The 72,089-nt window shown below is 42.2% G+C and overlaps 1 protein-coding gene across 1 annotated transcript; it reads left to right on the top strand.

Annotated features, from left to right (window-relative positions):
• Window positions 1-12,319: 12,319 nt before the first annotated feature.
• Window positions 12,320-64,688, top strand: SLC6A15 (solute carrier family 6 member 15). The gene is made up of 12 exons (XM_066589859.1): window positions 12,320-12,391; window positions 26,968-27,415; window positions 28,609-28,766; window positions 39,527-39,653; window positions 41,946-42,127; window positions 42,804-42,914; window positions 50,467-50,708; window positions 50,798-50,990; window positions 59,079-59,271; window positions 61,674-61,833; window positions 62,706-62,868; window positions 63,640-64,688. The coding sequence occupies exons 2-12, from the start codon at window positions 27,127-27,129 to the stop codon at window positions 64,015-64,017; spliced, it is 2,196 nt and encodes a 731-aa protein (XP_066445956.1). The 5' UTR covers window positions 12,320-12,391; window positions 26,968-27,126; the 3' UTR covers window positions 64,018-64,688.
• The last annotated feature ends 7,401 nt before the right edge of the window (window positions 64,689-72,089 follow it).

Raw genomic sequence — 72,089 nt, 5'->3', positions numbered from 1 at the left:
TATGAAAATTAACATGGGTTTCACAGAATATCTAATTAAGAAATGCTTTAATATTCAATGATGACAGGTTTTTCTCAAGCTGATCAAATAATTTCACTGAGTTTTCAGTTAATGAAATTAATTGGTAATTTAAAAGAACAGCAAAAGAATTATTATACGAATTTCCTATTCTCTGTCATATCACTAGGCAGTTTTTGCAAATGGGAAGATGGAACAGTGCCTCTACAGTGCCACCAATTAGATGGCAAGTCAATGTCAGACCTTTTAACAAGCGTTGTAACAATGGCTAGGAATATAAGACAAAGCTGGAGTCTTCTCTAGAAGAAAAAGGTAAACCATACAGAGACAGCTGCTTCAGGGGTTTTGCCCCTCATCAGTGTGCAGTAGGTTCCTGGTTTGGTTGGTGAGAGGCTTATGATGTGGATCAAGAAGGGTGCAGTTTCTTCTTAGGGAGAGCACATAGTGAGAAGTCTTATAAGGCAATGAATGCTCTTCTGGGAAAGTCTGTCTGTGTATTGTTTATAGTTTCCTTGTTAAAAGGTTTGACATTGGCTTGAGGCAATGTGGTTTTCCAATAGGTGGGGCTGTAGAGGCATTGTTCCATCTTCACATTTGCATATGTTTCCCAGAGAAGTATGCTTAGCCTTAAAAGTCTTCTCACTAGGTGCTCTCTCTAAAGAGAAACTATACCCTTCCCTACTCTAGGGAGTTTTAACATGTGTTCTAGTTTAAGGTTAATTTCAGACCAGCATCTTCCAAGCATATTTTTGGGGAAATTATTATGGACAAGTGTCTTAACCCAACTGTGGGTCTATTGATCCAAACTCACAGCATTTTACCACTGAGGCACCTGCCCAGTCAGCCCCAATGGCTACACCCCTGCAACTTTTGAATATGCATTGTATTTCAATTTTCTCATTGTTTCCATTCTTCCTCTTCCTGTCACTGGGCAAACCCATTCTTGGTTACATGCTGAGACTTAAAACCTGCATAGAGCTCGTTCTGCTCACAGATGAGAGGTAGATACTGTGATATCCATTTTAGCCAATACTTTATGATCTAACAGGTTCACTTTAAACCAACCTCTTGCTCTACACTGACAATTAGAGGAACCTCTGATCCTGGCCATTTAACCATTTGAATGATGCTGTCTATTACCGTGATCCCCCCTAGATGGGATCACTCTCTTGTGCACATTAATCTCTTTTACCTATTGGTTCAAAATGCTTGACTAATAGGGGGCCAGGGCTGCCAAGTCATATACAACAGCCAGCATACTTGAGTCTTTCAGGTGGAGGGAGGGAATTGAGTAAAATAAAAAACAGTGCATGCTTACCTCTTTTGGTACCCCCCGCTCTGCAGTCTGTGCCACTCTGGTCCACCACTGACTTTCAGGTAGTGTAATCACAAGACAAGCACCATAAGATTGCTGCATTCGAAGACCCATAACGTTTTAATTTTTCTATTGATAGAGCTCTATGAGGGTTCTTTTAGCATTCAAGCTGTAATTTTCAATGGTATCATTTTTGTCTTCATATGACTGATCACTTTTTATTCTTTTTTCTGAGATAGGATATACAAAATTAGCAACTTTGACCATGTTATTTTTTTTTTTGCACAGAATCTATTGTGTCAGTTTAATAATGCGCGAGCTGTTTTTTGTTGGAGTCATTACAAATGCAGTAATACCCTTTTTGAGAGTCTGGGTTTTTACATAATAAGGGGTGAAAGGGGAGGGGTTTAAGTTTTTTTTTTAACATTTTCATTAAAAATGTTTACAATTTTTACTTTTGTAGGACTTAATCTTCCATTGGTTTTGGTTAATGATAGAATACACAGCAATACTTCAGAATGGTCATGTATTCTACAAAACTACCAGTATTAGATCCTACCTCTGACAGGCCTAATAGGGCACCTTTGTTAGACCTCTGGGTGCCACAGTAACCCACCAGAACCTAATGATTGCATTGTGTAGATCACCTTTCTTTACATGCTGCGGTCACATTGACGATCAGCATCGGAGCTAGCTTCATTTACAACAGTTAATGCGGGAGCCCAGCTGACGTCTGACAGCTGAGCTCCCGCCATTCTCAGTACAGGGTACCAATGGCGGGCTTCCTATGCAGCACTGTAAAAAGTAGTATGCATCAGAAGAAAGCCTAATAGTGGCCACCATAAAATGATTTATAGGTACTCAGTAACAGGTTAGAGAGAGGCAAACCAATCAGATACTCCTCTCCAAATGAGCCTAAGTTGCAGCATTGAGGTCAGGTGACCCACTCTAATGAATCAGCTATGAGACAACTACATAACCATTGTTTCAACAGCAAACTAGAAGGCAGGCAATAATAAAACAGCACTCCTGCTGAGTGTAACAATAATATTGGAAAAATGTGTTTGCTTTTTTTAGTTTCACGATCCAAATCTAATAAATTCTGTGAAATACTTGTGAGGTCAAAATACTCACTACACCCCTAGATAAATGCCATTGGAGTGTAGTTTCCAAAATTGGATCTATATGGGGTGTTTTTATGTTGAGCACCTCATAGCCATGTAAACCTGAAATGGTGATTTAAAAACATCCTAATAAAAAAGAAGCCCCCAAATCCACTTAGTTCTCCACCAATGCTGACTCCTGTGTGTGAATCTGTGAGCATACTAGGGCCACATACTGTATGGAATATTTTCAAAAACTGCAGAATCAGGATACTAAATATTGAGTTGCGTTATTCTGATAAAAGCTTTTGCTGCAGAGAGAGAATTGATTAAATTTGAATATCTGGAAAAATGCAGATAAAGGTACGGCTATAAACTAATGCTTAGCAGCCAGTGCTTAGTTATCCCAAGCAACATGAAGGAAAAGTGACCACGATTCATTTTTTTAACCATCGAGGTTCTTTTAAAAGTGAATATTAATGCAATCAGTAATAACGATGGTGGTAAGTATGTATTGTAAGACTCAGGAGTGCCTGTACATACAGCCTCCTGTTTATATACAGCAGGGGTGTCAAACTCATTTTCACCGAGGGCCACATCAGGCTTATGGTGACCTTCAAAGGGCCGATTGTAAGCCCGCCTGCAGAATTCTCGCAGCGGGACCCGACCCGAGCCCCTGCAGGCACCAGCGAGGCACTCACCTGCTCCTGCAGCCCCACCTCTGTGATGTGCTCGCTGCCGCCCAGCCGGGACATGCGCAGAGCAGAGCCAGCGGCCAGGGGTGACATTTCTGTGCGGAGCTCTGCGAGACCCACACAGAAATAGAGCATGCCGAGCTTTGTTTTCCGCGAGAGATTTCGCATAGACAAATCATGGCCGTCTGCATAGGATTGCGTTTTCTAACGCAATCCTATGGCAGCTTTCATGGGCGGAAATTCTGTGGGAAATCCCGCCGCGGAATTTTCACCCATGTGCAGGGGGCCTAAGATGGTATAGTAAGGGCTCATTCACACAAGCATATTTGCGTACATAATGTGCAGTGAATAGAAGCCATTGATTTCAATGAGTCATTCACATGATGTATATTTTCACACAGCATGACCTATTTTGTTACGTACTACGCACCCTGATAGGCCATTGAAGTGAATGGGCCGTGCAAATGCGTTGTGAATGCGCAGGAAACTGATGTATTCACTGCATATTTGCACACAATTTCAATGGGCCCATCTGCGTTCCTTTTTGCGTCCGCAAATATACAGGCATAAGCGATTTTCGATTGCGCAAATACTCAGTGTGAACGAGCCCTAATAGTGACCCTATTAGTGACCCCAGTAAAAATAACGGCCCCCACAGTGGCCCAATTAGTAATATTAACCCCCTCAGTAGTAGTAAACACATAGCAACTTTAAAACCCCCTCAGTAATGATAATAAGCCCCCCTCAGTAATAATAATAAGCCCCCCTCAGTAGTGATGAGCCCCCCTTCAGTAGTAATGAGCCCTCCCTCAGTAGTAATGAGCCCCCTCTCAGTAGTGATGAGCCCCCTCTCAGTAGTGATGACCCCCCTCAGTAGTAATGAGCCCCCCCTCAGTAGTAATGAGCCCCCCCTCAGTAGTAATGAGCCCCCCCGTAGTGATGAGCCCATTCTCAGTAGGGATGAGCCCCCCTCAGTAGTGATGAGCCCCCCTCAGTAGGGATGAGCCCCCTCAGTAGGAATGAGCCCCCCTCAGTAGTAATGAGCCCCCCCTCAGTAGTAATGAGCCCGCCCTCAGTAGGGATGAGCCCACCCTCAGTAGTGATGAGCCCCCCCTCAGTAGTGATGAGGCCCCCCTCAGTAGGGATGAGTCTCCCTCAGTAGGGATGAGCCTCCCCTCAGTAGGGATGAGCCCGCCCTCAGTAGGGATGAGCCCCCCTCAGTAGTGATGAGCCCCCCTCAGTAGTGATGAGCCCCCGCTCCCTATGACATTTGCGATCTTGCTTTGCCATAGTGTTTAGTGCTCATCCGACAACAGTGTGAAGCATCTGTATGTATTAATGTTTCCCCCTGACCTAAACTATAAATTGTCAGTGTATGTTTCCTAGTGCCGGAGCGCCATTTCAGCACTCTGGCGACATGGTATATGGCTCATAACATCACCAGTTCTACTGGCCCAGTGAAGTCCTATAAATTGGTCAAATGGGCTAGGACCCCCAGCCTGTTCAAGGCATGTCACTAATGATGTCCTATGTCAGGGCCTCCTATTGGCTACAGTAGTTACAAAGGTAAACAATCACATGACCACTGCAGCCAAAGTAAACAGACTAATCAGAAGTTTGGAGCAGCAGTAGGGGAGCTGCGTCAGAGGAGGGGAGTATTATTTTTATTTCTATTTTTGATCCCCCTACTATCACTAATGTATTTACTTATTGGAAAACCCCTTTAGTTTATTTGCAGAGCTGCAATCACTTGTGACTGCAGTCTAGGGAGTGCTTGAACTTTGCTGTGGAATAAATAAATAATGTTATTTCCGTGTAGATAGGTTTGGTGGTATATACTGTAACATAAGTAGAGTTGGAACTGCTATGGCCTGCACTCTGGTGCTAATACTTTACAGTCACCCTCGTATAATACTAACGACATCACACCAATGTTATTGAATAACGACATGCTATGTACAGTGTATGTCCATTCCAAAATATGTTCATCACCATCAGGGCATAGTCACACGGGCATTTATTCACACGTTTATTGTTTAGACAGCATATGAAACACTGTCTACACTAGACATGAGCGAGTATACTCGCTAAGGCACATTACTCGAGCGAGTAGTGCCTTAGCCGAATATCTCCCCACTCGCCTCTAAAGATTCGGGGGCCGGCGCGGGTGACAGGTGAGTTGCGGCGGGGAGAGAGGGAGAGAGAGATCTCCCCTCCGTTCCTCCCCGCTCTCCCCTGCTGCTCCCCGCCGGCCCCCGAATCTTTAGAGCCGAGCGGGGAGATACTTGGCTAAGGCACTACTCACTCGAGTAATGTGCCTTTGGGAGTATACTCGCTCATCTCTAGTCTACACACAATACATTGTGTATGGGCGGCCTTTTTAAGATAATGCTCTATCCAGAATGCTTATGGTTTTATATTACCATTCTTCTCCCTGTCTTTGTCATTTGTTCTCCCCTGTTCTATAATCGTAGAGCACCAATTTTAATATGCAAAATAGGTGGACCTATTAGTGGCTGCCATGCACCTTTTATTGTGTGCTCCCGAGGGAAGGACATCATTAAGATGTAGTGCAGAGAAAACAGCATTCATGCAGAAAGGGTATTGGAGGAGTAAATGCACAGGAACATCTTGTTAGAAAAGTTACACAATATATACAAAGAACTAACTACTAGAGATGAGCGAGCGTACTCGGATAATCACTACTCGCTCGAGTAATGTGCTTTATCCGAGTATCGCTGTGCTCGGGGCTAAAGATTCGGGTGCCGGCACGGAGCGGGGAACTGCAGGGGAGAGCGGGGAGTAACGGAGGTAAGCTCTTTCTCTCCCTCTCTCCCGCCCGCTCTCCCCTGCTCCCCGCTGCGACTCACCTGTCAGCCGCAGCGGCACCCGAATCTTCAGACCCGAGCACAGCGATACTCGGATAAAGCAAATTACTCGAGCGAGTACCGCTTATCCGAGTACGCTCGCTCATCTCTACTAACTACCCATGTCCAACAAGTGCTATCAGAAGTAACCCCATACCAAAAAACCTGGTACATATAGATGTGTGGCCATATAAAGTTGTATCCAGCATTGCATGAATTGCTCACAAGTGTTGAATGATTAAAAAAAAATAATGGCGCTGAACTGTAACACCAGACTCAATGTATTGACAAAAAATGAACTGTTCGTAGAAAAAAAGACTCCTTTTTCATATCTTGGATAACTCTAGTTCTACATGCTGCTGTGTATTCACTGATCAGTCATAATATTAAAACCACTAACAAGTGAAGTAAATAATATTGTCTTGTGACAATGGTGCCAGTCAAGGAGTGGTATATACAAAGTGATACAAAAAGAATGCAGCAAAAGTAAAGCTGATTTATACATACAAAAAGTGACATACAGCAGCCTGAATGACATGAGAATATAGAACCCTTCAACTTTTTAATGCACCCTTACAGATACAATGCCCCAATGCCACAAAACTTGGACCAACTAAAACAATGCATCTCCACTACAGTTGAATCGATAACAGAGCATATGTGAATTGCGTCTGAGACAAAGTGGGATACCAACTTGACATCTGCAGTGTGAGCAATGGCATCCACATCAAACATCTTTAGGGCCCAATAAAAACTTGAAGAGTTCTTCTATCTTTTCATGTCATTCTAGTTGTTGTATGTCAATTCATATATGAATAAATCAACTTTACTTTCTCATTATTCTTTTTGAATCAACCTGTATTGAGCAGCAAGTCAACAGTCAGTATTTTATGATGATGTATTGGAAGCAAGAACAATTTGTAAATATAAGTACTTGGACAAATTGTGATGGCTAGATGACTGGATCACAGCATTTCCAAAATGGCAGGTGTTGTGGGATGCTCCCGGGATGCAGTGGTTAGTACCTACCTAAAAGTGGTTCAAAGAAGGACGACCAGTGAACTGGCAACAGGGTCATGGATGCCCAAAGCCTATTGATGCATGGAAGGAGTGTAGGCTAGCAATCTGGTCCTATCCCACAAAAGACCTACTGTAACACATATTGTATTAATGAAAAGGTTAGTGCTGGCTATAATAGAAAGATGTGAGAGCACACAGTGCATTGCAGCTTGCTACGCATGGGGCTACTTAGCTCAGATTGGTCACAGTGCCCATGCTGACTCCTACCATCTTTGAAATTGCCTACAATGTGCACTTGAGTATCAGAACTGGACCATGAATCAATGGTAGAAGGTGGCTTGGTCTGATGAATTACATTTTCTTTTATATCATGTGGATGACTAAGTCTGTGTGCATCACTTACCTGGAATAAGATGGCTTCAGGATTCAGTATAGGAAGGAGAAAAACTGGAATAGGCAATACGATGCTCTGGGTAATATTCTGGGAAACTTTGGGTCTTGGCATTCATGTGGATGTTAATTAAACATGTACCACCTACCCAAACCAAGTACATCTCTTCACAGTAATAAATGTTATATTGGAGCCGCAAAACAGGGTACCCAAATACCTTGATGTAGAGAGTTAAAAGAATTCCATCTTTATTGATGTCAACGTTTCGGCTGTTGCCGCAGCCTTTGTCACGGATCCAGACTCCATTTGTGAGCTCGCAACACACACCGGAAGGAGCCTCCCTTATGTGATAAGGTACGCACAAATGCTGTTGTGTTTGCATTATTTGTCTCTTCATAGTAATGGTATTCCCTAATGGCAGTGGCCTCTTTCAGCAGGATAATTCACACTGCCATATTTGAGGAACATGACAAAGAGTTCAAGATGTTGACTTGGCCTACCAAATCTCTAGATGTTTATCCAATTGTGGGATGTGCTGGAAAAGCAAGTCCAATCCATGGAGTTCCCACTTCACAATTTATAGGACCTAAAGGGAGTTTGTCAGCAGTCCCTCAAAAAACACTACATCAGAAACTACTATGATCAGACTTAGTCTCATAAAGGAATTTTATGCTGGGTTCCCCCACAGATTACAGGAGATCCTGTGGAGCCTAGGAGCAAGACACCCTGTACTCATCTTCTAGTCATCTTCTTCTGTAGTTTTAGCAAAAACTAACTGACCAAAGTGGACAAACCCTTTGAGGCACAGCTCAGCTTTTAAAATTACAAGGATGAAAGGGTAACTGTCATTAAACTTTGACATGTCATAATGAAGTTTTGATTACTGAGGGTCAAGCTACAGATATCTCATTCATATGTGGAACAAAGAGATATGAGTGCTCTTCTGAGCAATGTGCGTCTTGTACAGCCATTGGTGTTACGTTTCTGCTAAAGCCTAATTTAGACACAATGATTATCGCTCAAAAAGTCTTTTGAGCAATTTTTGAGTGATAATAATCGTTTGTGTGCTCCGAGCAGGGAATGCAGAAGACAAGCAGGGCCGCTTGTCTTCTGCATCCAGCTGTTCTTTGCTTCGAGCACCCAGCTGTTATACAGCCGAGCACTCTGTGCGGGGGATGCAGAAGACAAGCGGGGACGCTTGTCTTCTGCATCCAGCTGTTCTCTGTTCGGAGTGCCCGGCTGTTATACAGCCGAGCGCTCCGAGCGAGGTTTGAAGAACACAGCTGGACTGCTCTGTTCTTCATACCCCACCTGTCTTCAGGGAGCGGGATACAGCTGAAACAATATTATCAACTGTATCCTGATGTGAACTTCTGATAACTCATTGCTGATCTTTCAGCATGCTAAAAGATCAGCGATCAGCGACAGCTTAACGAAAACTGCACAACGTCTGTGCAGTTAGCCACAACGATTATCGCTCAAAAGATGGCTTTGAGCGATTTTTGAGCGAAAATCGTTGTGTCTAAAAGGGCCTTAAGAGAGCTCTTTACCTTTGACTATGAGGAGTACAATCTATGGGGGGAGCTACAGTGGTAGAATTTAACAGATACCATGTTCCCCTTTGTTCTTGTGATTTGTGGGATCACAGCACTCAGGCCATCAAAGAGCACATCTATTTTCTGAAATCACAGTTACCGAAGTGTTATATACCACCAATAGAGAAACAGATGATTACAGAGAAGGGAACAAGTGATAAAATAAGCAGAAAGAGAACTTTTGGTATTCTACTATAGATCAGTTGAACAATTAACTACACTGTTGTTTTTGCTAAGTGAAGTCCAGAGTATGCGCCTCTTTGGTTTACCACCATAGATGGCATTTCAGTAAACATTATTGATGATCACACAATGTTGGCTCTTATGCTCCAAGGTGTAATGTTTGGGTATATGATCTATGACCCACTTTGCTACTGACATTGCAGCTGTAGACAGTTGACATTTGCAGATTTCTTCATTCACATCTGACCAAGGCAACATCTGCATTGTTGCTGGAAGCTTACCTGCTTTTATTGGCATGTGAGATTAGATTCAGATCACCACTAGGGAACGGAACTGATGAATAAATGCATTCTGTGTGTAGTGCTGCAGACTATTTTGGCATTTCAAATACTGCCTAATTCATATTAAAAGATCTCCCTTGTTTCTCCTCAGCAAAATAGGGGTTTATTCACATTTTTTCCATTGATGACTGATGTTCAGGACAGATCAACAACTTCGACTTCGCTACATTTGCTGAGAAGCAACATGGGAGATCCTTTTATATGTATTACCTGATATTTGTCCTGCAAAAATAGTCTGCAGCACTATATAAAGATTGCATGTATATCCTCTACAGCAGGGGTGTCAAACTCATTTTCACCGAGGGCCACATAAGGCTTATGGTGACCTTCAAAGGGCCGATTGTAAAGCCGCCTGCAGACGGGACCCGAGCCCCTGCAGGGAGCAGTGCAGCACTCACCTGCTCCCACGGCTCTGGCTCTGATGTGCCGCTCTGATGGGCCGACTGCCTGCCAGCCGACGCATGCGCAGAGCGGAGCCAGCATCCGGGGAGTGACCTTAGAGCATGCCGCGATTTGTTTACCGCGTGAGATTTTGTGCAGACAAATCGCGGCTGTCTGCATGGGATTGCGTTTTCTAACGCAATCCTATGGCAGCTTCCACTGGCGGAAATTCTGCGGCAAATCCCGCCACGGAATTTCTGCCCGTGTGCAGGGGGCCTAAGAGTGTATCGTAAGGGCCTGTTCACACAAGCATATTTGTGTACATAATATGAAGGGAATAGAAGCCATTGATGTCAATGAGTTCATTCACATGATGTATATTTTCACACAGCATGACCTATTTTGCATACTACGCACCCCAATAGGCCATTGAAGTGAATGGGCCACACAAATATGTGGTGAATGTGCAGGAAATCTATGTATTCACTGCTTATTTGCACACCATCTCATTCCTTTTTGCGTACGCAAATATACAGGTATAAGCAATTTTCGATTGTGCAAATACGCAGCGTATTTGTGCAACCGAAAAACAATTACACCCGTGTGAACGAGCCCTAATAGTGACCTTGATAATGGCCCCAGTAAAAATAACGACCCCCACAGTGGCCCAATTACTAATATTAACCCCCTCAGTAGTAATACCCCATAGCAACATTAACCCCCCCTCAGTAACAATATTAACCCCCCCCTCAGTAATCAGATTAACCCTCCTCAGTAATAATAATAAGCCCCCCTCAGTAATAAGCCGCCCTCAGTAATAATAATAAACCCCTCTTAGTAATAATAATAAGCCACCCTCAGTAATAATAATAAGACTCCGTCAGTAATAAGCCCCCCCTCAGTAATAATAATAAGCCCCCCACAGTCATAATAAGCCCCCCTCACTAATAATAATAAGCCCCCTCAGTAATAATAATAAGCCCCCCGTCAGTAATAATAAGCCCCCCTCAGTTATTATAAGCCCCCCTCAGGAATATTAGCACCCCCCCCCAACCCATACTTACCTCCTCCTAGTTGTCAGCAGCGCTCCCCCTCTGCTCACGCTGAGCTCAGATGCACACTGACGTCAGTATGTGCACCCGGCACGCTTCCTCCCCGAGTCCTCTCCTGCGGAACTGAGGAGCAGGGGACTCAGGGGAGGAGAATCCCAGCTGCACACTGACTTCAGTGTGCACCGGGATCAGCGGTAACAGCGCGATTACCAGCGGGGAGCTGCGGCACCCCAGCTGGTAATCGATGCAGTGGTGAGCGGCGTTGGCACGCCGCGGGCCACATAACATGAGGCAGCGGGCCGGATTCGGCCCACGAGCCTCGTATTTGACGCATGTGCTCTACAGTATCTATCTATCTATCTATCTATCTACCTGCCCGTACATCCATCATTAATATGTATGCTCAATTTGCAATAATATATATATATATATATATATATATATATATATACACAATAAAAGTTTAAGTTAGGGTGGCTTCACACGGACGTATTTGCGCACGGACTCCGCAGAGAATAGAACCCATTGATTGAAAAGGGTTCATTCTCACTTCCCTTTTTGCACGCGCAAAAAATAAATAAATATGGCCTGCTCTAGTTTTGTACGCATTTGCACAGAAAAAGTCCACATAGAAGTCTATGGAAGTTGTGGAATTCCATTAACAAAGAACATGTCTGGACCTCATCAGGTTAAATAGCCTTTTAAATCAGTGAGGTGGTGTGTTGCGTCTGTATATGAACATGTCCTGCATGCGCAGAAAAGTACATTACAATGCGCCAATGTGCGCAAACAAGTCTCACTCACTATGCAAATATGTTGAAATTTGCGTATTTGCGCATACACTCGTCTAGAGCCGCCCTTAAACTGGTCAAGGTTATGCATGCATATATTAGTTCATTAAATACAATTAGAACTTCTTTCTGAGGACCTGGGCTGCAGTTCATTCTACCAAATGTATTTCTTTTTTGTTTGAATGTTTGTAATTCCCATTGTATTTTGTAAATAGAGAATGTAGTGGCTCATAATAAACAGCACCATATGCAATACACAACAGAACAGACTCCGCTTATGCTTGGTTCTAATATATTTACCAGTGCTATTACCTATTATGACATAATAAGCATTACTTAGAATTTGGATACATGTTCCATTTTACAATTAGCGTAGGCATAAGTGATAATTTAAGGTGAGCTCCGATGCTCGGTGTATGGACCACTCCCTGGGACCAGGATGATGCATGCAGCTTGCTACAGCTTGTACGAGGTGGATTTCTTTCAGATAGTCAGGCTATAGTCCCCTCCCACCCATTCCTCCTCTTAACCCAGCTCTGATGGAACATGTGCAGATCCGTCATCATCACACAGTGTACACACAGCAGGCGTGCTCTCTGATCACATCACCCATCATCTTCATCTTCTGTCCTTGGGGAGGTAAGGTGTATCAATTTTACAAGCCTTATTTTATTGATGTTTAGGCTAAGATATGTAAAGGGGAGAGATGAAGGTATTTTATGTGAAGCAGTGATGCTGATTGCTGCTGCTGCTTACAAAGCGCTGGAGGCCTGTCTGGATGCTGGTGGCATTTTATTTCTAAGCAGACCTGGATGGAGAGCTTGTGCCTAACACATGTGCTCGGCATCTGCTACATGTTAGTTTGCAAACCCGTGTGTGCTTGTCTAAAGAGGAAATCAGATAGCATGCTTCTTTTCTATTGCCATCTACGTGATATCCTCTTACCATAAACCATGCGTAGCTCAAAACCTCCTTACAGGAAACTGCTTTATTGCATTATATAGCTACCAAGAACTGGCACCTTTTGTATTGTGCCGGTCTACGTACACAGAAATAAAGAATTTATATCAGAAAATTGTAAGATAATGACTAGACCGCCTAATTGAGATTTAGTCTTGTAAATGCTGGGCAAGCAATTGCTACTTATTATCACGTTTCATAGTAGATTTATCGTATTAGCCGGATGTAGAAACCCCCTTTTCCTCTGTGCAATGTTAATGAATCATTTTCTATCAGGCTCCAGCGCTTGTGAAGGTCGAAAGGTAGAATTGTGGTTAAACCTTGATGTCATTACCCTTTTTTATGGCCTTACTAAATCTCATTAGGACGATGCAGGTCTTAATCATATAAGCTGACAGGGCAGATGACGATGGGGCTACTGCTGTGGTATATATCTCTTAGCCACAGGGGAATAATACCCATTAGTAAATATTAGTGATGCACAGTATGGCAGGTGAGAATGTTTGAACACTCATAGTAAGCAGCTTAGCACGCTGTCCATGCTCAGTGCTAGTGCATTGCCTTTCAAGGGCAGCCTCCATTGCCCCCCTTCCTCCATGTAAACTACGGTAGAGTAAACCCTGCCCTGCTGCTGTCTAGTGCAACGAAGCTGTATGGAGTGCATCACTTGCAGAGAGGTGCCCGCCTCCTCCTATTCCTTTCATGCCTCTTCTCCTCAATGACAAGGGTAGGCCCACTTTCATCTAAGTGGAACGCCCCAGTTCATTGTATTCTGGTCATCTTTAAAACATGAACTCTCTAGTAGTACCCCAGCATGGAAACGGTCACTTTCAGAAGAGAATATGTCCAAGAACCTCCAACCTTTGACATAGTTACTGTAGTTGTTTAAGAACATTCAACATTAGTCGTTTTACACCTTAATTAGGGCACATTATGCACCAACTTGTGTCTATTACAATGTAAGGTTAGTATAAATTATGGGTGGTTCATCATTTGTCATCATCTTTGCACTCATAGTAAATGCAAGTTCTGTGAACGGACAGAGTAAGAAATTGCAACGTAGAGTTATTTTGCTACATTTCAGATATGTGCAAATCTACTTTAAAACCATAGCAACCGCTCAAACATTTGCTTTCATTGTAAAACTTTCACTACAAAGATATTGGTTACTAAGGTTTTAGTGAGGATTTGCACCTTTATACAAAGTTAGTGAATACGTTTTGCTGAGTTAAATAGCTTTCTCATATTGTATTCAGATTAATCTATAATGATAATATAGAATGCATACAGATGAAGCAAATGTTGTCATGACATTGTAAGTGTTATGATAACTTAATAACAATGTACTGCAGTGCTATGAAGTGAGTTATCACGATAACGCCAGTTATGTTAATGGTTGCTACATCGGTACTTGGTGGCTAAGTGATTGAATTGTGGTAACTTGAGGAAAAGTTATAAATACTTTAAAAGGATGCTCTAAATGTAGCTTCTTCCCTTTACACAGTCATAGGTTAACTACCTGTTCTATCACAAAGTATTGCTTTTATTATATACTTCCTACAGAAGATTGTAGTTATGGGAGGTCAGATAGTTTATCTTTGGTTGTGTGAATGGAAGCAACCAAAGCTGTAGAAATGTCTATACAAAAATATATAAGACCCCTATTTAGGCTTCGCTTTCAACATTTAAGCTTTGTTCATTAGTATATACCATTGCAAGGTGTACTGAATAACAGACATAAACAGTACAACTGTTATTAGTGTATTAGTCCTGATTTTCAGTACAGATGAAAATGCTTGATGATGCAATACAGCCATTCTGTTGCATCAAATCTTTGACAAGTTTCAGGGCTTCTTTACATGTCCTTATGCACAACTACGCTTGCCGCTACAGAGTATAGTTGCGCATGAATTGGGTTTCTTGAAGTATTCAAACCCCGAACCATACAGCAGGAGTTTGAATAAAACAGTGGTAAGATGGGTCCTACACTATTTTTCTCGCAGGTAGTATTAACTATGTGCGGGAAAGTCCAATCTTTTCTTAACTGTACTATTAGGGCTCAGTAAGACAAGTGTGGTTTACATGCTGCTAAGCAACATGTAAACCACGCTGCTGACATGCTGGGAATTCTGTGCGTGAACAGGCTGACCCTAGCTATGTGGAGCAGCCGTTCACATATCCATGGTGTGGGCAGCCTGCTTTCACAGCTCCCATAGGAGCCTATGGTAAGCACCTTGGACAGAGTGCACCACGAAGCTGACAGGCCAGTCGGCACTCATTATCCATTCTTTTTTAGAAATGCAGATTCAGCGCTTCTAAAAAGGGTCTGTGTGAGCGCTTTCATAGCAACCTATTGGTTGCTATAGAAGCGTGGTTTGCACGCTGCTGTAGCAGCACGTAAAACCACGCTCATCTGACCGAGAATCCCACTAATGAAAATGAAATCAATGGTTTAGTTTCATCCCGTTATGCAGCCGTGATTATCATGGTCGCATAACAGGACAAAATCATGCCCATATGAAGAAGCCCTTTATTTAGATACATTCACATCCATACAGATCTGTCTATGAATGACCTCAGAGTACACAGTACTGTATCAACACTTAGGGTATGTTTAAAAGTAGCAGAAATGTTTCGGAATTTCCACAGCAGAAAATTCCGCAGCAAATTCTCATTGCAGCATTTCCATATTCAAAAGGGTTGGTTCACCGTTTGGGGAACAGGGGGGAATCCTGGTGGCTTAACGGTTCCGTTCCTGAATGGAACCAAACAGCGCTGGACAGACCCTATTGACTATAATGGGGTCCTCCTGCTTTCCACCCAGCTGCCTGGCTTTTGGACGGAAGACAAAGGACTACATGCAGCGCCTTTTCTTCTATTTTTAGCCAGTTCTGCGAATGAACCTCTGGGCGGAGGTTCCAATGCAGATGTGAAACTGGCCAAACAGAGTCAAAATACAAATCATCGGTGTGGATTTTGTCTCAAAATCTGCTGCGCTTCTGCAGCCAATTTTAAATGATCCTGCACTTCACCTCCATCTCTGAAGTCTTTCTAATATGGGTGCTAGCTTCATCAGGCATCTGGCGGCCTCTAATAAGCATATCGCTGCTGGTCAGGTGATGCAACTTCCGCATCACCTGACCAGTGGCGCTGCGCTGACTAGAGGCCGTGGGAAGGAAGCACTGAGAACACAAAGACTTCAGAGTTGAGGGGGAGTACTGCATCTTCTGATACTGGCTGAGGAAGCACAGCTGAATTGGAATAGATATCTGCACCAATGGTGCAGATTTTGACTCTGTGTCTCTAGAGTAAATGCTGTGGATTTTGCTTTGGAATTTTCCACTGCGGAAAATCCGCAACCTTTTTGCTACGTGTAAACTTATAGATAAAGTCAGAACCTCTGTAGAGTCAACAGGTTGTACCAGAATCAGCTTTTATCACCTATCTCTAGGATAGGTGATAAAAATCTGTTTGGAGGGGTCTCATTGCTGAGACCCAATCAATTCCAAGAATTAAGGTTCCTTCCCCCCATTCTTACTGCAGGCATATTGCATCCTCCACAGTGAGGAGGAAATTAAATGGAGCATTGCACATGCGCAGTGCCACTCCATTCATTTTCAATGGGACCACCAGAGATAGCTAAATGCAAGCACTTAGCTATTTCTGTTAGCCCCATTGAAAGGAATAGAGTGGCAGCCACACATGTGCAGCCGCCACTCCATTCGATATGATGTCATTGTAGGTTGGAGAAAGGACCCTGTAGTGAGAAGAAGGGACATGGGACTACCGTTCTGAGGATTGGAGCGGGTCTCAGCAATGATATGCTCATTGATCAGACCTTTATAATCTCTCCTGTGGATAGGTGATAAAAGTTGATTCTGGTACAACCCTTTTAAAGTAAAACATCCCTTCTGCTACTGCAGCCATTATCATGGATTTTCTATATTAGCCATGGTACAGTAGATTCTCACACATACTTCGATGTAAGTTCAGTATTATTTGCAGTAATACCCTCCAGCTGGCCTTATAAAGTGTGATTTTACTGTAGATAATCACACTACATATGCCTAAACATTATTGATAATAGAAAAATGGCAGCCTCAGACAAACCATTCAGGCTGTACTGACATGGAATATTGTTGCTCCTGAATAATGTCCACATACTATATAAAACAGGTGACAATGGGATGATACATTGTAAGTATATAAGCAAATTCATTAAGTGAAATGTGTTCTAAAATGTTATCTAATATAGTAACATAGTATGTAAGGCTGCAAAAAAGACATATGTCCATCCAATTCAGCCTATTATGCCCCAATGTTGATCCAGAGGAAGGCAAAAAAAGGCAGTGAGGTAGAAGCCAATTTTCCCCATTTAAGGGGCAAAAATTCCTTCCTGACTCCAATCTGGCAGCATATTCTCTGGATCACCAGCTGTATATGTAAAAAGTGTCACATAATAGGTGTTTGGGTTCTATGTTCGGTGTATACACCAGACAATATATTCCTGACATATACACCTAATGTACTAATAGAATTTTGTTAGCCATGCAAGCCCTCTTGGTATACATATGGCCATAATAGGTCAATATACTTTTGACTCAACTTTATGGAGACATAGTCAACTCAACTTTTCAATACAAATGTATGCAACTTTAGTGCACATATTTTCAGTTAGGGCTCCGTCCGACGAGCGTTTTTTTTTGCACACCTATGTGTGCAAAAAAGATGCACTCCATGCATGTTCAAAATGCGCATGATCAAAGCTCTATGCCCATTGCTTTCAATGAATGGCTGAGTATTGCCTGTGATTGGCTGAGTGCTATAACCAATAACAGGCAGCGCTCAGGTGTCATTCAATGAATGGCTGTGTGCTGCCTGTGATTGGCTGAGCGCTCAGCCAATCAGACCCAGCACTTTCAGGAGGCAGGGATTTTTAAATGGCCAGAAGAAATTTCTTCAGAACAGTGCCTGGGAGCCAGCGAGAAGACATGCCGGAGCCCCAACAGCGATGCAGAGGTGATGTATGTATTTTTTTTCCAGCGGATAGGGCTTATTTTCAGGGAAGGGCTTATATTTCAAGCCCTTCCTCGAAAATCACTGTGGGGGTTGCCTGCATCCCATTGCTTTCAATGAGGCGGCAGCAGCGCTGGCCCCATTAATAGCAATGGGAGAACATTGTGATCCTTTGCCACAGCTGTGGTAGGGGATTCTTTCATCTCCACTGGGAGTCCCATCATTACTGAATACTGTGACAGCTGTGGCAGGGGATTCTTTCATCCCCACAGGGAGTCCCATCATCACTGAACACTGTGACAGTGCTCAGTGATGAGGGGACTCCCCACGGGCAATCTTCACATGCAGCACGGACCTTGTCGGTGCACGCATGTCCTATCTTTTGCAGGTGCAAAGATTTTGCGCTGGTAAAAAAAAAGAACAGACAGGTGAAATCTGCATAGGAAACCAATGGTTCTAATAGACTTACATTTTTTGCGCACATAGGTGCACGCAAGAAAAATGCTCGTATGACTTAGAGTGAATGGCAGACATATGCGGCTGTGTAGGTATACAGTTGTATGTCTGAGGAATAGGTTCAGTAACACTTTTTAAACAGTCCTACCAAGCATAATACCAGAACACAGTGTGAATATAGCCTTAGGGGCTTGTACAGCAGGAGATGTCTTAGCATCAGCGAGAAATACCGTAGTGTCCGGCAGGCTTCAAATGTTATCCAGTCTTAACGCTTGTGTAATGAAGTTCTGCAACTTTTTAATTCACTGTACGTTGTGTTTCAATTGATCTTGAGTATGGATTTGCTGCAATTATATCCAATCTAGGCAATTATATGTGAGCTGGACTCCGGGCCGATACATTGCTGCAGATGCATTTTTCTCGCCTATATATTTATAGCAAATACCCCACAAAACCCTTTATGTTGTTTATGAAGATTTTATTTGTAGCAGTTTTTTATTTACAAAATAAAAAAAAACCACACAGCTATCTCGAAGTGATGTTGTGATTAAAAGTAACTAGAAAAAACAAACACAGAGGAGCTAAAAGAATATAAGAGCTGCTTCTACAGAGACACCAAGATACATGGTGGGATGATGCTGCAGTAATATTGTGTGGGTTCTGCTCCTCTATAAACTACTAGTCATCTATTCCATAACTAAATAAAAGCAGTAAAATTGTAGAAACTGGACAACCCCTTTAATGTCATAGGATCCATAAATATAGTGTAACTGACTGAGCTACCGGGTAACCGTCTTAGGGATAAAGACAAGAGTCAACTACAAACGGATCCATTTTTCTTTCTTAATTATTAAAACTACTGATGCCTTACAGAACCGGGTCCTGGGTTAAAATCTATTCAAAGGCAACATTTGTATGGAGTTGGAATGTTCTCCATGTGTTTGCATAAGTTTCCTCCAGGTACTCTGATTTCCTTCCATGCTCCAAAAATTAAAACATTAAGGAAACTGTCATCAGCTATAAGCACCATAAACTAAGTTATGGCACTTATAGTTTAGGTTGATGTGGAGTCTGGGGAGCCTATTTTCATACTCACCTGGCCTCCTGTTTCCTCCCTAGTGAAATCAGCAAATGCACGCCATTTTGACTCTTTTCAAAAGGTTATGCTTGCGCATTCCCAAAGATGAATGAAAGTTTGTGCGTACAGCCTTCTTAAAAAGAGCCAAGCTGGTGTACGCATGCTGACTTCTCTGGGGGACACCGTGAAAGTATAAAAAAGACTCCCCAGACTCCACGTCACCTGAACTATATGTACCATAACTTACTTTATGGTTCTTATAGTTGATGACAGGTTCCCTTTAATTAGCATGTGTGTAACATTAGAAAATTAGATTGTGAGTCCCCATAGGGACAAGGACTGGTAAGTGCTAAAGACTGCTGTACAATGTTGGGAAAATATGTTGATAAGCAACAGGAAATAAATAAACGTTTTATCAAAGCCTAAAGTATATAGTGGCTTACTTATATTTTATTAACATTAATCTATAATGATGATATAGAATGCGTACAGATTTAGCAAACATTAACTTGACATTTAACGTGTTGCCTTAACAATGTACTGCAGTGCTATATATCAAGTAATCATGATGCACCGCTTATGGTAATGATTGCTATATTGGTACTTGGGGGTGAAGTGGTCGAATTGTAGTAAGTTGAGGAAATGCTATAAATACATTAAAAGGATGCTCAAAATGTAGCTTCTTTCAATTGCACAGTTCTAGGTTAATTACCTGTTCTCGCACAGAATATTGGTTTTATTATATACTTCTTAAGCAAGCACTAAAGAGAAGCTTGCATTTGAATGTAGTTATGGAAGGCCGGATAGTTTACCATTGGTTGTGTGAATGGAAGAACCCAAAAGCTGTAGAAATGTCTATACAGGGGTATAAAAGATACGCAGTACAACTAACAGGAAATAAGTGGTATCCAAGCCTAAAGCACACAGTAGGCTTCAAACTACAGTCATTTCATGCAGCTGAACTCCATTATTTCTGATATAGGTCATGTGTACTACGTGCATATTGGCGACAGTAACCAACTCTTGTCACTTCCAAAATGGATAACGAAGTCCCACTCAACTGATATTATTTCCTATTGAAATACATAACAGTAACCCATGTTTATAGAATTAATATTTTGACAAAATCACGTCTTGATTAGAGATGAGCGAGCATACTCGTCCGAGCTTGATACTCGTTTGAGTATTAGGGTGTTCAAGATGCTCGTTACTCGTAACGAGTACCACGCGGTGTTCAGGTTACTTTCATTTTCTTCCCTAAGAAATTTGCGCGCTTTTCTGGCCAATAGAAAGACAGGGAAGGCATTACAACTTCCCCCTGCAACGTTCAAGCCCTATACCACCCCCCTGCAGTGAGTGGCTGGGGAGATTAGGTGTCACCCGAGTATATAAATCGTCCCGTCCCGCAGCTCGCCACAGATGCATTCTGACATTAGTTCAGGGAAAGTGGTATCTTGGTGGAGCTGCTATAGGGAGAGTGTTAGGAGTATTTTAGGTTTCAAGAACCCCAACGGTCCTTCTTAAGGCCATAGAAATCGCAGATCGCACCTATGTGCGATCTGCGATTTCTGTTCTTTTCTCTATATGCGCTCAATGGGGCCGGCGGCAGCAGCGCCGACCCCATTGAGATCATATAGAAGACAAATCATTCTTCTCTGCCACAACTGTAACAGCTGTGACAGAGAAGAACGATGTTTGCCCATTGAATTCAATGGAGCCAGCAATACAGCAGGTTCCACTGAAAGCAATGGGCTGCCGGCGTGCGCGGGGATGAATTGTCGGGAAGGGCTTAAATATATAAGCCCTTCCCTGCAATTCATCCAGAAATGTGTTACAATAAAAATATATACCGGCGTATAAGGCGACGGGGCGTATAAGACGACCCCCCAACTGTCACCTTATACGCCGGCAATACAGTGGAGCAAAGAATAAAAATCATTACTCACTTCTCCTGGTGTTCTGCGCCGCTGCTGCAGGCTGTCGCTTTCTCCTGGTTCCCGGCAGAGCATTGCTTTCTCTACGAAGGGCTTTAAATCCCCGCCTCCAGAAACACACGTGCCTTCAGCCAATCACAGCCAATGACAATGATGTCATTGAATGGCTGTGATTGGCTGTGTTTCTGGAGGCGGGGATTTCAAGCCCTGCGTCCAGAAAGCAATGCTCTGCCGTGGACCAGGAGGGAGCGACAGCCTGCTGGAGCGGCGCAGAACGTCAGAAGAAGTGAGTAATGATTTTTATTCTTTGCTCCACTGTATTGCCGGCGTATAAGGTGACAGTTGGGGGGTCGTCTTATATGCCCCGTTACCTTATACGCCGGTATATATTTTTATTGTAACACATTTCTGGATGAATTGCAGGGAAGGGCTTATATATTTAAGCCCTTCCCGACAATTCATCCCGCGCACGCCGGCAGCCCATTGCTTTCAGTGGAACCTGTTGTATTGCTGGCTCCATTGAATTCAATGGGCAAACATCGTTCTTCTCTGCTACAGCTGTTACAGCTGTGGCAGAGGAGAACAATCTTTACGCTGACAGTGCGGGGGGGGGGGCCCACTCTTGCCGCTATTGTGGCTTAATAGTGGGACCTGGGAACTTGAGATGCAGCCCACCATGTAGCCCCTCGCCTGCCCTATCCGTTGCTGTGTCGTTCCCATCACTTTGTTGAATTGCCCAGATTTTCACAAACGAAAACCTTAGCGAGCATCGGCGATATACAAAAATGCTCGGGTCGCCCATTGACTTCAATGGGGTTCGTTACTCGAAACGAACCCTCGAGCATTGCGAAAATTTCGTCCCGAGTAACGAGCACTCGAGCATTTTGGTGCTCGCTCATCTCTTGTCTTGATGTGTAGAGGTCGAGAAGCTGAAAATGGCTCTGGTGGAGTTTTTTTTTTAAAGAATACACACACTTCGTACATATGCTTCATAAATTTTGGGGGGTATTTCAGGAGTTTTACTATTGATGCCTGATCCTTAGGATAGGCCATCAATAGTTGATCAGTGGGAATCTGCCACTCAAGATGGCTGGACATTGTTATCAGTGGTCAGGGCTGAAGTGTAATAGACCGCTTTACTCCCAATGATATCAATGGTAGCAATGCCTCCTAATACACTTCCAACAGCTCATGGCTGTCAAAGTCGAAAGTGTAATAGGAGGCATCGCTCCCAAAGATTTCAATGGAAGTGAAGCCATCTAATACACTTCTGGCCCTGACCACTGATGGCAATGTCTGGCCTGCTGCACTGACAGCAGGCTGAATGATCAGCCAATCAGTGATAATCCAAAGCGGTGGACCCCTGTGTTCAACTATTGATGACCTTCCCTGAGGATAAGTCATTAATAGTAAAAGTTCTAGAATATCCCCTTAAGTGTGGACACTTTGCAGACAAATACACTTACTAGGGCATTTGACTATATCTGCTGCATTGCTGCTGCTCTGGTGCATTTCTGTGGCTACTATAGAACATAATTAGGACATTTTTGCTTTAATCCTACAAGGATTGCTGTCACATGATGGAAACTCTGGTGCTGGTTGGTTTTTTGGCAGACTTCTAAGAAAGTTATATTGATAGCTTTGAAGTTACTTTGAGTTTGTCATGTGAATAAGATATTTATGATTATTCAGAATACTTTGTCTTCCCAAATTACATTTCCTTTTAAATCATTTTTGAAGCAGAAGATATGAGATTTGTTCTCTTGTCAAGAGAGAAATTGAGTTTAAAAAATATTAGGTTAATTTTCCGTAAAGAGCTGGGCTCCTGAATGTGAAATGAGAACGGCAGATGAATGGAAGCGTCTCGGAGCACGGTAACGTACTGTCTCAGGGAATAAACTAACTCTTGTGCTTAGTTCATCCTAGTCCCTTTCACTACTATGGCGTCATATATTAGTGCAATTATGCCTGTTACCTGCTCTAATTCTATGGACAGAATAGCGCTTTGACTTTTTTTCATTTGCATCTGTGGAAATGGCATGGTCTCCCAGTGACTGATCTAAAACGTCTTTGAAAAGTGGGGGTGAACACTGCCAGGTGAGGCTTGACATCCACTAGGGTGCGCTATAATCCTCAACAGTTTTCAGTGGGTTGGGGAATACAATGCAGTCTATGCCTCTCCTGCAGCATTTCCATGTCAAAAACAGAGTCAAATTCCGCACCACTAGTGCAGATTTTGGCCTTAAAGGGGTTGTCCCGCGGCAGCAAGTGGGTCTATACACTTCTGTATGGCCATATTAATGCACTTTGTAATGTACATTGTGCATTAATTATGAGCCATACAGAAGTTATAAGAAGTTTTTCACTTACCTGCTCCGTTGCTAGCGTCCTTGTTTCCATGGAGCCGACTAATTTTCGCCGTCTAATGGCCAAATTAGCCGCGCTTGCGCAGTCCGGGTCTTCTTCTGTTCTCAATGGGGCTCCGTGTAGCTCCGCCCCATCACGTGCCGATTCCAGCCAATCAGGAGGCTGGAATCGGCAATGGACCGCACAGAAGCCCTGCGGTCCACCGAGGGAGAAGATGCCGGCGGCCATCTTCAGCCGGTAAGTAAGAAGTCACCGGAGCGCGGGGATTCAGGTAAGCGCTGTGCGGATTTTTCTTTAGGTCCCTGCATCGGGGTTGTCTCGCGCCGAACGGGGGGGGCGGGGTTGAAAAAAAAAAAAAAACGTTTCGGCGCGGGACAACCCCTTTAATTCATTTGCAGATCCGCAGCTGATTTCGGCCAGCCGTTCCGCAGTCAGCAGTCCTCACATATCTCACCCAGCCATCGCTACTAAGCACCGCAACCATGATTCAGGTGATGTGGAACTACATGTGAACATACCTAATGGGTTGTCTGAGAAATAGAAAAAAATTAAATAGTGGAAAAACACAGTGTATTCAGTAGTGTAACTAGATACCAGAATACCTTTAGTCATTTCTATCAGCTCATTTTGTCTAGTGGATGATCAATGGGGAATGAAAATGGCAATTAAAGGGATTCTGTCATCACAATTTTGAATTTGGACTGGCAGCATAGTGCTACGTGACACACGGCGCACAAAGTGAGCACATGTTTGTGAAAAGCAGAAGATTACTTATTGCAGCAAAACCGTTCTTTAATAATCTGGCGCCGCATATGCAGATGGGCCCACCCTGTGTCATGAAGGTGGACCGCCTGAGGCCCTGAGTCACGCTGTCCGGCCTTCCTTCACCCCCTTCCACCTCTCCGGCGCCAACCCTAGTCGCTTATATCAGCAGAAGCAGCAGTGACATCCCATGCTTGCACTATGTGGCTCGCTGACCCACTTGGAGGCGGAAATGCTCATTGAAAGCCAGAGCGGTGGATGGGCATGAAGGATGGCCTGACAGGGTGACTCGGGTCTCAGGCAGCCTGCCTCCGTGACTCAAGGTGGGCCTATTTGCATATATAGTTCCAGATTATTAACAAATGTTTTTTTTCTGCAAAGATTAATCTTCTGCTTTTTACAAACATATGCTTAGTTTGTGCACCATGTGGCATATAGCACTATGCTGCCAGCTCAAAATCGAAATTGTGGTGACAGAATCCTTATAACAACACAGAATCTGTCCTGCTAGGAGCGGCAGCGTCACCACAGAGAGCTGTGCACCTATCTAAGCTCTCCTTGCTCCTATGCTTATCAGTAGTAACCGCTCTGAAAGAGAAAAAGGACAATAGTGGGTACCCGTTACCCCGAAAATAAGACAGGGTCTTATTTTAATTTTTGCTTCAAAAGATTTAACTTTTTTATATGTATAGCTGTCTGGACACTATTTAATTTGACTTTTTTATTAACTGTAACTTGAGCTTATTTTTGGAGTAGGGCTTATATTTTAAGCATCCTGAAAAATCCTGAAAAATCATGCTAGGGCTTATTTTCAGGGACACTGCTGAGATAACATCTCAGCAGTGTCAGTGAGCTGGATCAACCAACTTTTTAAGGACACTTATACACAGGACGATTATCATTCAGTTTATTCCTAGATCTTGCAAAATCGAATAATAATACTTCAGTGGGAACACTGCCAGTGACTGAAAGACAAATGATAATTCATTTGTTTATCGTTTGTCATTCAGTTTCTGCAGGCATAAAAATCAAACCACGTTCAATCCGTGTAAACAGGCAGACCTTCATCTATAAACAACTGCCTGTTTAGTGTGAATGTAAATGGACGGCTGGAAAAAAATCTCCAGTGTGCCCTACCTCCATTCAGTGAACAATTATTGCTTCCATGTGAAAGCACAGCAGAGATAATTGTTGGAAGGACTGTCAGGCACTTGTCCCATGTACAAGGACCCTAACGCACAGCCTGCATACCAGCGCTGCTCCTGCTCCTCAGTGGATGTTACCTGTCACATCCCCACGGCAGTCAGTCTCCTCAGCCTCTTCACATGTCTGTTAAAAGCTCCAGGGAGCTCTCTGTCCTAATGCTATCTGTCCTAGTAGGACATATTCTGGGTTTAGTGATCATTTTCAATCCCCAGAGATTGTCCCCTAGACAAAACAAGCAATTAGAAATGACTAAATCTATTGAGGTATCTATTTACACTACTATATACACAGTTTTTTTTTGACTCTTTAAGTTTTTTCTATTTCTCAGACAAACCCTTTAAATGATACTGTAGAATTACAGTTTATTTAAGTCTTTCTTGGTGCTTCATCATCTTCTTTGATTGGGTTTCAATTAGGATACATCATGCAACTGTGAAAAGGGTCATATTTAAACATGCTCTATCCTGGACAAGTCCTCCACTTCTCCTGCTGTCTCCAGTTCCATTACTGATACCACCATCACTTTTGGGTCCCATATCCCTTCGTCCCAGAAGTGATGTCCCACCCAGCTTGACTGAAGAGGGGGTTCTCCCCAAAACGCGTATCCTATGCTGCTTTTTTAATATAACTATTAAAAAAGAAGTTTTATAATACATCCTACCATCCCACCATCTTTTCTGGAGAATTGTGCCTATCCACTAGTCTTTTCTTTCTTCACAAGTCCTCTGCTCAGGCTAGGAGACTTGACCCAAATGGAGGAAGGAAAGCAACAACTTCCTTTTGCTCCTTGTAATGGTGATGCTGTAGTGGAGGGGGAATTAATCTTGAAAGACAAAAGGTTGGTAATTCAGTCAAACACACCAAAAAGAGAATTGCATTTGGTAGCACTTCACAGTAGTCCAGCTGGGTCTTTTCGAACACTGAGCATATATAAATATTTTACTATGAAAATACTTTATCCCCTAATTTTCCAATAGTTCTAACCCTCAAGAAGTCAAGCATAAAAATTACCTAATGTACTATGGAAAGTTAATAGACATATTCTCTGCAAACTTTGGATGATAAGGTCAACTATAATCTGGGAATGTTCTCTGTGGTAACTTTCTTCATGCTGTGGGAAGAATTCTGCCTATTCCACTACTAGTGATGTTCTTCAGCGAAGGGAGTACATTGAATAAAGCCATTATGCCTCACATAATGAGTCATGAATGTAAAATAATCCCTCCTAACTAATATTACAGTCCTTTTAATCTCTTGCTTGGCGTTTTCCCAGAAGTTAATAATTTTACTGTACAGTACATTTTACAGATTTCTTTTGAAAGTGACACAATGAAGCAAGTGTTAACATAACCAAGCCTATTACCTTTATATGTTAAAACAGTATTTTATAAGGTTGTATCCAGGGAATAAAGATGTATGCACTATTTACTTTATAGATACCAGCCACTATGGATCTTTGAAGAAGTTTGCCAGTGATAACATAAACTAATACTAAAAAGTATATTATCACAATCAACTTTTTTCGGCAAGAACCAATACTTAAAGATATCTATCTTCCATCTTGAGCCAATACAGAAACTGTCTCATACTTTCAGATGCCTAAGAACAGCAAGGTAGTTAAAAGAGAGTTGGATGATGATGTTGTGGATTCTGTTAAGGATCTTCTATCCAATGAAGATTCATGTGATGAAAGCTTTAAGAAGAGTGAGCTGATGGTCGGGGATGAGTTGGACAAAGACAGAGACATTGAGGATGGATCTGATATTGATGATGAAAGACCAGCCTGGAACAGCAAACTACAGTATATTCTTGCACAAGTTGGTTTTTCCGTTGGCTTGGGAAATGTGTGGAGATTCCCATACTTATGTCAGAAAAATGGAGGAGGTAAGAAATAAATCTGGTTTTATGTGTTTAAAGGCGTTTTGTCATTAGAAAAAAAAAATCAAGACTTACCTATTCCTCCCCCATCAGTCTTCTTACCACATCTTCTCCTCGCTGATCTTCTCCTGGCTCCTCTAGTCCCCCGGGTCACCTCACCTCCAGCCGGCCAGATCCTCTTCTTCCTGGGACGTAACGTACATTCTCAGCATTCTGCTTCCTGCAGGTCAGTGTACGCTACGTCACTAGTGGAGAAGAAGGGGGAGAAGATCCAATAAGAAGACTGCCTGGGGAGGATTTTTTTTTCTAATGACACACTGGATATGTCTAAACAGTACAACTGATCATTGTAAGTGAGAAAAGAAAAGAACAGAATGCAACATGCAGAGAATAATCATGCTTTGCCAAATTATTTTTCATGTCACACATGACAGTGACAGGCACGATAAAGTAAAAACAAATCTGGTTTTGAATAAAGTGTATCTATTACTGTGAATTCTTTCATTTTATTCTATAGTATTGCTATTTTGGGCTTATTTCAGACTATCTGTAGAGAGAACCCAATATCCATTTTTAATGGGGATAGCTCTTAGCTATTTGACAAAAAAAAGCTATCCTTTGTATTTTACCATCTGGAATCTCTTTAAGTATTTTGGTAAAAAAAGTAATGGATAACAGATTTCCCGAATGTCAATCAGAAGAGATGTATTTCTCTAGTAGACATTTCCAACCTGTTAATTCTGAGATCTTCAGAACTTTGCTTACACATTAAAGAGGTCTGCAATTTGCGTTTTGATAGCTCCATATCAAGTAAGGTTAAATTATGGGGAGAAAAAGCTACTATGCGATGAAAATGTCTCTCGCTTTTGTTTTAATGGCCTGTAAGGTTTAGGGGCTATTTTGACCTCTAGATCTGTAGACGCACAAATTAGATCAACTTGTCTCTCAGTCTTGGTCCAACTATATAAAGTTTAGATTTATGATGCTAAAGATAAATTATATATATGGTTTTACTTAAAAAGTTGACCATGTTTTTGAAATAATATTGCCTATTTTGCACTGGACTTGGGTTTATATCTGAACAGTTTTTTTCATGTAAGACAATAAAAGAAGTAAAAAGAAAAAATGGATTAATGCACAGGGGTGATTTTATCTACATTGCCAAGATCCCTCAAATTTGTATTGTATATTTTTCCTAGGTGCATATCTGGTGCCATATTTAATACTCCTTCTAGTTATTGGAATTCCACTTTTCTTCCTGGAGCTTTCTGTGGGACAGAGAATACGTAGAGGAAGTATTGGTGTTTGGAATTACATTAGCCCTAAAATGGGTGGGATTGGATTTGCAAGTTGTATTGTAAGTATTCATGTCTGTTCCAACTTTGTGTAGTTTCAACTCATGCAAATTTTAATTCTGACAGTTAACAGAAGCATGAAATAATGGTATAAAAGAAATTTAACAACACAAATACAGGATCCAGTTAGTCAGAGTGTATGTAAAACTGATTAAAGAGGCATATGCTTCAGATGCTAGGGGAGACAAGCACTCTACCTTAAAGGGGTTGTCTTGCGGCAGCAAGTGAGGTTAAGCACTTCTGTATGGCCATATTAATGCACTTTGTAATGTATATCGTGCATTAAATATGAGCCATACAGAAGTTATTCACTTACCTGCTCCGTTGCTAGCGTCCCCGTCGCCATGGCTCCGTCTAATTCTGATGTCTTCTGGCGTTTTTAGACGCGCTTGCGCAGTCCGGTCTTCTGCCTGGTGAATGGGGCCGCTCGTGCCGGAGAGCTGCTCACCGCGTCGTCATCGTAGCTCCGCCCTGTCACGTGTGCCGATTCCAGCCAATCAGGAGGCTGGAATCGGCAATGGAACGCAAGGAAGGAGAAGAAAATCCACGGTGCACCATGGGAGAAGACCCGCGGTGCACCGTGGGACAAGACCAGCGGCGCCATCTTTAAAAGAAGAATAGAAGAAGCTGCAGAACGCTGATGCAGGTAAGCACAATGTGCTTTTTAAAAACTAACCTATGCTTTCTTTTTAACAGGGCAGAATGCGGGGGTAAGTGAAAAAAATTTTTTTCGCTTTAGCCGCGAGACAACCCCTTTAAGAATGGATTAAATGCCAAGGAAAGGGCAAATGTGTTTGCTGTTTTTCTACGATAAAAATTTGGAAAAGATAGTGATACAAATGAAAATCCAACCAAAATAATCAAAGTTCCAAGGCCTTACAATTATTATCCACCATTGATATCAAACCCGGATATCTTACAATATCTTTTTCAATCTAAAAATACTTCTGAGGAATAATTCAGTTCCATATTTTCCCCAAGGAAAAACTTGAAAGCCTAAATGTAAAGAAGTAAAAAGAAAATTCTGAGGCGAGAAAGCAGTAAAAAAAAAAAAAATAAGAAGCAAAAAGCATAAAAGCAAACAAACAATAAAAATTGGAATTGTCATGTTCGTAATGACCAAGTAAAAAAGTTAGTACATAATTTAGGCTGTACAGTGCACACCCCCCAAAAAAACATGGACAAAATAGCTATTTTAGCACTTTGCGGTCAATAAAAATGGAAAGAAAGTGATCAAAAACTCATATGAATCACCAAATGGTACCATTAAAAAGTGCTCATCCTGCAAAAGCAAACAATCAGACAGCACCTTTGACAATGTTAAAAATGTTAAGGGTCTTTGAATGCAATGATATATATATATAAAAAAGAACAACTTAAAAAAAAATGTGAAAAAGTTGCAAATTATTAAAAAACTATATATATATATTTGGTATTAACTTAATTCTACTGATCTGAAAAATTTATTTTACATAATATTTATACTGCATGATGTGCATCATAAAAATAAAGAAAAAGCAAGAATGACAGTTTTCGTTGATCTTGCCTCTAGAAAAAAATGGAATAAAACGTGGTCAAATATTATTTGTTCCCAAAATTAAGATAAATGAAGACAAGAATTCATCCTGCAAAAATAAGCCCTCATAGATATGTCGATAGAAAACAAAAAATGTGATAACTCGTGCAATTTCATGAAATAAAAGCCAATATTAAAACAAAAAAAATCATAAACTTGGTATCACCGGAATCGTGCTGACTAGAGATGAGCGAGCACCCAAATGCTCAGGTCCGCATTATTCGAGTCGAGCATTTCGTAAAATTCGAGAGCTCTACTCAAGTAACGAACCCCATTGGCTACAATGGGAGACTCGAGCATTTTTGTATGTGGGACGCCGGGTGCCGAGCTTTTTTTTTTCTAGGTTCGTCTCTCTCTCTCCCCCCTGCCTGCCTGCCAGACAAAAAATTTGCAATTGACGCACACTGCGTCGCAGCGGGGAGGGGCCAAAACAGGCACATCACAGCGGGGAGGAGCCAAAAACTGGGGCGGGGTCGAACACGATTTGATGCTCGTTCGAGTAACGAGCACCATCGACTACGCTAATACTCGAACGAGCATCAAGCTCGGCAGAGTATGTTCGCTCAACTCTAGTGCTGACCCAGGGAATAAGGCTATCAGATTATGTTTTCTGCAGACCAAACGCTATAAAAGTAAAATAAAAATACAATGGTGGAATTTCTTTTCTTTCCCAATCATTAGCGCCCCCCCCCAAAAAAAAATTAAGAAAAGCTATATAATACATTATTTGTACTCAAAAATGATGCCATTAAAAAATACAACTTGTAGACAGAAAACAAGCCCTCGTGTGGCTATGTCTGCTGAAGAATGAAAGTTAATTCTAGGAATGTGATGACGAAAAAAGCTGAAAAATTGGTTATCATTAATTTGGGTTTTCTGATTAAAAAATGCATTGGTGGCTGTGGGTGGATGAATTATATGTATAAAAAATAAAAACAATACTTCTCCACTGCCATGCTTCTTCCACACCGCCGCTCCCATCCTCCGGCCCTCTGTTTACTTTTGCAGTTAAGTGGTTGTTTACTCACATGAAAGCTGCAGCCAATAGGGGATGCCAATACAGATGACGTCAGTGACGTCATATAAACTTCCTGGGCTTCTACATTAGAAGCCCATATGACAGGTTTACGAGATGTCACTGGGCCAGAAGACCTGGTGATGTTATGGGTGAATGCCGAGGTGCCGAACCACCACGGTGAGTACATTACACCACTTCCAAAAAAGTTTGGACGCTATATAAATCAATATAAAGGTAAAAAGAATGGAATAATTTAGAAATTTCACATAACCATATTTTATTCACAGTAGAACATAGAAAAGGTACCAGAAGGTGAAAGGAAAACATTTTTCCATTTCATTAAAAAAATTAACTCATTTAGATATTGATGCCAGCGACGTATCTTAAAAAAGTTGGGACAGGGTTATGTCTAGCATTGTTTAGAATCTCCTATTTTTTACAACAGTCTATAAACATCTGGGAAGTGATGAGACTAGAGATGAGCGAGCATACTCACTAAGGCAAACTACTCGAGCGAGTAGTGCCTTATGCGAGTACCTGCCCGCTCGTCTCTAAAGATTCGGGTGCCGGAGGGGGAGAGCGGTGAGTTGCGGGAGTGAGCAGGGAGGAGCGGTGCGGGAGAGAGTCAGAGAGAGATTTCCCCCCCCCCCCCCCCGTTCCTCCCTGCTCACCCCCGTCGCTCCCCGCCACCCGCCGACACCCGAATCTTTAGAGACGAGCGGGCAGGTACTCGCATAAGGCACTACTCGCTTGAGTAGTTTGCCTTAGCAGGTACGCTCACTCATCTCTAGATGAGACCAATTGCTGGAGTTTTGGGAGAGAAATGTCATTCCATTTTAATTTGATAATGTGCCAAATGTTTTCTATTGGTGAAAGCGGTCAGTTCATCCCTCGGACTCTTCGTCTGCAAAGTCATGCTATTGTGATAGATGCAGTATGTGGTTTAGCTTTGTCTTGCTGAAAGCTCAGCATTGACAGTGTCTTTCAAGATATGTAAGCTGCCCATGCCATAGGCAGTAATGCAAGCCCATACCATCAGAGATGCAGGCTATTGAACTGGCTGCTAATAACAAGCTGGATGGCCTCTCTCCTCTTGAGTCCGCAGGACACGGCGTCTGTAGTTTCCAAAAAAGAATTTCAAATTTTGATTGATTTGACAACAGAACAGTTTTCCATTTTGCTTTGGTCCATTTTAAATGTGCTTTGGCCCAGAGAAAACATCAGTGTATCTTGATATAGGGCTTCTTTTCTGCATGACCCAGCTTAAACTTGCATTTGTCGATTACACTGTGTTCATAGAAAATGTTTTCTGGAAGTATTCTTCATGCAGAGATTTGCATTACAGAATCATGACTGTTTTTAATGCAGTGAGGACTGGGGGCCAATAGATCTTGGACATCCAACATTGACTGTCAGCCATTAACTCTATTCTACTATGCTGCTCTACCTAAACCACCCACAAATGTAGACAGAAAGAAAAAGATGTAACCAGGCGTAAATCACTTGACTGGATTTTGACCAGTTCTGGCTAATCAGGAATCGGGAGTGTTCCTTGACCCTGAGTCCTCAGCAATCTAAAAGATGTCCCCAACATCCTACCACAGCGCTGTCTCTCTTTACCGCAGACCTCACACCCAGGGTGGCAGTGTGGCTGTAATCCTTGAATCCCCCTGGAGCAGTTCCTCCACATCTCTTGACAATTTCTGATTCTCAGTTTAGTGGTGTTCTCGGCTTTCTGTCCTGGCTGCTTTCCTGCTAGCCTCCTATTCTCCTGTGTTACACAGCACCTGCTCGCTTTGCTGGTTCCTGCGCTCTCCCTGTGGCACAGCAAGAAAATTTTTTTATCAGCCAGTCAGCAGACAATCTGTGCATATCCTTCTGGTTATGCTCAGTTTTTATTAATAAGAATTTGGTGCACAATTTGGCGCAAATTTCATCATATCTGTGTCCATTGCCAAGACGACCATTTAAACCTCTAGGGAAGCCCCTTACATAATTGATCTCCTTATAGTGTGTCCATGTCTCCCCAATGTCCCATTTCAGCATGGGGTGCCCCTTTTGTTGTATGGATCCCCTGTCTGAGATTTTGCCAAAGACATGATCTGCATTGGTGTGTATATACAGTACCGTCATCTTTGTGATGCCACACCACATTTCTCTTGCCAAAACGGAGTGATTACACCACCAACATGAAGTGCTTATTTATCAAGCTGCCAGGTAACGGTTCCCCCTGAAGAACCAGAATATATTATACTTCTATATTTCAACAATGGCATATTTATTAAGACATACCATAGATTTTTTGATTAATTTCTATTTTAATCAAATATCGTAAAATATATTTGGATACTTCTAATTTATATTTTACTCACTGTCATATCCAACAACTTGAGGATCAACACGTATACTATGGATCCAAGCCAGAAACTAGCACAAATAAATGGCATATGATTGCAGGTTACATGGCATTAGTCATGAGTCGTACACTTTTATATTAGTCACATAGTGTATATCAGCGTAAATATAGTATTTTGCAGTGTGTGGGTGATAGAGGATCAGTGTTGTACAATGGCCTATACAAGAACACACTGTTATCTATATTATATAGTTTTTTGCTATACTGCATGGATATTTATAAACCTTACAGTATTTACAGGGCAATCTAAACTAATCCTTTAGTGTGGCAAATTCAAACGCCTTATCTAGCTATAAAGAATGGCTACAAAGAACATCTCTTTGGAGAACAAGTCCTGTTTTGCATTATACGGACAACCTGCTGATTTGAATGAGGTTCAAGGAAAAATAATTTTATCCCACCTTGGTTGGTTTCTGCTCCCTGTTCCTCTCAGCAGGTGTATTCTGCAAGACTTAATCAGACAGCGGTTTCCTTGGCTTCCTTATACAGGTAAAATTCAGAGTCGGGATGTTGCTTGCATTTTAAATTTCCTGCTTTATTAATAAAATGTGCATCTCACAGATATGGAGAACGTGTTTTGGTTTTTGTAAAATCTTCTTCACCTCTACATTACATTCTAAAAAACTTCCTTAAAAACGAAATCTTTAATTAATTAAAAACAAATGTGAGATTAACCCCTAATTAGTATACAACAATGAATGCCTTTCCTCCTTTTCTATCTTAGGCTGCATTCCCACGAACGTATATCGGCTCGGTTTTCACGCCGAGCCCATATACGTGGTCCTCATCTGCAGGGGGAGGGAGGATGGAAGAGCCAGGAGCAGGAACTGAGCTCCCGCCCCCTCTCTGCCTCCTCTCCGCCCCTCTGCACTATTTGCAATGGGGAGAGGCAGAACAGGGGTGGGGCTAATTCTCGGGACTTAGCCCCACCCTCACCCCGCCTCCTTTCATTGCAAATAGTGCAGAGGGGCGGAGAGGAGGCAGAGAGGGGGAGGGAGCTCAGTTCCTGCTCCTGGCTCTTCCATCCTGCTCCCCCTGCAGATGAGCACCACGTATATCGGCTCGGCGTGAAAACCGAGCCGATATACGTTCGTGTGAATGCAGCCTTACTAGCAGGAACCGACGTTTATTCACAGCCGTTTGTATTTCCCCCGATCCTTATTCATAGCAAATCTTAGTCGTATCATAACATGATAGAGAAGTGATTAAACATCAATTTTGTTTTTAATAAATTATTTATCTATTTTGATACATTATTAAGGTGGCTTACCTTCATCCGCCGTTATAGAAGACAACCTATAAAATGTTGCTATTAATCCTCACCACTAGAGATGAACGAACCTACTCGGCCACGCCCCTTTTTCGCCCGAGCGCCGCGATTTTCGAGTACTTCCGTACTCAGGCGAAAAGATTCGGGGGGCGCCGTGAGTGAGTGGGGGGTTGCAGCGGGGAGTGGGGGGGAGAGGGAGAGAGAGAGGGCTCCCCCCTGTTCCCCGCTGCTACCCCCCGCTCCGCCACGCCTCCCCCGCCCCCCGGCGCCCTCCGAATCTTTTCACCTGAGTACGGAAGTACTCGAAAATCGCGGTGCTCGATCGAATACTCGAAACGAGTATATTCGCTCATCTCTACTCACCACCTGTTCAGTCCTTATGCATATTATATTATAACACAATATAAAATTGCCCATAAATATTAAACTCTGTTTTGAGCAAATAGATTAATTAAATTACTCTTTGGACTAATAAGATGTTTGATTTTTATCTATTGTTCTAATAGTATAAATTATCTCACAGTATAGGGTAAACTTTGTGATCAATAAATATAGAATAAATCAGATCTTTAATTCCTCCCTTTGGGAAACCTTGTATCAAGTGTCAGTATCCAATATGCTTCTCTCTTGAGCACTTGTAAATAAATGTCGGCTCTTGCTTGTAAGATAAAATCTGAAACTGAAATCCATTGCAATTGAAACATCTAATTAATGAATATTTATAGAATTAATGTTTGTTTAATAATGTTACTAAACTAGACATAATTAATACTTTTGTGTATGGTAAATGATATAATTGATGTAATATGGGATTGTAACATATATAGTGTGCCTTGAACATCGGGGCTTGCGGGAAGCAACGAGAGGAAAGGCATTTATTGTTGTATACTAATTAGGGGTTAATCTCACATTTGTTTTTCATTAATTAATTAATTAATTAAAGATTTAGTTTTTAAGGAAGGTTGTTAGAATGTAATGTAGAGGTGAACAAGGTTTTACAAAAACCGAAACACGTTCTCCATATCTGTGAGATGCGCATTTTATTACTAAAGCTGGAAATTTAAAACGCAAGCAGCATGCCGACTCTGAATTTTACCTGATTTGAATGAGAACTGTGTAATTGTTACGTCAGAGCAGGGTGGGAAACACCTCGTCTGGATTGGACGTAAAATGTTGTCCTTAAAGAACAGATATACACACAGTATACTAAAGTGAAAAACACAAGATACCTGTAATGAAACTAAAAAGCGGGGGAACAGAAAATCTGCCTGTAACTTACTAGTGTGATGAGTCCCTACCTAAAAGCAGAGCACTCGCCCTGATAAGGGCAACCCTACATCAGGAACCTGAGGCAACCCTGACTCTCCCAAGTTGGAAACAGGGATAATGTTTTCTACAATAAATACATGCGGTATAGATGTTAAATAGAGATGAGCGAACGTACTCATTTCGAGTAATTACTCGATCGAGCATTGCTATTTTCGAGTACCTGGCTACTCGGGTGCAAAGATTCGGGGGGTGCCGGGGAGCGGGGGATGGCGTGGTGGAGCGAGGGGTAGCAGTGGGGAGCAGGGGGGAGCTCTCTCTCTCTAACTCCCCCCCCACTCCCCTCTGCAACCCCCCGCTCACCCACGGCGCCCCCCGAATCTTTTCACCCGAGTAGAGAAGTACTCAAAAATCGCGGTGCTCGAGTGAAAAAGGGGCGTGGCCGAGTACGTTTGCTCATCTCTAATGTTAAACAAACATGCAATAAACCAGATGAAATATCTATGTAGGTATAGTAATAAGTCAGGAAACAGATATTACAATACCCCAAATATCCTTAAAACCAAACAGTCTTATTTGACAGTAGAACAGGACAGAAGATGCCAACTTGACTAGAGGCACCTGAAGTATAACTGGTATACTCATTGAGGAGGAGCCAGAATAAATGTCTACAGAAATGTACTGATTGGTTAGCTGGAACACATACCTCCCAGCCCAGCAATTTATCCAAAGACAGGCAGAGAAGTGTTAATGTCAGTGTCCAATGCAGCAATGACATTAAGCTGGCGTGTGGATCGGGTGGGCTGGGGCTGACGCTGTGACATCACCGTGGTCCCAATCTGATGTGGCCGGTGAGCTGTGGCAGTAATGTTTCATTTACTCTGTGGTGGATCTACAGGAAATTTGAACAAATACTGTCAGGTTTCTCCAGATTACACCTTGTCAGGGTCCCAACAGGGTGTCACACCAGCACTTTGTGATCAGTTAAGTAACACCTTACATGCTGCCATCAATAGCGATCATAGCATGTAGCCGGGTAAAAAAGGAGAGGGCTCCATCTGTCATCCAAAAATGTAATGGGTTGTGGAAGGTGGCAATGAAAATACAATTATTTTTTTCTTATAAAAAGGCATTTGTTGTGCTAAATATCTGAAGAGCAGTCACAGTGTAGAGGGATAAGCCCTATTCTCATTTGTACAAGGAAAGACTAGAAGCAATGGGATAAAACTGAAAGGGAGGAGACACAAATTAGATATTAGAAAAAACTCTCTGACAGTGAGGGTGATCAATGAGTGGAACAGGTTACCATGGGAGGTGGTGAGTTCTCCTTCAATGGAAGTGTTCAAACAAAGGCTGGACAGATATCTGTCTGGGATGATTTAGTAAATCCTGCACTAAGCAGGGGGTTGGACCAGATGACCCTGGAGGTTCCTTCCAACTCTACCATTCTATGATTTTATAAGAGCTGTAGTACCAACAACTGAGTGCAAATGTAACGGTGGTCTTATTACTTGTCACCCAGCTTTCTAGGAGCCCTGTTTGCCTCAATGCCATGTTTGACTAGTTATAGCAATGTATGTGGTATACATGCTTGCATAACTCTGCAGTTGGCATTAAGGATCCTGGAAAAGCTGAGTGATAATGTAATGATTCCATTAGTTGTCACCAACCTTATCAGGAGCCCTGCATGACATGTCTCATAATGGTGATGTATGGTGTATACATTTGTACAAAACTAGGCACAAATGTATACTTTACACAGGCAGCCCTTTCTCTACCTCCTCCTGCTATGTAGCTGGCAGATGTGAGAGCGTCTGTACCTACAGTTGATTGATGAGGCAGTGGGAGCAGCAGTTCCCTCTCACTAATCAGCTGTTGTATGGGCGCTGCTATGGAGCTGGACCTATCCTGAAGATAGGTCATCAATAGTTGATCATATGCAGGTTATATTAGTTTGTAGGGTTTTTCCACTGAAACTGAGATGGTCACAGAGAAAAATTGGTTTCAGAGAATTAAATGAATATTTCTATATTAATGAAAACTGCTTCGCTTTCCAATGGAGATGGGTTTATGGAACACTTCATTTCCAGAAAGCTGTCAAGTGGAGAGGATGTTATCTGGCATCCCCCATTCTATAAGTATTTCCAGGGGCGTAACTATAAAGGGTGCAGGGGATGCAGTTGCACCTGGGCCCAGGAGCCTTAGGGGGCCCATAAGGCCTCTCTTCTCCATATAGGGAGCCCAGTACTATGAATAAAGCATTATAGTTGGGGGCCCTGTTACAGGTTTTGCATTGGGGCCCAGAAGCTTCAAGTTATGTCTCTGTGCAGCATGGTTTAGGTATGGGTACGGGTACAGATACAGATAGAGGGGGGGGGGGGGGGGGGCTAGCTCATGTTTTCATCAGGGCCCCTGAGCCTTTAGTTACGCCCCTGAGTATTTCATACTTTGTTGTGGGGTACCACTGATACATAGAATATAAACCATAGTGTATAACGTTTTTTGATTTGAAGGCTACTTAGACAGATGATACTATATTAAAAGGGACCACAATAAAATCAATTAAACATTGAAGTTTGATGGCACAAAAAGACCACATGGTTCAACTATATATGCTGCAAACTTCAAACTTATTTTGTGTTCTATTAGATCAATTTTTTTCATAAAAAGTATAGTATGGCACTACATGTCCTGTACAGCCCTTTACCGGGGCCTGGATGAGCTGCTCCTTTGGACACCAGGTGAGGCTGGCTTTATATTTCTTTCCTGGCATACTGTGTGTTCCGTACAGGACCCTGAAGAAGCTCCTGTCCTCTACATAGAAAATGTTTTCCAGCTTCCAGCAGCTGTTTATGACTTTTATATGTAAGGACTTGTTTTATCTCTGTTAGTTAGGAGTTTACTTTTCTTCAATCTTCATTTTGTATTACTCCTTGTTCACATTTTGGGGACTTTGGAACCATTTACCAGTTTTCCATAAAGTTATGCCCTACATACAGTATTCTAAACATACTACAGTCCTCCCGGGACCGGTTAACACTGTATGTTGTATTTATTCTGACTGCTGCTTTGTTGTAGGCTGCATAGAACAGCTTTACAATTCACATATTGTGCATCTATGGTAATACAATTAGTCATCAAAACTTTGGAACGTTTTCATTATCATTACTTGTTGTTCCCATATGTTTGCACTCATACAATTGTTTTATTTTACAGGTCTGCTTGTTTGTGGCTCTGTACTACAATGTCATCATTGGATGGAGTCTGTTTTATTTCTCACAGTCCTTCCAGCATCCTCTGCCTTGGGATCAATGCCCTTTGGTGAAAAATGCTTCTTATACCTGTGAGCTTTTATCATATTCTTTATTTATTTGGATTAGAAAAATTCATGAAATAGAAAGTTGAACAAGTGAAGACATTTTAGTATAAAATAAACTGCTAGAAAACTTGTAAAGTTCTTCTCAATAGCCATTGTGCCAGAGACTTGTTCAAGCTGTTACAAAGCGTATCTTGTACAGTGATCACTTCCAAATATAATGTTTGTGTTTGTTCCAGGCAGAGGCGTAACTTGAAGCTCCCGGGCCCCGATGCAAAACTTGTAACAGGGCCCCCAACTATAATGCTTTACTCATAGTACTGGGTTCCCTATATGGAGAAGAGAGGCCTTATGGGCCCCCTAAAGCTCCTGGGCCAGGGTGCAACTGCATCCCCTGCATCCTCTATAGTTACGCCCCTGGTTCCAGGATCTCCTTTAAGGCTTCTTCAGACGACTGTGATTTTGTCCCAATTTGCGGCCGTGACTGTCATGGCCGCAAAACAGGACAAAGCAAAACCATTAATTTTAATGGTTTTGTTTTCATTAGCAGGATTGTCGCTAGTTAATACTACGTGCGAGAAAGATAAGGCAGGAGCTATCTTCCAGCTCTTTTTTTTTCCAGCTCGCGCGCTATAAGAGTTTTAAAAGTCAAAAAACAAAACACTGGTGCATGCGCTAATTGGCTCCTTAGTGGCCAACGTTTTAGCGCATGCACCCGTCTATTTAAGCCCTTAGTTGCACAATTCATTACATGAATATTCACTTACATTAACTGTATAAGTGCAAACAGTAAAGTCCACCATTAAACAACATTTTAGGTTTAGGTCTTTAAGTTTGTGCTGATTAAAGTATCTGTGAAGGTAAGAGTGCTATTTTTTGTTACAGAGCTCAACATCTTCTTCTCTTCACAGTTTTGTCCATTTACAAAATTCCAATTGCCTTTAGACACTACAAGGGGAAACTTAGTCAAGTACTGCATACAGATCAAAGGGGTTGTGCCAAGAACACAACAATTGTTCATATGCCCTATTAGAGCATGTGGATGCCATAAAGCAGGATGTCCTGTTCGAGACTCCTCTCTATGATCCGGAATGGAGAGAAGCTCTGTAAGAAGATTTCCTGCTGTGGCAGACTTTGTATCATTCCTGTTTAACAGGATGGTCAAATACCCCCCCCCCCCCTCCGTATCTGCTGCTGTGGGAGAAATGTCTGACGGGCTGCAGCTGTAGCCAAGTGTGCTGAGATTGGTATCCAGGGTGATCAGTTGTTTGTAACGGGTGCCACATTGTGAAAGGGGTGGTCTCTGATGAGACAACCCCTTTAATGATAAAGTTCAAGGAGCTTTATAAGTCTGTGTGCAAAACGCTACCCCCAGTGGCAGAATGTTAACACATCTGTGACAGTTGGAGCTCTGTATCAGAAAAATGGTACTCCAATCCCTAGATATATTATAAAATTAATCGTTTTTTTTTTTTTTTTTTTTTTAAACGGCCTTAAACTCTGCACTAAATGGTGTTTCTAGGGGTGTAGAGAGTGGAGTTGCACCTGGGCCCTGGAGTTTTAAAGGCCTATAAGGTTTCTCTTCCCTGTATGAGGAGACCAGTACTACTAATGAAACACTAAATTTAGGGGACCCTGTTACAGATTTTGCATTCGATCGCATCAGCTCAAATTTGCGCCTTTGCTTATTACTAAGCTCTTACTCACGACCTGAAGGTTACAGGTTTCATTTTCGGCTTGGTTCAGGTAGCCGGCTCAAGGTTGACTCAGCCTGCCATCCTCCCGAGGTCGGTAAAATAAGTACCCAGCTTGCTGGAGAGTAAAAGAAGACTGGGGAAGGCAATGGCAAACCACCCTGCAAAAACAGTCTGCCAAGAAAACGTCACGATGTAACGTCACTAGAGATGAGCGAGCACCCAATTGCTCGGGTCTGCGTTATTCGAGTTGAGCTTTTCGTAAAATTCGAGAGCTCTACTTGAGTAACGAACCCCATTGACTGCAATGGGAGACTCGAGCATTTTTGTATGTGGGACGCTGTGTCCTGAGTTTTTTTTTCCCCTTGGTTCGTGTTTTCTCTCTCTCTCTCTGGGGCGTGGTCGAACACGGCAGGATGCTCGTTCGAGTAACGAGCACCATCGAGTACGCTAATACTCGAACGAGCATCAAGCTCGGCAGAGTACGTTCGCTCAACTCTAAACGTCACCCTAGCAGTCAGTCATGACTCGGTGCTTGCACCAGGGGACTTTACCTTTTACCTTATTATGTTATGTCCTCTAAGAAGAATGGTATAATTTATATTACAGTTGTATTCTGTTTCAGATATTGAACCTGAATGTGAAAAAAGTTCTGCAACAACATATTACTGGTACAGAGAAGCATTAAATATTTCCGACTCAATCTCAGAAGGTGGAGGGCTGAACTGGAAAATGACTCTCTGCTTACTAGCTGCATGGATTATGGTGTGTCTTGCTATGATCAAAGGCATTCAGTCTTCAGGCAAAGTGAGTCTATATGAACATTCCATCAACTTCCTCCACGAGGTTTATAAGTCCATAAAAAGGGGCAGGGAAATTATTCTAATGCTACAGTATTATAATTATCTTCTGATTTGTATATACCATTACAATAAAACATCATAAAACATGTAGCAATTTGTGAATTATATAACTTTTATACAATCCGTGTAAAATATGCACATATAAAGAATATTCTTCTAACCTCCATTTTTCGGGTTTTACGTTAATATCACAATTGCCTAGACTGTGACTAGACTAGATACAATTGTAGCAACCCATCAGCAGTTAGAAGTACACGGTTAGAAATCCGCATCTGTTGCAGGTTCTCATTTGAACATGACATGCATACGGATAAGCCCTATTCAATTTCTATCAGACTCCATGTTGAAAATGAAGCTGCCGATTGTTTTTCTTGACAATGCGGATTTAAAATCCGTCCCATAGTTTATTCCAATTATACTCAATGGGATGCAAAAAAAGGACATGGATTTCTTTTCTTCTGCGGTTTGTTACATGTAGTGCATAAACGCTGTCTGCCTTCACAGACTTTCTACAATGGACCAAACCAAAACATATAGTGATCTCAGAAATGGCAATCCTGTAAAGAAAGCTTAGGACAGGAATGATGCGGCCTAATGTATTCTGTATTTGTGATCCCCAGGTCATGTATTTCAGTTCTCTTTTTCCATATGTGGTTCTTACATGTTTTCTTGTCCGAGCTTTGCTCTTAAATGGCTCAGTTGATGGCATCCGACACATGTTTACTCCAAAGGTAAGAGTTTATAACTAGGTAATTATCATCACTTGTTCTCTTTCCTTTTTGTAATCTTTTTGACATATATTTCTCGAAAGTGATAATAGGAAATGACTGTTCAGAAAAAGACATCAAGTTTTATTAAACTCCCAAATGGCAGATTTGACATTCACAAGTCTGAGATGGTTTTCAAGTGGCAAGAACTGCCCATTGGGCTGGAGCTTAAAGCCAACACAGTGTAGCCATGTGATATCCTAATCTAATAGAAGTCAATATGGGTCATGCTGCAACTTGCAAGTAACTGCAATAGCAAGCTGCAGATCACAAGAAAAATCCAACTTTACACGATTTTTTACAATCTATGGGTCGCAATCTCAGATACTTGCGAGCTGCAACATGACCTGCATTGAGTTTTACGAGATTAGAATACATTTTTTGATTGATTTAATTCTTCTGAACTTGTTCTATATTAAGTGCGGTGTACTTTTTGGTTTTCTGTTGATTTAATCAATTCAGTCATTAAAAATGCAAACACTGTAGCACATACCTAGCAGCCAGTATTGGTATAGAATGGGCAGGGTCCAAACTTTAAATATATTCTGGGGGCCCCTGTACAACTACATACAAATACTACCCGATCCCTGTTCATAAATGTCTCGCAGCTGCATTCTCTATATATTTCAGTAGGAAGGTAGCTGTGTATGTATGCTGCTCAGTCTCCACTGAAGTATATGGAGAATGCAGCAGGCAGGAATTAGTAGACAAACATTTACCCAACATGTGTAGATCCTGGGGGGGGGAGGCTAGGCGACCGTCCTAGCTCATGACCTACTGGGGGGATTCACCTGTTTCCCTGTGGGCCAGTCCGAGCCTTCTAGGAGGAGAGGTTATCTGCATATTTATAGCCAAATGTGCCCTGTACCTTCCTCTCATTGCCTTGGCAGTGGAGACCCTGGCTGGTTTGATAAGGCAATTACCCAATATAGTTGGATTGCAGTATGGAGAAACTGAGGAACCACTATAGAGGAACTATAGAGAATGCAGGGGATGGGGTTGAACCTGGGCCCAGGACCCTTACGGGGCCCATAAGGCCCATAAGGCCTCTCTTCTCCATACAGGGAGCCCAGTAATACGAATAAAGCATTACAGTTGGGGGCCCTATTACAGGTTTTGCATTGGGGGACAGGAGCTTCACGTTACGCCTCTGTGAGGAACGTATTTCATTTTGTGCAGATTATTTGGCAAGATGTCGGGTCTCACTAATAGAGATGAGCGAGCGTACTCGGATAAGCACTACTCGCTCGAGTAATTGGCTTTATTCGAGTATCGCTGTGCTCGGGGCTAAAGATTCGGGTGCCGCTGCGGCTGACAGGTGAGTCGCAGCGGGGAGCAGGGGAGAGCGGGCGGGAGAGAAGGAGAGAAAGATCTTACCTCCGTTCCTCCCCGCTCTCCCCTGCAGCTCCCTGCTCCGTGCCGGCACCCGAATCTTTAGCCCCGAGCACAGCGATACTCGGATAAAGCCAATTACTCGAGCGAGTAGTGCTTATCCGAGTACGCTCGCTCATCTCTACTCACTAATAATTGGGGGAAATCTGCAATTCTTCCTTTAGATCCTTTGCTGATAGAACATATGCAATTACAAAGAGTGAGGGATCATTCACATCGGGATTTTTTGATTGGTCCCGCTGAGCCAATGAGAGGCAGCAGTCACTCACCCATTCATAAATTCATGAATGGGTATGTGAGTGAGATCTGCCTCTGATTGGTCAGGCTGTGACCAGTCAGAGGCAGCTCATTCAGCAGGCGGGGATTTTAAATCCCCGGCTGCTGAATACTACTCACAGCTGTTCAGAGCAGTTCAGGAGGACTGCCACCGGACGCGCTGAACTCCGTCTGCCAGGACCAGGTGAGTATATATATATATATATTTTTTTTACACATTTCTGTATGAATTGCAGGGAAGGGCTTATATATTTAAGCCCTTCCCGACAATTCATCCCGCGGTCGCCGGCATTCCATTGCTTTCAATGGAGCCGGCTGTATTGCCGGCTCCATTGAATTCAATGGGCTAACATCGTTCTGCCGGGACAAGGTGAGTATATATTTTTTTTATTTTTACACATTTCTGGATGAATTGCAGGGAATAAGCCCTTCCCGACAATTCATCCCGCGATCGCCGGCAGCCCATTGCTTTCAATGGAGCCGGCTGTATTGCCGGCTCCATTGAATTCAATGGGCTAACATCGTTCTTCTCTGCCACAGCTGTTACAGCTGTGGCAGAGGAGAACGATCTTTATGCTGACAGTGCGGGGGGGGGGGGGGTCTCACTCTTGCCACTATTGTGGCTTAATATTGGGACCTGGGAACTTGAGATGCAGCCAAACATGTAGCCCCTCGCCTGCCCTATCCGTTTCTGTGTCGTTCCCATCACTTTCTTGAATTTCCCAGGTTTTCACAAATGAAAACCTTAGCGAGCATCGGCGATATACAAAAATGCTCGAGTCGCCCATTGACTTCAATGGGGTTCGTTACTCAAAACGAACTCTCGAGCATCACTGAAAGTTCGACTCGAGTAACGAGCACCCGAGCATTTTGGTGCTCGCTCATCTCTATTCAACACCCTTTGGTGGATTTTCTTGGGTGTTCTGGAGCTACGAAGGGTGTAATATCTTATTTATATAGACAGATGCTTTCTAACTATTTGCAGTGGCTCCCAATAAAATGTAAAAGAAAATTGGGAAAATGATTTAGGCCATATTAGTGAAGATAAATGGGCCACAGTGTTGCGTTTGATTCCAGCGATATCTCTATCTAAAAAGTCAACGAGCATTGCAGTTGTATTTAGTGCAAAGAGTTTATCGTATTTCATTAAAGTTGTTTAACATGGATATTAGATTAAACCCAGGCCGTCCAAGGTGTAGCACGATGGTGCAGATCTAATGCATATGGTCTGGGATTATGTAATATTGCCTGAATTTTGGAATGGGGTACTAGAGATAATGAAAAATATATATGTTATTGATATTGGTCTTAATCTCAGAACTCGCATATTGAGTATAGTGAATGGGCTTGATGGGCATAAATTTTGGGGGATTCAAAGAGCATTGTATCAGGTGTGGAAGCTGAAGACTACCTTTTTTATGCAGCCGGCACCCCCTCCCTCCCTTCCTCTGACTGTTGAAGATTTTGTCACAAAGATAAGAGAGGCTATATCCTTGGAAAGGGGAGTATATAAAATAAGAGGCTATTTGACTAAGTTTGAGGAAATTCATGGAAGATGGTCTGATATATATATATATATATATATATATATGTGTGTGTATACATATATATATATATATATATATATAAAATATATATATATATAATAGTTCATATTGAGGGCTGGTTGCATTGAGGCATTGTATAAAAGTTGATGGAATTTGAAAGAGGTGAGGGAGAGAAGGAGAAGAGTTTTTTTCTTTCTTTTCTTTTTGTATATGTTGAAATATTTTTTTGGGGTGGCTTGGTGAGGTTATGATTTGTTTAAATATAGTTATGATTGATTGTATTGTCTGGGTGGGCTAATGTTATGTTCTATGTTTATTATGCTGATGCATGTATAGATGTGTAGAAATTTAGGGGTAATTGTATTCAAAAATATAACTTCAAGAAAAAGGATCTGACTTAAATATGTCTTAAGATGTGGAGTCACTTTTTACACCAGACACCTACAGGAATGAGATCACACAAGAATTTGCAACTTTTAGTCACAATTCTTGAATCTCTCTTAACAACTCATTCCACTTAAAGCCCCCCCCCCCTCCTCTTCATTTTGGAAAAGTCGAGTGAGAAACGTAGAACAGTAAACAGTCACAAAATTTTGGAGCAGATCCAATATTATAGCATGCAAAACATGCTTTTAAGCAAATAATTTATGTTAGACAACCCCTTTAGGCCAAGCTCACACGGGTGCACCACATTCCACATGCGGGAGGCCCGCAGCGAATTCTGGCTGTGAGCTCGGCCAGTGACCCTGCATACCTGAATAACCTGTATTGCACATGACTGAAGGTCCCTTTACATGGAACGAATGTCAGGCAAACGATGCCCAACACTTGTCTCTGTGTCTCCACGCTCCCGTGCTCCTGCACGGGAGCTAGCAGAACAGGCTGGTTCACGGAGCGGCCAGCAGGGGGACGGCTGCTCCCCCGCCCCTCTCCATTCACATAACATAACACAGCGGCCGTTCAATACTGAACGGCGGCTGTTTAAACTGCACGATGAGCTGATCATCCATCGTTTATGCTGCATAAAAGATCAGCAATGAAGCTCATTGTTCAGTTTAAACAGCGGCTGTTCAGTAGTGAACGGCCGCTGTGTTATGTGGATGAAGGGGGGCGGGGGAGCAAGAGAAGAGAAATCTCCTGCACTGCCCCACCCCCTGCTGGCCGCTCCGTGAACCAGCCTGCTCTGCTAGCTCCCATGCACGAGCACAGGAGCGAGGAAACATAGGGACAAGTGTCTGGCATCGTTTGCCAGACATTCGTCCTGTGTAAATGGTGCTTGACGCGGCTCGCTGTTCATGCACAGCACAGGGTTTTTTTCCAATGTTTATATTTCCCACACCATCGCTAAGCGATGATGGGTAACCCATGGCCTATACTCAAACACATATGGACTGCGGATCGGACGGCCTCCATTGACTTCAATGGAGACCTTCCGTATCAAAATAGAGCATGCTGCGATTTCTTTTTTTTTCTTAACAGCTCGCAGAATATGCAATTCGTATTCATGAACGTGAGCAAAAAAGTGAAAGTATGTGCCTTTGAATGGCTGTGTTTCGGTGTGGATCGTCCATGCGGATGGTGGTCGTGAATTCTGCAATCCGCCCGTGTGACCTCGGACTTCGGCTAGTTTCACATGGGTGATGGCAATATCAGGCCATAATTCAGGGCCCAATATTACACTTTACACCATGTGAAAGCCCCATGGATGCAAGGTGTTTTCATGTGAAAACAGCTTCATATCCTGTGGGGAATCCCGTCATCCTTGCTGGCGAGAAACCCATATACAATGGCATGTATCATAATTCTTCCTCTCATACAAAGAAATGAATTAATATTTTGTAAACAACTGAATGTATTTTAACATTAACAAGTCCCATACACACCTGGCGAAAAAAAACGCTGCGAATTTCGCAGTGAAAACATATCGGTAGTGGGTAGGAACCCTGAAACAACTAAAATAAAAAGCAAAAAATTCTTTAAAGGAGTTTTCCGGGCAAAGCTTTTGATGACCTATCTTCAGGATAGGTCAATAATAGTTTATTTTTGAGGACCCGCTGCTTGTGATCCCCACAATGAGCTGATCACAGCGGGACGGAAGTGCGTCATAAGGAACGGGAACTGAAGCTGGCTATTAAACTTCCAGCACTTCCGCCTCCAACACAGGGACAGACACTGAAGTTTAATAGCCGCTTCAGCTCCCATTGATTTCAATAGTAGTGAAGCCAGCTAGGGCACTTCCCCATGATGCATTTGTGGCCCACTGCAATCATCTCATAATACAACCTGTCAGTTCAGCGGCCGGGCAATCATGTGATTGCCAGGGATCCTGACCGGCAGGTCCCCAGCAATTAACTATTAATGACCTATCTTGAGGATAGGTCATCATTAGAGATGAGCGAGTATACTCGGTAAAAGCAATTGCTCGAGCGAGCATTGCCTTTATCGAGTACCTGCCCACTCTAGACTGAGGGTTTGGGTGCCGGCGCGGGGGAGCGGTGAGTAGCGGCAGTCAGCAGGAGGGAGCGGGGGGAGAGAGGGAGAGAGAGATCTCCCCGCCGTTCCTCCCCGCTCTCCCCCGCAGCTCCCTGCCCGCCGCTGGCACCCGAACCTTCAGTCTCGAGCGGGCAGGTACTCGCTAAGGGCAATGCTCGCTCGAGCAATTGCCTTTAGCGAGTATACTCGCTCATCTCTAGTCATCATCAATAGTTTTTGCCTAGAAAACCCTTTTAATAATGCAGAGGATAAATAACTTTGCAAGATTATGTAGCCATCTCAGTGGCAGTTAAAACGTACCTGTCATTTCATTAAAGGTGTTGTCTCGTGAAAGCAAGTGGGGTTAAGTACTTCTGTATGGCCATATTAATGCACTTTGTAATATACATCGTGCATTAAATATGAGCCATACAGAAGTTATTCACTTACCTGCTCCGTTGCTGGCGTCCCCGTCTCCATGGCTCCGTCTAATTTCGGTGTCTTCTTGCTTTTTTAGACGCGCTTGCGCAGATGGGTCTTTTCCCTTCGGCTCCGTTCGGCAGCAGCGGCGTTTTGGCTCCGCCCCCTTGTACGCGTCATCACGTAGCTCCGCCCCTGTCACATGTGCCGATTCCAGCCTCCTGATTGGCTGGAATCGGCACATGTGACGGGGCGGAGCTACGCGATGACGCATACAAGGGGGCGGAGCCAAAACGCCGCTGCTGGTGAGCCGAGCCGAAGGGAGAAGACCCATCTGCGCAAGCGCGTCTAAAAAAGCAAGAAGACACCGAAATTAGACGGAGCCATGGAGACGGGGACGCCAGCAACGGAGCAGGTAAGTGAATAACTTCTGTATGGCCGCCTGCACACGGCCGGAAATCCCGCCGCGGGATTTCCCGCGGGATTTCCGCCGCTGAAAGTCTGCATAGGAGTGCATTACAATACGCACTCCTATGCAGACGGCCGCGGTTTGGCCGCGCGAAATCTTGCACGGCAAACAAACCGCGGCATGTCCTATTTTTCTGCAGGGCACGCACTCACCCGGCCGCCGGCTCCGGTCTGCGCATGCGCCGGCTGCGCGGCAGCCGGCACATGAAAGAGCTGGGGCCGCCAGGTGCGGGAGAGTACGCGCTCGTCCCTGCAGCCTCTCGGGTCGGGTCCCGCGGCAAGAATTCTCGCTGCCGGATCCGACCCGCTCGTGTGCAGGCGGCCTATGGCTCATATTTAATGCACGATGTATATTACAAAGTGCATTAATATGGCCATACAGAAGTACTTAACCCCACTTGCTTTCGCGAGACAACCCCTTTAAATATTGAAATAAATACGTGGGCTTGTAGCTCTCAGGTTGTGTAATAAGGTGATTTGGGGCGCAAACCTTATTTTTCTGAATAGTAGCCCAGAGCTGCTGCACTGCAATAATCCATTCACACATTTTCAGTGAATGGTAACCCCGCCTAAGAGGTCTGCCAGTACTATACATTCTGCCACTGCCTCTCCCTTAGTTGCCTCCTGCATTGACCAATGGGAGTGCGGCCCTGATCTGAGACCCCTCCGCACTGAATGGAGAGAACAAGCAGACTGATATGGAAGACAGTCCCTCACTTCCTGTCATCTGTCTGTTACTAGAGACAGGCATCACTTGACAACAGGTAGTGGATAGCATATTAGAAGGAAGACCTCTAGTATACGGCACTTTGGAATGATTTTTCAGGCTGAAATGATTAGTTTTGGTAAATTATCACATTGCCTATCATAGTAACATAACTGCTGAAATGACATTGACCATTTAACGCAGTCTTTCTTAGTAATGTGTTTTCTCATTTCAGATAGAAATAATGCTAGAGCCTAAGGTCTGGAGAGAAGCAGCAACACAAGTGTTCTTTGCTCTGGGTTTAGGATTTGGAGGAGTTATTGCTTTTTCAAGCTACAATAAGCGAGACAACAATTGCCACTTTGATGCCGTCTTGGTGTCATTTATCAACTTCTTTACATCGGTTTTGGCAACATTGGTCGTATTTGCTGTGTTAGGCTTCAAAGCGAACATTGTGAATGAGGGCTGCATCTCTGAGTAAGATTGCAAGTTCTTTCATCTATTCATTATAAAATGTAACATCGGCATATTAAAAAAAATCTTCTTTGATACCTTAATTATTGTAGGAATGCAGCGAAGATTGTGAGACTTCTGCAAGCAGGCAATCTGAGCCACAGTGTTATCCCGCATCATGTAAACGTCTCCAGTATCACAGCGCAGGACTACCAGTTGGTCTATGATATTATTAAAAAAGTTAAAGAAGAAGAATTTGATGGGCTGGGGTTGGCAGCTTGCCAGATAGAAGATGAACTTAATAAGGTAAACCTTTACCCCAGCAATTTTTAATGTGTATATACCTGTGTTTTTTTTGTTTCCTAGTCAAAAAAGCATACCTCCAGCGAAATCTAAAACTGTTAATGCCTATGTGCAATATTTTTATGAGGCCTGTCCTTCAAAGCTTATCAGTTTGTGCCACAAACTTCTTCTTGTTCCTAATTAACTAATAGAAAGTTATTATCATGGTCTTCCGACAGTGGAACTACAGCCCCTTAACCCCTTCAGTTTAGGTAGTCTTCAGCACATTTCAATTCTGATTAGGAGATTTTCCGGGCGTGCCACTAAAGGGGTTAATGGGCACTATTTCTACAAACCACAAATGTGATTATTCCCAGCAAGAGAAGCCATGTAATCTTGTAGATATGAGACCTTTTAATGGCTAACAAAAATACATGATGTTATAGCGAGCTTGCAAACCTCTCGGGTTCTTCTTCAGGATGAAATGGAATAGATCCGAAGAGGCAACAATATTTATACTCACTTATGACACACATGCTTATGACAAGGAACAGACATAAGTATGTATGTCATAAGTGTGTATTAATATGCATGCCTCTTCAGATCTATTCCATTTCAACCTGAAGAAGAGCCTGAGAGGTTCGCAAGCTCGCTATAACATCATGTATTTTTGTTAGCCATTAAAAGGTATCATATCTACAAGATTACTTGGTTTCTCTTGCTGGGAACAATCACATTTGACTCTACTGGCTAACACGGTACTAAACCTTTCTTTTCATTATACAAACCCATAAGCTCACATTACACATGTCACTTCTCCCTCCCCTCTCCTTGTTAGTATACTCAATCACACTGCTTGAATCAGGTTCCATGTAATTTAGCTAGTTTCACTAGCTAAGAAAATCTCTTAATGAACACACAGCTTTTAACTCCTTGTTTAGGTAATATATGCAAGTTATATTAGGCACCAAATTTACACAGAAAGGTCTACATCATAAGACTTTTAGAAGATTTAACCCCTTAAGGACCGCCCCATGTCTTTTTTTTCATTTTTTCCTCCCCCCTTTTAAAAAATCAGAACTCTTTTATTTATCCATCGACATAGACGTCTGAGGGCTTGTTTTTTTGCAGGAAGAGTTGTATTTTTTAATGGTACTATATAATGTACAATTTAATGTACTGAAAAAGTAATAAAAAAATCTTAGTGGAGTGAAATAGAAAAAAACCTAAATTCCGCCATCTTTGGGTGCGTCTTTTTTCTATGGTGTACACGCTGCAACAAAAATGAACTGATATCTTTACTCTCTGGGTCAGTGCGATACTAATTTTTATCGTTTTTTGTTTTTTTTTGCTGTACTACTTTTAGCTTTTTCCAAAGATATTTAATTTTTTAAAATTATTTTCTTACAGCCATAACTTTTTATTTTTTTTGTCGAAATAGTTATGCGACATCTCATTTTGTGCGGACAATTCTGTAGTTTCTGTTAGTAGCATTCTGGAGTACATGCGACTTTTTGATCGCTTTTTGTTTACTTTTTCTTGGAGACAGGGTGACTAAAAAAGCGCAATTCTGGCGTTCTTAATTTTTTTTCTGACGATGTTCATCGTGTGGGGTAAATAATGCATTACCTTGATAGATCGGACTTTTATGGATGTAGCGATTATTTCGATTCTTTTATTGTAAATATGGCAAAGGGGTTTTTTTAAATACTTTTATTGCCTTTTTTTTAAATCTTTTTTAAACTTAATTTTTACATTTTTTTAGTCCCCAGAGGGAACGAGAACTAATGATGCTTTGATCGCTCCTGCAGTATGATGTAATGCCATAGCATTACATCATACTATGATCGGCCAGGCATTCTATCAAGCCATGCCTCAGGCATGGCTTGATAGGCATTCTGCTAAGACAGCCCTGGGGCCTTTCAGAAGGGCCCCGGCTGCGATGACACCCGCACGGCTCCCTGCGATATCATCACAGAGCTCTGTACGGGACCCCGGAATATCGTCTGGGGGATTAAAATACCGCTATCAGAAATGACGGTGGCATTTAAAGGATTTACAGATCCGATAAGTCGCGCGGCTCATCGGGGCTGTTGCCACCGGTGTCCGCTATAAGAAACAGCCGGAACATGTGTTGTATGGAGGGAGATGGCCCTGCGATCTCCCTCCATACACACCGTGGACGTGCAGGACGTAACCTTACGTCCGTGGTTGTGAAGTGGTTAAAGGGGTTGTTCAGGGTTAAAACAAGTTGGCTGCTTTCTTCGAAAAGCAGCGTCACACCTGTCCACAGGTTGTGTGTGGTATTACGGCTCAACTCTATTGAAATGCACAGAACTGAGCCATAATGCTGATGTTAGCCGTTTAGTCGTTCACAACCCTTGGCGACCCTAAAGGCGAGCTCCCTCCATGTTTTTCGGTTTTGCACTGCTTCTTTCAGTTGGTTGATATCCATGCAGTATCCATATTAGATACAACCCATGGACACTGGGGTGCTGTTTTTGGAAGAAAGCAGTCATGATTTTCTAATCATGGACTTCCCCTTTAAGTGAATCATTAAGGGTAACCTGTGAAGGGAAATTTAAGTCTATAAAACTTCATAAATTATTGTGTTTGTCTAAGTACATTTAAAAAGTTTCTCTATTACCAGATTCCTCAGTAACTAAATGGTACTTGTGTGGAGATGCAGTGATGCCCCCATATACAGAAGACCGGCTAGTCTGATAATCTGCTCCTGGCTTCACTGATATCCTTGAGTTTCTCTTGAAGTGTTAAAGAGTGTTCTCAAGTCCAATATCAAATGTGTATCTTTGCATGCAGATCTTGTAGGAATCATTAGAACAGATGATGCCTGCTGATTCTGGCTATGAGATATTGGTTCTGCAGAACCAGATGGTGGCGCATTATGTTAATATGTGACATCTGGCATCAGGAACACTAAATGCAACATGTTTTAAAGTAAACATTACATTGCAATGTTTTAGTTTAAAATATAGTTAAAACAACGTGTTTCTTGGAAATATGTGATGCTTACTTCATTTGTAGAGTAACTGCACCTAAAAAACTACAAGTGACATCAGGAAGATGAACTGTCTCTACCACACCACCACCATACATTCCTCACTAACCCCAATTGGGGGAAGGTATAGGAATGTTTTTACTCTACTTCATTCCTTGCTTCAGACAGCAAAAAGGCTAGTTATACCCCTGTTTATAACTAGTCTAAACAGTCTATGAACAAAATATCTCAGCAGGGAAACCTGATAGGTCATATGACCAACGGCCATTTTGAATGCCACCATCTTGGTTTTCCCTTTTTCCGCAGCTTGTACACAAAATTGGATCACTGTCTGCTAAACCATTTTCATTCTATATGGGTGTTTCCACACTTTTGAAATGCCCTGTATATCACCTTAAGGTGATAGTAAAATTGCATGCAGCCTCTGTGAGAGAAATACATAATGACAGCACAAATCTCTCATTGTATCATAGACGGTATCTATCAGTCAAGAGCGTTGCTTGTTCTTTCTATGTCAGGTACCCTCTAACTCAAATTAATAACATCAAAGTATCCCTATATTTATCATCATGCACTTTGCACATTAGATCAGTGTAAGTTTTCCCTTAAACACCACCTTCTCTAGTAGACTATTTAAAGAAAATATATCTTATTGTTCTCTGTCGCCAACATATGCCAGAAGTCTCATTCACACATGTACAATCTGAATCTTTCTAATGCAGATTTGCCCCATAATCCACAGCAGAAATCCCGGGTGAGCCTCAGGTTCTTGCCATAAATTTTCACTTTAAATGCCACAGATCTGCATGAGGATTTAACTCCATTCAATGCAGAAATCTGTGTGCCGTCACCATATGTGGTTTATGTGTGAGTTTCACAGCAAGAATGGACATGTCAATTATTTTTCAATTGCGTGGATTTCAAAATGAACATGTTCAAGATCCCACGTAAACTAGGCCTATGGCCAGCTGCACACGGGCGATCTGGATTCCGCATGCGGAATCTGGCTCAGACCGCAACCAGCGACCCTGCATACCTGTCATTTTCTGTAATGCGGATAACTGTGGGTGCCTGCCGTGAGTCATACACCGTACAGATTTTTTTTGAATGTTTGTTTTTCCCACACCGTCGCTAGTCAATGACACGGGTACCCATGGCCCATCCGCAATGGGAATTGTGGATAGGCCACGGGTCAGAAGGCTTCAGTTGACTTCAATGCCATCCATGCTGAGTCTGCAGCAAAATAGAGCATGCTGCGATTTTTTCCTCTGCTTGCAGAAATCGCAGTTTGTTTACACAAGTGTGCAGGAAAAAGCGATTTTTACATAACTTCAATGCATGCTATTTTCTTCAGATCCTCCGTGCGGAAGCCGGCCATGAATTCCGCAAAGCAAATCCACCTGTGTGCTATGGGACTTAAAGGGGTTGTTCCGCGATGACAAGTTAAGTTAATCACTTCTGTATGGCCATATACATGCACTTTGTAATATACATCGTGCATGAAATATGTGCCATACAGAAGTTATATACTCCCCTTCCCTGCGCTGGCGTCCCCGTCTCCATGGTGCCGTCTAATTTCAGCGTCTAATCGCCCGATTAGACCCGCTTGCGCAGAAGGGTCTTCTCCCTTCTGGTCGGTCCAGGCACGAGCGGCGTTCTGGCTCCACCCCCTTCTACGCGTCATCGAGTAGCTCCGCCCCGTCAAGTGTGCCGATTCCAGCCAATCAGAAGGCTGGAATCGGCAATGGACCGCACAGAGCCCACGGTGCACCATGGGAGAAGACCCGAGGTGCATCGTGGGTGAAGATCCCGGCGGCCATCTTGGAGGAAAAGAAGGAAGAAGTTGCAGAGAGGGGATTCGGGTAAGTAAAAATTTTTTTATAATTTCAACACATCCCTTGGGTTTGTCCTGCGCTGAACGGGGGGGCCTATGCAAAAAAAAAAAAAACCCGTTTCGGCGCGGGACAACCCCTTTAGGCCTTAGTCACACGGGCGCATCGGCACCCGTACACCGGCGCCGATGCGCCCGTCTGACTGTCAGTGAGAAGACGGACGTACCTGCAGACGGCCGTCTCTCTGCAGCGCTGGAGGAAAGAACATGTGACCGGCTCCATTGCCGGTCACGTGTTCTTTCCTCCAGCGCTTCAGAGAGACGGCCACCCCCCCCCCATCACAGCGGCAGCCCCTCCGGCCTAGCGCTAGTTCCCCCATCACAGCGGCAGCCCCCCCGGCGCAGCGACAGCCCCCCCGGCCTAGCGCTAGTTCCCCCATCACAGCGGCAGCCCCCCCCCGGCCTAGCGCTAGTTCCCCCATCACAGCGGCAGCCCCCCCCCCGGCGCAGCGACAGCCCCCCCGGCGCAGAGAAAGCCCCCCCCCGGCGCAGCCCGGCGCAGCGGCAGCCCCCCCCGGCCCATCACTTACCAGGACAGCTGGACGGCGGGACAGCTGGGCGGCTTCTCCGGACAGCTCGGCAGCTCTGCACCTTCCTCTAACAGAGGAAGGTACAGAATGGCCGCTCCAGCGCGCTCCCGAGCAGTGACAGCTCGTCTGCGCATGCGCAGAAGAGCTGTAGCGGGGAGCACACTGAAGCGGCTCGTGCTGAGAGGAGAAGACCGGACTGCGCAAGCGCGTCTGAAAAAGCAAGCTGCCGGAGAATTTAGACGGAACCATGGAGACGAGGACGCTAGCAACGGAGCAGGTAAGTGGAATAACTTCTGTATGGCTCATATTTAATGCACGATGTACATTACAAAGTGCATTAATATGGCCATACAGAACTGTATAACCCCACTTTGTTTCGCGAGACCACCCCTTTAAGGACCAGACACTTTTTAGGGATTTTACCCATGTGGTGGTTTTACTGCCCTATTTTTTCCTTTAGCTTTCAAAATTATTTTTGCTGCGTTTGTTGCTGTGACATATGGGGCGATTTTTAAATATCTTTTTCACTGACTTTTTTCCGTTTTTTTTTTTTGATTTGTTTTGTTTTACTGGGGGTAAAAAGCTTAAAAAAATAATTTTTTTTAACATTCCTAGTTATTTTTTTTAAATTAGTATATTTACGCTAAAATAAAGTATCATTTTGTTTCGGACGTTTTAATATATACTATATATGGTTTTGGATTACAGGGTGCTTATAGTGACGGTTTTGGGTTATTTTCTTTCTTATGTATATATTGTTTTATTCTGTAATTTTGTCTTACTGATATATGTAATTATGTTTTTTACTATCTATGCCTCCCATGACGTCATGTAAGACCTCTGGGGGACATGCACATGTTTGTTTTTTCTTTTATTTGACACTTTCCCACTGTAGCTGGGGCATCCATAGGAGTAATCACTGGTAGAGCTTGTCAGGGTCTAGTACGAACCTGCAGCTCTGCTGTAGCAGGGAATCCCGGCGGCCACATGACCCCCGGGCTCTCATAGTTAAAAGTTACTCTTCCACTTTCACTTTTCAGTACACAGTGCTCAATGAGCATTGTGTTAAAAAACCCTCCTGCCTTCTCCTCCCGGTTATCAGCTGTCACTAACAGCTGACAATCCATCCTGTCTCTGATTGATTGCAGGGAAGGAGGCTTAAAGCCTTGCCGTAATTTTACTTTTGGCTGGGCTTTAAGCCCGGGATGAGGCGCCATAAATTTACTGTGCCTGGTCCTAAATGGGTTAAAGATAAATTTTAAGTATTTACAATAGCTTAAGGCTTGCGCCCGTGTGTAGTAAAAGAAAATGAATACAACATATATGTTTTGATTTTTTTCACTATGGGGAAGTCTATATATCTAAGTAATATATGCAAATGTTTCCAATCCAACACATATGTACACTGCCTCATAGAAAATGTGACACCATGAAATTTTCTTTTCGTTGCAGCATTGTGCAATTTTCAGTGCATCTTCGGACAAACAAGTTATGCAAATTGATGCAGTTTCGGGCCAGCTACATGATATATAGACATGATAAAAAGAGAAAGCTAGTTGGTGAAACTAACTTTTGAGACACTATCATAAACAGAAAAAGATATATGTCATTGTTTTTTGTGTCTGGTTAAAAAGTAAAGGGCCACTTCAGCGAAAACATATTTTTTTCATCCCTGCACCCCTCACCTCATTATCTATCACACTCTAGAGTTCTCCTATGTATATTGCACTCACTTCCATGCAGTGCAGCCTCTGTCTTGATATTTGTTAGACACCACCTTGATGTTTAGATTTCTCCCTGCTTTCTCGGTATGTTAGGAATTCCATAATGCATCAGCATCAATAGCAGATCAACTTTAGTATACATCAAGGGCATTAATGGCACGCCATGTTCATGTGGTGCAGCCCCAATACAGCATCCATCAGTAAGCATGCTTTGCAAGATACACGGGTGATTCCTTAGCCAACACAATCCTCGGATTTCTTTCCAACTGACAATCTGTGGGGCACATTTGAACATCGAGTGAACGCTTTCCCAAAGCCTCGCAATGAAGATGATCTCTAGACTGTGGTCAATATCACATGGTCTTCACTACCCAAGCACGGTTCTAAAGCACTTATTGAATTGATGCCATGTTGCATTATCGACTGTGTCACCGAATATGGTGGCCCCACTACTTACTAATCATCCTGTCTATTGGGCCACAAGAGACGTGTAGCTGTTTGAAATCAGAAATGATTGTTCAGAACTTAATTCTCTATTTGTATGTTGCGCTTGGTCTCATTTTGGGTGTTTCTCCATTGTGTGGCATTTTCTCTTTGAGGCAACGTATTTTTTACATTTACATTAAAATACAATTTCACCAAAATATGAACAATTCATTTTTAGTCATACATATAAACATACGCATTTTTCTAAAGATTTCTGACATTTATTTGGTACTTTAGGCAACCTTTTTCTTTTTTCACATAACAAAATATGTACCTTGTTAAGTGTGGCGTGCACTGGGCCACTACTGGCAGCAGCTTGTGCACCACCACTTTCGGGAAGCAACACACCCTTACCAATGCTGCCTTCTTTTGGTACATTGGTTAAATTCAACAGTGTTTTACTACTATGGCTACTACCACTACAAACATACTACTACTACTAGGTTTTCTTTTGTCTTGCAGTCTGTCCAGGGTACTGGTTTGGCTTTCATTGCTTTTACTGAAGCCATGACACATTTTCCTGCATCCCCTTTTTGGTCTGTGATGTTTTTCCTCATGTTGGTAAACTTGGGGCTTGGCAGCATGTTTGGGACCATCGAAGGAATCACCACACCTTTAGTTGATACATTTAAAGTACGTAAGGAACCACTTACTGGTAAGTCAAAATTATAAACACCTTTCTCTTTTGCTCTACGAATACATAAGAAAAATGGTACTTAGCTTATTAACAATCCCATTTACACTTTGGCTGGTGCCAGGTCATAAAGAGAAATTCATTGGCCCCATAGCAAAGTCAGGAATACCCTATCTTCCTCACAATTTTTTACGGTAGCAATGGCTACTTTTTAGAGATGAGCAAGCACGCTCGGTAAAGGCAGATACTTGAGCGAGCATCGCTCTTCTCGAGTATCTGCAAATGCGGGGGAGAGATATCTCGAGAAGAGCGATGGTCGCTCGAGTATCTGCCTTTACTGAGCGTGCTCACTCATCTCTACTACTTTTACTTGTGCTGTAACCAAGTGATGGATAGTAGTATAATATATAATAAATGTTTGAGACAAGAATCTACATAGTAAAAATAGACAACAGAAAATCACCACCATATTTTCTTCTCACAAGAAAAAAAAAATATTCCTGCACCTCTATGAACTCCTCAGTCTCTATGTCCCATAGTAGATGCTCAAAAGGTAAACCATATAGTAATATTTTAACAGCAAGAGAGAGTAGCATAGCCATAGAACATGCTGAGGTTGCATTTGTACACGGGCCATGTTGCCTGAGGGGGCCTAGTGACCCTTCTGCCATATAAGAAGAAGCAAGTATTATAAATGCTACATAGCAGGAGGGGGCCCTGTTACAGATTTTGCATTAGGACCCAAGAGCTTCAAGTTACACCTCTGCCATAATAGATACGTACCAGAATTTATAGGCTGTGTTTGACAACCTCAACTACAGATGCGGCAAAGTTTACATTGACTCGTAAAACTTTAAGATAACTTTCTGTGACAGTTTGCTCACATTTTAATAGCTTTTCAATGGCTTTTCTCATGTTAAGAGAGAAAGTAGCTTTTCAATGGGTTAAGATAAGATAGCTTGTTACAGAAATTTATCACAGCCAAGTTAAACATTGCTAAATCTGTGCCATGCCACGAGAATTATAATACAGTAAAGATCACAATGGAAACTCTAGATACGAATACAACTTTTTTACCATGCAAGTATCCAAAAAAAAAAAAGACAGACATGAACACATCCTCCCTTTCATAGTTGTAATGAGGCCAGTAATATACTGCAGTAATCAAACTGCAAATTAGGGTTCTTATTATGGTTGTAATGTGCTTTTACTGAAGTCATTTTAGATGACAGTGCAAACTTAAGCAGAGTCTTAAAAATGCATCAGTTTATCACAGTAACTCTGCTGAATGATAAGTCTGTCAAATTTTAAGACATCGTTCTTTAACTTTGTACCATCTGTTAGTTGCCATAGTTAATTGTGACAAAAGTAGTTAACCCCTCAATGCTCCATGACATACAGTTATGTCATGGAGGTATAAGGTTTGTATGGAGAGGGATTGGGAGCCGATTCTGCTCCAAACAATGTGGGTGCTGGCTATTTCTTACAACTGACACCCACCTGCAGCAGTCGTGACCAGCGCTCATGCTGATTGTGGCTGTTAACCCTTCAAGTGTTGCCGTCCATCCTGATAGTGGCATTTAAATGCCCTGATCGGAATTCGGGATTCTGAACCTCCCCCTTGATGAGATTGCAGGGTGCTGTTCGGTTGCTATGGCAGCTATTAGCCTTCCAAAGGCTCCCAGAGCTGCCATTGAAGATTGCCTATCAAGCCATGCCTGTGGTGTCTCTCCTGACCCAATTATTTCAATAATCACTCAACACTAGAAATAAGAGGTCATTACCAGTTTCCAGCCCCCAGATGTGAACATGAATGTTCCTGTTTACTGGCAGCAAGTAGATGTTATAAAAGTGGTGAGAAATAAAGCACAAATTATATGAGAAATTTGCACAACTTTTTATCATATAATTAAGCTGTATCTACATAAAACTGTAAATCCTTTTAAAGGAAATCTGCTGGCTACTTTGCATGCAACAAGCTAAGTTTATGGGCTCCAAGTAGGTGACCTGCTGAGTCAGAAGATGTAGGTTTTATACTTCCCTTCCCTGCCGTTCTCTAAGTGTCAGCTATCAAACCCGCTGCTGAATGCTTCTGGGGACCACATAGCCACATGCACAGAATGAGAGGATTGCGTAGGTGCGCATAGTCTGCAGAATGCATAGCAGTGGCAGGTTTAAGAGCCGACAACAAGGGAATAGCAGGGAAGGTAAGTAAAAAACGTATATCCCCAGACTCAGCAGGTCAGCTACTTTGAACCCATAAGTTTAGCTTACAATGCTCAAAGTCGCTGACAGAGTCTCCTTAGTACCCACTGTGTATCTTATCTGTATATAGAGTAGTACAGCATTGCACATTCCATTTATATGGCTGTTTTCTGTGTATAATATTTATTCATGGGTGTATTTTGTTTTTTTGCCATTAGTTGGATGTTGTCTGCTTGCATTCTGCATTGGCTTACTCTTTGTGCAGAGATCAGGAAATTATTTTGTTACTATGTTTGATGACTACTCTGCAACATTACCGCTTCTTGTTGTGGTCATCCTGGAGAATGTCACTATCTCTTGGATATACGGGATTGACAAGTAAGTTGTCATTTTTCTGCATCAATGCTTCTAGGGAAGAATACCCCTCTAATATGACATCCAAAAGTGAGTGGCAGATTTTTTTTGTCAGATTGATATGGAATTAGAGATGAGCGAGCACGCTCGGTAAGGTCAGTTACTTGAGTGAGCATCGCTCTTCTCGAGTAACTGCCTTCTCGTCCGAGCGTGCTCAGGGGGGCAGCGGGGGAGAGTGGAGGGGAGCGGGGGGAGAGTGAGAGAGATCTCTCTCTCTCCCCTCTCTCCCCCCCCCCCGCTACCCTCCGCCGTCCCGCGCTCACCCCCGCCACCCCCCCAAGCATGTTTGGACGAGAAGGCAGTTACTCGAGAAGAGCGATGCTCACTCGAGTATCTGACCTTACCGAGCATGCTTGCTCATCTCTATATGGAATTTAACCGAAAAAGCTTTGTATGTCTCTGTGTAAAATTGGCGGTATAATATGTCCCATAGGCTTCTATGTCTGTGACATTATGGGTCCATAAAACGCAAAGATCGTATGGAACTGTAATATGGAAATAGGCACAAAGTCTCAAAGGGGCTCTCCCGCTTTTGGCTATTGAAGTAAATAGGATTTAGCATTCATTACAAACCGAGGCCACTGCGATGTGTATGGAGCTGTCTGCTCCCGACAGCAAGACAGCTCCATACACACAGTGAGCGGCTCAAGGGAGCAGCTGATAACTGGGGGTTCCAAGTGGGGGAGGATAGGTCATCAATAGCCAGATGTTGGACAACCCCTTAAAGTTTTTTTTCTTGTAAAAACAATCAGCCTTATTATAATCTGTCACCAATCAATTTCTATTTCCAGTATTTAGTATTATAATCAATATGTGAATCTGTGTTTTCCTTTTAGATTTATGGATGACTTAAAGGACATGCTTGGATTCACCCCCTACAAATATTACTATTATATGTGGAAATACATCTCTCCTGTACTGTTAACTATTTTGCTAATAGCAAGTATTGTTCAAATGGGCTTTACTCCACCTGGTTACTATGCATGGATTGCTGAAAAGGTGAGTAATGGGAATAATTAATTACATAATTAAAAAATTACAGAGCATTCAAAAGGTTTTTGTCACTTTGCACTATTGATGACCTATCATCAAGATAGATCATCAATATCAGATCGGCAGAGAACCACCACTTGAGATCCCCACCAATCAGCTGATTCCCAGGACCGCTGTCACTATGGACAGTGCTGGAAGCAGAAAGTGCTGACCATAGAACAGCGGCCCGAGTTGGTATTGCAGGCACAGAACCCATTGACTTCAACAGGAGCAACGCTTGCAATATCAAGCTAGGCTGCTGCGCTATGGTCAGTCTCCTTCCTGCACTCTCCGTAGTAACAGCAGTGGCGGGAATCAGCTGATTAGCGGGGGTTTCGAGCAGCAGATCCCCACCAATCTGCTATTGGTGACCTATCCTGTAATTACAAATATCTATGTAGCATATGCACATTTGTATTTGTGGAAATGTCTCTTTTCACTAGCCCCCTGAGACCAGTGTTCCAGGACAAATTTGGGTTGATAGGTATCCACAAATACTCATGGGTATTGTAGCAATTTGCAACATCTCACCACTTAAACAATTATTTACTGCTGCCTAATGCCAACATCAAACACCAGCATTTTCTATGTTATAGTTTGATTTTAATACCTTTTCATCAGCTATCTTAGTTTGCATGAAATTGAGTTGAGATGATCCTTTACATTCGTTTTCAGACAATGAACTATGCCAATAGCCATTCCATTCTGGACTTTTATATTCTGTTTTTCTCTCTTTAGGCTACTGAAGAGCGTCTAGATTATCCACCCTGGGGACTTTTTGTATGTGTGTTCCTCATAGTACTCGCTTTACTGCCCGTTCCACTAGTGTTTATAGTTCGATTCTTTAATCTCATTGATGATAGCAGTGGGAGCCTGGCTTCAGTCTCTTATAAAAGAGGGCGTATTATAAAGGAAATGTCCAATCCTGAAGAGGATGACGCTAGTCTGATCCATGAGAAGATTCAAAGTGAAATGCCATCTCCAAATATTGGAAATAGCATCTACAGGAAGCAAAGTGGATCTCCAACTCTAAAAGTCGATACTGCCCCCAATGGACGCTATGGCATTGGGTACCTAATGGCAGATATGCCAGACATGCCTGAATCAGACTTGTAAATGAAATGGCAAAATGCAACAATGCAACTTTTTCCTTCTTGGCACTGTACACTAGCTCTTCTGAAATGGAGAGATGGGCTTTAATGCTTGTGAAGCACTGATAGCTATATAATGTTCTCAGGACTGAGAACACATAGTTTGAGAGGGAGAAGGGTATTGTGGGTTGTTACCAAAAGGCATGGCACTATTGTGTTCTGGATCCGGCTTTAGCCCTTAGCACTTTCTAGGACCTTAAGTACTGTATGTGTCTTACCTCTCTGTGCCTAATATGTCCCAACATCAAGTGGCAAATCAATTACTGGCATCTGTCTTCTTTACATGCATAGAAACTACATAAATGTTAGCGTTGTATCAATACAATCAACAGTAAGGGCAACGGAAAGAAAAGTGCTGGAAATGAAATTGTCTTACCTGGGAATAAGTTGCGGGTCCCTCAACTCCCTTTAAGCCATATGAGTGGTTGGTTTGTGGGCTGCAGTATTATCATGTAGTATGGATACTTCTCAGTATTTTCTTAGTATGGAACCTTTTCTGCTGTCTTGGTCAGTTGACGCTCAGGGCTATTAAGCAACTGATCCATTTTAATGTTGTTGAACATGAAAGGTCCATTTTATATGATTTTATTTGAGCTTATTTCCAGGTATTTCTTCAGTATTATTTTCATGTCTGAATGTCAGGGTCACTAAGTGGTCACAATGTCACAGAATGTTTTTATCCTCAATTTTGAATGTTTTTTTTTTTAATGACCAAAATTGGCATTTGCCATAAAACCATTTGGCGGAGGAATGCCAAATATATAGGTCTACAATTCATCACGAATGTATTATATGGAGGATTATTAGTAGGAATATTGAAAGTTGACAAAGCTATTTGTGCCAAAATGATTCCATTTTTTTAATAAGTAGATCTGAGCACTCCTATACCAACCTGCTCCAAAGTGAATCTGTAGAATTCGCGTTCACCATTATTAAACTATGCCCACTCACTAAGGGCTCATTTGCACAGGCGTAAGCAATTTGTGGTCTGTGAAAAGCGTACTGTTTTTCAATGCGTATGTATGTGCATATTTGGTGCGTAGGTGCTGTTTTTTTACATCCGCTTTTCACGTGCGAAAAAAAAAAGCAAGATACCCGAAGTGATGACAGATTTGTAACAACCAACAGGAAACAAGGAGTAGAGTTTGATCAAAGGTATTGCACCTGAATTTTGTCCTAAAATGCAACTTTTTCTGGTCTAGTTACCATTCTCCTGATTTATGAACCTTGTACGCCTGTGTTTTAATCTGTATACCAGGTCATGCCATTTTCAGTCTAAATTTGTGGGGGTGGTGGGATAGGAGGGGGGATAGTTTTGGTGGTACAGCACTTAAGAACTGATTTATAACATGCAACTTTTTGAAAAGCCGCATAAAACGTCGCACAGCTACTCCGATGCCAAGAAGGCGTCTTTTCAGCACAAACTTTTACACTACAGAGAAAGAAGGTATTTTCACATAATTTAACATACTGTGTACAACATTTTAAAGAATTAGCCACTTCTTAGGCATAAGCATAGCCAAAAAGTCTCAAAACAAATACAACAAAACTGAGTATATGATTAATCTCCCCCTAGGTGTGCAAAAAACCCTGCAGTGAATACAAATGCTAATGTATATTCACTGCAAGGTTTTTTTATGCATAGACTTTAATGGGTGATTTTGGTCCATGAATACGGTCCAAAATAGGACATTCTATGATTTTTTTATGTGCAACATTGGTCCTTGTAAAAAACACGTCTGAATATGCCAATTTAATTCAATGGGTCCATATTCTGTTCGTATTCAGTCAATAAAAAATATGGACAAAATACGGACTGAATCCAGACAGAAAATAGGCCTGTGTGAGTGGATCCTAATACAAACATGCAAGAAGTAAACTGCAGCACCTCATTGTCAGTAATAGACTTCTCTATTTTTACATACAGGGCAAAGGATTTTATATTTTTATGTAAACTTCAGTTCCTCGCATTACGGTACCAGGCAATACTTAGTACTATTTGCACAATGACAAAGATTGTACAACTATTAGGTGCATAGAGTTCTTCTAAGGATGCAGAATGTTTCGTTCATCAAGTAAAACACTACTGCTTTTTGGTTTTAAAGGAAGAGTGGTCAGAAATAGAGATGAGCGAGCATACTCGCTAAGGGCAATTACTCGAGCGAGTATTGTCCTTAGCGAGTACCTAAGGGGAGAGTGGGGGAGAGCAGGGGGGAACGGAGGGGAGATCTCTCTCTCCCCCCCCCTGCTCACTCTTGCAACTCACCGCTCACCCCCGCCGGCACCCGAATCTTTTCTTCAGAGCGGGCATGTACTCGCTAAGGACAATACTCGCTCGAGTAATTGCCCTTAGCGAGTATGCTAGCTCATCTCTAGTCAGAACGCATGGTATGGGGACCCTTAAACACCCACATCTGCTTTAGACACTTGCTGTCTAACACATGGCACTTACTCTTAGATCAAATCCATTCAATTGTTGGTCATGCAGTCAATGTTGATTTGATAATTTGTTGCAGAAGTTCATCCAAAGTTATCCAATTGCAAACACATAAACAGTCTGCGGTTCACTCTATGGACCCACTTTTTATGAGCTAGCCTGACCCTAATTTTACACACTGTTTAACATGGGCTACTATTGGAGCAGCATGTATTTACAGATGTACTAACAGTCAAGTGCTGGACACTGAGAGTGATTGTCTTGTCATGAACAGGATCATGCCCAGATGCAAATATTGAAGAGGCTGCAGCACTTGTATGAACAGTGCGGCTCCATCAATCAGCTGATCGGCAGGGATTCCAAGAGGTGGACCCCCACCAATCAAGTATTGCTGACTTTTCCTAAAAATAGGCTGAACATTTCTAAACCCTGGATAACCCCTTTAAGTAACATACTAGTAAATGGCATAACTAAAGTACTTTTTGTAACAGTTATGCTTTTCATCCTCCATTAAGAAAGAAAGTAAAATACCAGAATTTCTAGTATATGTTTGCTTCCATGATGATAAGAATAGACAAATATTGGCTAATGACTTCATAGTTTGTATGGTCTAGTTGTAAAAAAATGGAAATAGGGTGTGCTTTATGCTTCTTATTGAGGCTGTATTCATACAGGCAAGTGCAGTGTAGGTCAGTGAAAAACTGACCTTTTTACCTGTGGTTTCACTGCGATTATCATGCATGTATGATGCGTTTTTGCTATAAAAATGCATGATTTCCATCAGATTCACATCTGTTTTTCACGAGCGTAAAAAAATTGTATGAGGTTCCAATAGTAAATCTCTTTAGAAATGCATTGTGGATGCAAATCATATGTCATATGATTGTAATGTGTTTTTTCATGTTCCCACTGAAAATAATCGCACAAAAATAGGACATGCAGCTATTTTTTCAACTAGGACTTTAGGTCTAAGAAAAAAACGCTGATGTGAATTTAACCCATTCAAATGAATGGGTTATGTAGAAACCTAGGAAACAACATTAATATAAAACAATACACGATGTAGCAGAGCTGAATAACGACACAGGAAGGCGAGGAAGCAGTAGGGATAGGAAGCGTTAAAGCATGAATACAAGGCAGGAAATGATATGTAGCAGAGCTATTGCTGTGCTGCTTATAGTAAGACAAAGAAAGACAAACAAATAGAAAGATAATTTTACCTGATAGGGAGCAAGTTCAGAAATGCTGAAGCTGTACACCTGACACTGACACCGCAGACGACCCCCTCTCTGTGGAGAAGTCAAGAGAAATCTCTTGCCCCGGGGAACTGCTTCATCCAAGAGAAGAAGGCCGCTGCTCCCCGTTCAGTAAAAAGAGTGTAAAGGTATAGCATCTCGCTGGGGCCTCCAAAACTGTCAAAGAATTTTTAAAGAAGTACACCTAGATCAGGTAAAATTGAATATAAGAGTCACTAGTGACTTAACCCTTAACCAGAATTCAGACACGACATCTGAATGTAGTTAATGGCAGTGAGAGCTCGGCGAGCCAGACACCCAACTTTTATTGAGTACACAGGAAAGGTGTGGTTAACATATAGATGAGGGAAGGCATATTCAAATAAGATATAGGTAAGACATATGGGAGTATACATTATTGGCAAATTAATGACTTTCTCAGGCTCTAAATGTCACATTTGACGTGAAATCATTGGAATTCACAGATGCTGCAAAATTACACAATAAAAGGATAACCCCTATGCACTCCACAAGCTCAATGCATCCTGGTTCCATAATAAAGATAGTTTCCAGCACAAACATCCTTGTACTAATTACTAGTGTGCATGACATGCTAAGTCAGCACACAGTTCATGACCAGGGCAGTGTGTTCTTCTCTGAAGGCCTTAAAGGGATCTGCAGAGTGAACCAATGTCAGTGAACCAAACTTTGTCTTTCACACCATTTTTTGTAGTGCATCTTTGAACTCTATTTTATCAGTGTCTTTTTGTAGATGAGATCTCCAGAACTGAACACAGTATTCCAGATGTGGTTTTACTAGAGCTCTATACAGCGGGATCACAATCTGCCTCTTTCTAGTGGTAATACCTCTAGCTGTGCAGCCCAGCATCTTACTTGCTCTCTTTGCTACTAGACCGCACTGTGGACTCATTTTGAGGCTGTCAGAATTCAGAATCCCTCAGTCCTTCCCTTCTGAAGTCCTGGATAACACAGAAGACCCAATATGATACTTAGTCCAAAGATTTCTTCTCTGCAAATGTATTATTTTGCATTTGGAAACATTAAATTGCAGTTTCCATTATTTTGACTATGCAGTAAGGCTATATCTTTCTCCATGTTCAAGACACCACCAGGAGTATCAACCCTGTTGCACACTTTTGTGTCATCAGCAAACAGACAGACCTTACTTCTTAAACCTTCTCCTGTATCACTTAGAACATATTTTAAAAAATAGCACCCCAGACAAACCCTTGCAACTAGTCCCTTTTTAAAATATACTCCGTTAAAAACAACACTCTGATATCTTTTAACCAATTGTGAATCCTATTTTCAATAACTCATCTATAAGCTCTTTTTATGATTTTGTATCAAAGGTTTTACTGAAATCCGGATAGGCGATATCTACGGCACCAGCTTCATACACCACTTTTGTGACATGGTAAAAGGGTTCTTTTCCAATGCAAGTTCTGTCCATCATGGAATTGGACAGAACTCCCACAGGAAAATCGCTTGTGTGAATACAGCCTAATGAGGTTGAGGTTGCTAATTGCTCTACCAAGTTTACTATTGTCTTTCATGGAGGATAAAAAATATAAGAACTGTACAACGTTTAAAGGGAACCTGTCGCCTTGACCAAGCTGCCTATCCACAAGCAGCATGTTATAGAGCAGAGGGAGTTGAGCACACTTATATATAATTTTGTGGGAAAATATCCTGTATACAGAGTATGGACAAAAATATGGACACACCGTATAAAAAGCATGGGATTCTAATCATTAGTCATTGAGCTGCCCTTTTGACCTCTGCTTAGCTGAGAGCTTTCATGACAAATTTGTGTTTACTTCACCTCTTGCCCTGCTCTGGATGGTTTTGGGAGCCAGCTGGTAACAGCAGCTGAGTGGCTCAAACTCCTGACTAATGGAATCTTGTTGCTCGGGCAGATGTTCACTTCTGTGCGGCAGCATCTGTGTCATATTACCTCCACTTAATATCGGTCTCTACATGTCTTATTGAAATATGATTTATAATCCCATGTTACTTAAGGCATGCATTTCATATGGTGTTTCCATATTTTTGTCCACCAACCGTATAACTTGTAATTTACCGTAAATCACTAAATTACAATTTATGCAGAATTTTTCCCCAAAAAATACAATATGTTTTTTTGTTCAACTCTGCAACATGCCAACTTGCGAATTAAGTACGTTATTACATTCACTACCATTACAACACTTAATGATAGTGTGAACAGGCCCTGCTACAAAAACATAGTAAATCCAACTAAATCGACGTAGTCAGTTTCCTGCTAAAGGGTATGTACAGCTGTCCTCCCCCCGAAGAAACGATTGGCACATGCATACTGTACACCTACACTTGATTGTACTGTAATATATAAAACCAATAGGGTACTCTTATGTTACTCGCCCTGTTAGATCAGATTCCAATAAGGTAGCGTGCTTATTATTTTCTTATATATTAGCTGTATAGATGTTAGTGGTAAGAAATGAAAATGATAGCACTTAATGACTGTGGGGTGTAATCGGTCCCCTTCTTTGCTTCGGATGTATGACATAAAGCTGTATATTTTGAGTAAGGAACATGATGTTAACTACAAAATGATATGATCTTTTTCAGGTTATAGTGGGTTACAGTGGGAATTGAAGGTTTTTACATGTGGTGTTTCTAACAGAGCCTTTGATTGCTATTTATTGTGGTTACATCATGTCCAATATGTCTTATATTTATACAATCTACTTGTACTGTAAATATGTATATTATTATACACGGACTCAGAACTACACTTCATGTTTTAGGCAAGCCACAGAAACCAATCTTCTCTTTTATTGAAAGAGGACATATTTTGGAGTTCTTGTGAAAACATATACAGTGTGACATGCATAAAAGAAAAAACAAACAAACAGTATTTTTTGTACTTTTTTTTCCTTCTAACTTCAAATATAAAACTAGTGACTCTGGTATTCATCTTCAGCCATACAGTTACTATCTTTTCAGTTATTCGCATGTACCTGTCCGTACGCCAGCTTTGTTCCATCATTCCTAATTTGTATTATAATGTATGTGTTATTAAAACATTAACAAAAAGGGCAGTGTGTGATTTTCATTATTACAATTTGTGTTTATTTCAATAGTATAAGGTCATGGTCGCCATTTATAAATATCATTGCCACAATTTCTTGAGTTTAAAGACAATTATAAAGCATTATATTTTGTGCAGAATTAAAAAGTGGGTGTCTAAGATAAAAGTGTTTTTTAAAAAACACTTTTACTCACAAATACTCACCGCTCCCGGCTCACTGTACATTCTGTTTACAGTCTGCAGCAGCATGTGTATGGGAAGTCCCAGGCTGCTACAGCCAATCACAGAGCTCAGTGATTGAGCAAGAGGTGAGTATTAGCTTGTTTATTATTTTCTGGAATGGAAGACCTATTTTTTTCCCCCATTAAATTATTTCAGACAGCCGCTTCAGCATATTGCCACATATAATAAACATGCAACAAATTAGAATTAAGTCCACATTTTAAGGCCCATTTACATGGAGCGATGATCGCTCAAAATTCGCTCAAACGACAGTTTGAGTGACAGCTTTGAGCGATTATCTTTGCATAACTCTAAGTAGCTAATTAGCTACTTAAGAGTTATACAGGAGGAGTGGGACACCGCCGCAATAGCTCCGAGAACAATGCAGCTGTTTTGTATATGCAAATAGCTGACTTGTTCTGGCGATGTCCTGCTGAGCTGCTAGCTCCGAGAAACAACAGGAGCACTGAAAGCTGCTTCGTTCTTAGAGCTTTCAGTTGGTATCCCGCTGGGAAGTCCCAGTGGGATACCAGGTGAAAGAATACTATAAGTGCTGCCCGCTGAGATATCAGCATGTGGGACTGATAAGGCTCATCACTCATTTCTAGCTTCCTAGAAATGAGCGATGAACGAATAGTGCACAAACAGTGCACAATGGCAGCGCATTTAGACGCAACAGTTATCGCTCAAAAGGCGGATTTTGAGCTATAATTGTTGTGTCTAAATGGGCTTTAAGCATTATGCAGATCATTGCTACTTGGCCTATGTGATCAGCCATGGGACAATGGCTATTATACTCAGCTGCAGTCTCATTCTAATGATGGAGATCAAAGAAACATCCTGCTTACATTGTTAAAACCTTTTACGTCACAATCAAAGCTGATTGTTGCATACAAGTGCATAGACATAGGAGGAATTATTGGTCATATTATCTGTTAGGGTATTAATAGATATACCCTAACACTGTACTTCTAGTATACAGAATAAATTGCTTGTATAAAGATATATTGGCTAACTGTAATATACTTCATCTTACTCCTGCTTCA

This window comes from Eleutherodactylus coqui, chromosome 2 (assembly GCF_035609145.1).
Source record: "Eleutherodactylus coqui strain aEleCoq1 chromosome 2, aEleCoq1.hap1, whole genome shotgun sequence".
Taxonomy (NCBI): domain Eukaryota; kingdom Metazoa; phylum Chordata; class Amphibia; order Anura; family Eleutherodactylidae; genus Eleutherodactylus; species Eleutherodactylus coqui.
Note: the sequence above shows the minus strand (reverse complement) of the source record. Positions and strands in the feature narration are given on the sequence as shown.

Excerpts from the sequence above, each read along its gene's own strand:
- SLC6A15 (XM_066589859.1), top strand. The coding sequence starts at position 27,127 with ATGCCTAAGAACAGCAAGGTAGTTAAAAGAGAGTTGGATGATGATGTT. Across the intron at positions 42,128-42,803 it reads GCATTCAGTCTTCAGGCAAA|GTCATGTATTTCAGTTCTCT; the intron begins GTGAGTCTATAT and ends TGTGATCCCCAG. Across the intron at positions 61,834-62,705 it reads TGGATATACGGGATTGACAA|ATTTATGGATGACTTAAAGG; the intron begins GTAAGTTGTCAT and ends TTTTCCTTTTAG.